The sequence below is a fragment of the Homo sapiens genome, chromosome 12 (assembly GCF_000001405.40).
Source record: "Homo sapiens chromosome 12, GRCh38.p14 Primary Assembly".
In the NCBI taxonomy this organism is placed as follows: domain Eukaryota; kingdom Metazoa; phylum Chordata; class Mammalia; order Primates; family Hominidae; genus Homo; species Homo sapiens.
In genome coordinates this window covers 118594720-118666808 of record NC_000012.12, presented here as the reverse complement: position 1 = coordinate 118666808, position 72089 = coordinate 118594720, and the positions used below count along the sequence as shown (strand labels likewise).

At 42.9% G+C, this 72089-nt stretch overlaps 1 long non-coding RNA gene across 1 annotated transcript, besides 3 other annotated features; it reads left to right on the top strand.

Moving 5' to 3' along the window:
• The first annotated feature begins 16141 nt into the window (after positions 1–16141).
• LINC02460 (long intergenic non-protein coding RNA 2460) lies at positions 16142–22140 on the top strand. Its single transcript, NR_187536.1, has 4 exons — positions 16142–18325; positions 18855–18934; positions 20815–20919; positions 21280–22140. It is a non-coding gene; the product is annotated as a long intergenic non-protein coding RNA 2460 (long non-coding RNA).
• Positions 21271–21565: a silencer, noted in NCBI's record as "tiled region #1346; HepG2 Repressive non-DNase unmatched - State 10:DNaseD, and K562 Repressive non-DNase unmatched - State 10:DNaseD". NCBI's record gives its function as "represses a minimal TATA promoter and a strong SV40 promoter by Sharpr-MPRA in HepG2 cells, with weaker repression in K562 cells {active_cell/tissue: HepG2 | K562}" and the evidence as "EXISTENCE:reporter gene assay evidence [ECO:0000049][PMID:27701403]".
• Positions 21298–21498: a silencer, noted in NCBI's record as "peak1996 fragment used in MPRA reporter construct". NCBI's record gives its function as "represses an SCP1 promoter by STARR-seq MPRAs in K562 erythroleukemia cells {active_cell/tissue: K562}" and the evidence as "EXISTENCE:reporter gene assay evidence [ECO:0000049][PMID:32103011]".
• Positions 33438–33638: a silencer, noted in NCBI's record as "peak1995 fragment used in MPRA reporter construct". NCBI's record gives its function as "represses an SCP1 promoter by STARR-seq MPRAs in K562 erythroleukemia cells {active_cell/tissue: K562}" and the evidence as "EXISTENCE:reporter gene assay evidence [ECO:0000049][PMID:32103011]".

Here is a 72089-nt window from a genome sequence, read left to right as displayed (position 1 = left end):
ATGGGGGTGATTACAAGAATCTAACAAGATACTACACATAGAAAGTAGACCACTTGCCCATTGCAGTATTTTGTTGCTGTTGCTAAAAGCCAGAAGCACACACACACACACACACACACACACACACACACACAAAAGCCAGACACTTGTCAAGTCAACATTGCCCAAAGCAATTTCTATTTCAGTTTCAGGTTCTGCTAAAGATGTGCCAAGGTCCGATCATTGGGAGCTTCTTGGGCCTTAAAAATGAATTTCCAGATACGAATGAGCTTTATCGTAGAAAATTAATACCCAAATTAGTTTAAAGGCCACTTGAAACATTGTGGTACACCTTGGTTATTCACAATTCCTTTATTTATCCCTTGCCACCTTCCACAGTTTGAAGGCTAGAAAGTCAAACACTCAATTGCCAGACTCCGTTGCAGCTAGGGTGAATGATGGCCTATGGAATAAGGCCTTTGCAGATATCTGCAAAGGAGACTTTGGGAAAATACTTTGATTTTCCAATTGAAAACAAGAGTCAGACTTTGTACATCATGATGGCTGTAATTAATAATAATACAGTGTATATTTGAAACTTGCTAATGGAGTAGATTTTAAGTGTTCTCACCATAAAAAGGAGTATATGAAGTAATCCATATGTTAAATAGTTTGATTTAGTAATTTCACAAGGTATACATCTATTGAGACATCATGTTGTACATCATAAATACATACAACTTTAATTTGTCAATTAAAATTTAAAAATTGGTTTAAAAATTTAAAAATAAAAAAGGCAGACAAGACTGGCACAACCTTCTCTCCATTGTCTTCTTGAATTTGATTCAACTGTGAAGGCTGGAACAGCAACATCCATCTTGCAATTTTAAGGGAAGATAGAAGAGAATTGTAGAGGTATTATTCTGGAATTACTGAGCCAATGCACCAGAGCCAGAAACCACCTTCCCTCAATTTCATGTTTTGTTTTATTTTTTGAATTTAAGCCACTGTACTTTGGCTTATGCTACTTGTAGCTAAATAAAATCCTACGTGATTAAAATAGTAAAAAGAAAGGTCTGATTATGACTTTATCTTGAAAAGCAATTTTATACTTATGAAAACGTGTTTAGATCTCATATTAAAAAAAATTTAAGTTATAATGAAGTTGCTATGATTCCATGCTCTAATTCTGAAGACCAAGAATGTATCATTGATTTATTTGGGACAGAACTTTTTTTTTTTTTTTTTTTGAGATAGAGTTTCACTCTTCTTGCCCAGGCTGGAGAGCAGTGGTGTGATCTCGGCTTACTGCAACCTCCACCTTCTGATTCTCAAGCAATTCTCCTGCCTCGGCCTCCCAAGTAGCTGGGATTACAGGCACCCACCACCACACCTGGCTAATTTTTTTATTTTTAGTAGAAATGAGGTTTCACCATGTTGGCCAGGCTAGTCTCAAACTCCTGACCTCGTGATCTGCCCACCTCGGCCTCCCAAAGTGCTGGGATTACAGGTATGAGCCACTGTGCCCAGCCAGAACATAATTTTTCTAAGCAAATTCTATTCTAACATATTGTAGAGCTGCATCACCTCCTATTGACTTTTATAACAAGTTCATTAAGAAGGCGCTTCATCAATTTTCCCAAGAGTCTCTTTTCATCCTTTGTTATTCTCTTCATTCCCCTTTGCAGCACCCATTGTAGGGTCAGCTTTGTGGATTTTTCTCCTCTTTAATTGCCTGACTCTGCCAGCTGTTCAGTTGTTAATGGCTTTGCATGAGATTTGAGCAGTTCTCTGGCATCATTGTCATTAGTTTCATGAAATCTTGCATCATAGGCAAGATGTGCAATTTCACGTTGCAGTCAATATGCACTATACCTCCTTAACACTGCTGGATGTTCATGACATCTGATAATTGAAAGGGAGGCTGGCTGAGACACTGACCAGATGGGTGAGGATAGACTAGTGTTCAGTGAAAAGATGTATTTGCATGGGGATTAATTTTTAAAGTAGATAATTCACTCATTAATATTTTCATGCATTGATGGCATCCAAGCTCTACAGTGGATGCTCATCTTGATGTAGCCAACAGATTAGGAGTCAGAAGACCTGTGTTCCAGCTCCACCTCTGATCCTGATTTGCTGTTTAACATTGAGCAAGTCATTTCCTCTCACTGGAACTGTTTCCTCAACTGCAGACTGATGATACTGTACACATTCTAAGATCCTTCAACTTCTAAAAAGTCCACTATCCTGCAAACAATTGATAATAGGGGAGAGGGGTTGCCCCTTGAGTCCCTCTTCACTAAGAACCTCTGAAGGGGATGGCAGAAAACTCTGGACATGGTCCTTTGCTAAATCTGACTCTGGCTACACATTTTCATTTTGAGGATGCCCTCAATATCTTAGCAGCCAAGAAACTAATTAGATTTAATAAGAGACAAGGCTGCTAAATGAAAGTACATGAGAAATATCACAGTGCTAAAGATTAACACATGTTCTCGTCTGTCCTTATAACACAACCAGGGCCCTCATTTATCCCAGGATTTGTGACCTAGACAAAGAAAGAGGAATAAGGGCTCATTCATCTAGAATGAGTAAGAATTTCATCCCAAAGGAAGAAAAAGGAATATTGGCCCCATTTAGAAACAGACAATATATAAGTGTTAAAAAGTCAGTCTTACCCCATCACTACTCTAATTCTTAATGCCCATAAAGCTCCTAATGTTTGAAATGTTTCAATGGCTCCCTGCTACATTCAAGATATCCATCTATCAAGCATGGTGTTCAAAACCTTTCATGGGGTGTGGAGCCAAGATGGCCAAATAGGAACAGCTCCAGTCTACAGCTCCCAGCGTGAGCAATGCAGAAGACGGGTGATTTCTCCATTTCCAACTGAGGTACCGGGTTCCTCAGTGGGTGCAGGACAGTGGGTGCAGCACACCACGCATGAGCTGAAGCAGGGCGAGGCATCGCCTCACCTGGGAAGCACAAGGGGTCAGGGAATTCCCTTTCCTAGTCAAAGAAAGGGGTGACAGACAGCACCTGGAAAATCAAGTCACTCCCACCCTAATATTGCACTTTTCCAACAGGCTTAACAAATGGCACACCAGGAGATTATATCCCGCACATGGCTCAGAGGGTCCTACGCCCACAGAGCCTCACTCATTGCTAGCACAGCAGTCTGAGATCAAACTGCAAGGTGGCAGCGAGGCTGGGGGAGGGGCGCCCACCATTGCTGAGACTTGAGTAGGTAAACAAAGCAGCAGGGAAACTCGAACTGGGTGTAGCCCACCACAGCTCAAGTAGGCCTGCCTGCCTCTCTAGGCTCCACCTCTGGGGGCAGGGCACAAACAAACAAAAGGCAGCAGTAACCTCTGCAGACTTAAATGTCCCTGTCTGAAAGCTTTGAAGAGAGTAGTGGTTCTCCCAGCATGCAACTTGAGATCTGAGAATGGGCAGACTGCCTCCTCAAGTGGGTCCCTGACCCCTGAGTAGCCTAAGTGGGAGGCATCCCCCCACCCCAGTAGGGGCAGACTGACACCTCACGCGGCCGGGTACTCCTCTGAAACAAAACTTCCAGAGGAACGATCAGGCAGCAGCATTTGCGGTTGACCAATATCTGCTGTTCAGCAGCCACCACTGCTGATACCCAGGCAAACAGCGTCTGGAGTGGACCTCCAGCAAACTCCAACAGACCTGCAGCTGAGGGTCCTGTCTGTCAGAAGGAAAACTAACAAACAGAAAGGACATCCACACCAAAAACCCATCTGGACGTCACCATCATCAAAGACCAAAGGTAGATAAAACCACAAAGATGGGGAAAAAAGAGAGCAGAAAAACTGGAAACTCTAAAAATCAGAGTGCCTCTCCTTCTCCAAAGGAACACAGCTCCTCACCAGCAATGGAACAAAGCTGGAAGGAGAATGACTTTGACGAGTTGAAAGAAGAAGGCTTCAGAAGATCAAACTACTCCAAGCTAAAGGAGGAAGTTCGAACCAATGACAAACAAGTCAAAAACCTTGAAAAAAAATTAGACGAATAGCTAACTAGAATAATCAATGCGGAGAAGTCCTTAAAGGACCTGATGGAGCTGAAAACCATGGCACAAGAACTACATGACGAATGCACAAGCCTCAGCAGCCGATGTGATCAACTGGAAGAAAGGGTATCAGCGATGGAAGATGAAATGAATGAAATGAAGCGAGAAGAGAAGTTTAGAGAAAAAAGAATAAAAAGAAACGAACAAAGCCTCCAAGAAATATGGGACTACGTGAAAAGACCAAATCTACGTCTGATTGGTGTACCTGAAAGTGACGGGGAGAATGGAACCAAGTTGGAGAACACTCTGCAGGATATTATCCAGGAGAACTTCCCCAATCTAGCAAGGCAGGCCAACATTCAAATTCAGGAAATACAGAGAACGCCACAAAGATACTCCTCGAGAAGAGCAACTCCAAGACACATAATTTTCAGATTCACCAAAATTGAAATGAAGGAAAAAATGTTAAGGGCAGCCAGAGAGAAAGGTTGGGTTACACACAAAGGGAAGCCCATCAGACAAACAGCTGATCTCTCAGCAGAAACTCTATAAGCCAGAAGAGAGTGGGGAACAATATTCAACATTCTTAAAGAAAAGAATTTTCAACCCAGAATTTCATATCCAGCCAAACTAAGCTTCGTAAGTGAAGGAGAAATAAAATCCTTTACAGACAAGCAAATGCTGAGAGATTTTGTCACCACCAGGCCTGCCCTAAAAGAGCTCCTGAAGGAAGCACTAAGCATGGAAAGGAACACCTGGTACCAGCCACTGCAAAAACATGCCAAATTGTAAAGACCATCAAGGCTAGGAAGAAACTGCATCAACTAATGAGCAAAATAACCAGCTAACATCATAATGACAAGATCAAATTCACACATAACAATATTAACCCTAAATGTAAATGGGCTAAATGCTCCAATTAAAAGACACAGACTGGCAAATTGGATAAAGAGTCAAGACCCATCAGTGTGCTGTATTCAGGAAACCAATCTCATGTGCAGAGACACACATAGGCTCAAAATAAAGGGATAGAGGAAGATCTGCCAAGCAAATGGAAAACAAAAAAAGGCAGGGGTTGCAATCCTAATCTTGGATAAAACAGACTTTAAACCAACAAAGATCCAAAGAGACAAAGAAGGCCATTACATAATGGTAAAGGGATCAATTCAACAAGAAGAGCTAACTATCCTAAATATATATGCACCCAATACAGGAGCACCCAGATTCATAAAGCAAGTCCTTAGTGACCTACAAAGAGACTTAGACTCCCACACAACAATAATCAGAGACTTTAACAGCCCACTGTCCCACTGTTAACATTAGACAGATCAATGAGACAGAAAGTTAACAAGGATATCCAGGAATTGAACTCAGCTCTGCACCAAGTGGACCTAATACACATCTACAGAACTCTCCACCCCAAATCAATAGAATATACATTCTTTTCAGCACCACACCACACCTATTCCAAAACTGACCACATCGTTGGAAGGAAAGCACTCCTCAGCAAATGTAAAAGAAGAGAAATTATAACAAACTGTCTCTCAACCACAGTGCAATCAAACTAGAACTCAGGATTAAGAAACTCACTCAAAACCGCTCAACTACATGGAAACTGATCAACCTACTCCTGAATGACTACTGGGTACATAACGAAATAAAGGCAGAAATAAAGATGTTCTTTGAAACCAACGAGAACAAAGACACAACATACCAGAATCTCTGGGACACATTCAAAGCACTGTGTAGAGGGAAATTTATAGCACTAAATGCCCACAAGAGAAAGCAGGAAAGATCTAAAATTGACACCCTAACATCACAATTAAAAGAACTAGAGAAGCAAGAGCCAACACATTCAAAAGCTAGCAGAAGGCAAGAAATAACTAAGATCGGAGCAGAACTGAAGGAAATAGAGACACAAAAAACCCTTCAAAAAATCAATGAATCCAGGAGCTGGTTTTTTGAAAAGATCAACAAAATTGATAGACCACTAGCAAGACTAATAAAGAAGAAAAGAGAGAAGAATCAAATAGACGCAATAAAAAATGACAATGGGGATATCACCACCGATACCACAGAAATACAAACTACCATCAGAGAATACTATAAACACCTCTACGTAAATAAACTAGAAAATCTAGAAGAAATGGATAAATTCCTTGACACATACACTCTCCCAAGACTAAACCAGGAGGAAGTTGAATCTCCAAAAAGACCAATAGCAGGCTCTGAAATTGAGGCATAATTAATAGCTTACCAACCAAAAAAAAGTCCAGGACCAGATGGATTCACAGCCGAATTCTACCAGAGGTACAAGGAGGAGCTGGTACCATTCCTTCTGAAACTATTCCGATCAATAGAGAAAGACAGAATCCTCCCTAACTCATTTTATGAGGCCAGCATCATCCTGATACCAAAGCCTGGCAGAGACACAACAAAAAAAGAGAATTTTAGACCAATATCCTTGATGAACATTGATGCAAAAATCCTCAATAAAATATTGGCAAACCGAATCCAGCAGCACATCAAAAAGCTTATCCACCGTGATGAAGTGGGCTTCATCCCTGGGATGCAAGGCTGGTTCAACATACGAAAATCAATAAATGTAATCCAGCATACTAACAGAACCAAAGACAAAAACCACATGATTATCTCAATAGATGCAGAAAAGGCCTTTGACAAAATTCAACAACGCTTCATGCTAAAAACTCTCAATAAATTAGGTATTGATGGGACGTATCTCAAAATAATAAGAGCTACCTATGACAAACCCACAGCCAATATCATACTGAATGGACAAAAACTGGAAGCATTCCCTTTGAAAATTGGCACAAGACAGGGATGCCCTCTCTCACCACTCCTATTCAACATAGTGTTGGAAGTTCTGGCCAGGGCAATCAGGCAGGAGAAGGAAATAAAGGGCATTCAATTAGGAAAAGAGGAAGTCAAATTGTCCCTGTTTGCAGATGACATGATTGTATATCTAGAAAACCCCATTGTCTCAGCCCAAAATCTCCTTAATCTGATAAGCAACTTCAGCAAAGTCTCAGGATACAAAATCAATGTGCAAAAATCACAAGCATTCTTATGCAGCAATAACAGACAAACAGAGAGCCAAATCATGAGTGCACTCCCATTCACAATTGCTTCAAAGAGAATAAAATACCTAGGAATCCAACTTACAAGGGATGTGAAGGACCTCTTCAAGAACTACAAACCACTGCTCAGTGAAATAAAAGAGGATACAAACAAATGGAAGAACATTCCACACTCACGGATAGGAAGAATCAATATCGTGAAAATGGCCATACTGCCCAAGGTAATTTATAGATTAAATGCCATCCCCATCAAGCTACCAATGACTTTCTTCACAGAATTGGAAAAAACTACTTTAAAGTTCATATGGAACCAAAAAAGAGCTTGCATTGCCAAGTCAATCCTAAGCCAAAAGAACAAAGCTGGAGGCATCATGCTACCTGACTTCAAACTATACTACAAGGCTATAGTAACCAAAGCAGCATGGTACTTGTACCAAAACAGAGATATAGACCAATGGAACAGAACAGAGCCCTCAGAAATAATGCCGCATATCTACAACTATCTGATCTTTGACAAACCTGACAAAAACAAGCAATGGGGAAAGGATTCCCTATTTAATAAATGGTGCTGGGAAAACTGGCTAGCCATAGGTAGAAAGCTGAAATTGGATCCCTTCCTTACACCTTATACAAAAATTAATTCAAGATGGATTAAAGACTTAAACGTTAGACCTAAAACCATAAAAACCCTAGAAGAAAACCTAGGCATTACCATTCAGGACATAGGCATGGGCAAGGACTTCATGTCTAAAACACCAAAAGCAATGGCAACAAAAGCCAAAATTGACAAATGGGATCTAATTAAACTAAAGAGCTTCTGCACAGCAAAAGAAACTACCATCAGAGTGAACAGGCAACCTACAAAATGGGAGAAAATTTTCGCAACCTACTCATCTGACAAAGGGCTAATATCCAGAATCTACAATGAAATCAAACAAATTTACAAGAAAAAAACAACCCCATCAAAAAGTGGGCAAACGACATGAACAGACACTTCTCAAAAGAAGACATTTATGCAGCCAAAAAACACATGAAAAAATGCTCATCATCACTGGCCATCAGAGAAATGCAAATCAAAACCACAATGAGATACCATCTCATACCAGTTAGAATGGCAATCATTAAAAAGTCAGGAAACAACAGGTGTTGGAGAGGATGTGGAGAAATAGGAACACTTTTACACTGTTAGCAGGACTGTAAACTAGTTCAACCATTGTGCAAGTCAGTGTGGTGATTCCTCAGGGATCTAGAACTAGAAATACCATTTGACCCAGCCATCCCATTACTGGGTATATACCCAAAGGAGTATAAATCATGCTGCTATAAAGACACATGCACACATATGTTTATTGCAGCACTATTCACAACAGCAAAGACTTGGAACCAACCCAAATGTCCAACAATGATAGACTGGATTAAGAAAATGTGGCACATATACACCATGGAATACTATGCAGCCATAAAAAATGATGAGTTCATATCCTTTGTAGGGACATGGATGAAATTGGAAATCATCATTCTCAGTAAACTATCGCAAGGACAAAAAACCAAACACCGCATGTTCTCACTCATAGGTGGGAATTGAACAATGAGAACACATGGACACAGGAAGGGGAACATCACACTCTGGGGACTGTTGTGGGGTGGGGGGAGGGGGGAGGGATAGCATTAGGAGATATACCTAATGCTAAATGACGAGTAATTGGGGGCAGCACACCAGCATGGCACATGTATACATATGTAACTAACCTGCACATTGTGCACATGTACCCTAAAACTTAAAGTATAATAATAATAAAAAAAATAAAAATAAAAAAGAAAACGTGGCACATATACACCATGGAATACTATGCAGCCATAAAAAATGATGAGTTCATGTCCTTTGTACGGACATGGATGAAGCTGGAAACCATCATTCTCAGCAAACTATCGCAAGGACAAAAAACCAAACACCGCATGTTCTCACTCATAGATGGGAATTGAACAATGAGAACACATGGACACAGGAAGGGGAATATCACACACCGGGGACTGTTGTGGGGTGGGGGGAGGGGGGAGGGATAGCATTGGGAGATATACCTAATGCTAAATGACGAGTTACTGGGTGAAGCACACCAACACGTCACATGTATAGATATGTAACAAACCTGCATGTTGTGCACATGTACCCTAAAACTTAAAGTATAATAATAATAAAATTTAAAAAAAAACCTTTCATGATCTATTTTCTTCCAGTATCTTGGACCTTGTCACTATTTCCTGCTTCTTACTTTGGCATCGAGGGATTTTTGAAGCATTGCTAAAGCTAATTTTTTGCGTCAATGAAGGAGATGGCTTTGCCCAATGCAGTACTAAAACTCTCCTCTAAATAAATGACATTTACATTGAGTGATTTCCCACTTCCATGGTTGTGTTTCTGCTGAACTCAGAATTCTCTTTCCTACCTTCCGCCCAATTCTGCAGCCCAACTATTTACAGTTCCTTGAGCATGCTTACTTGCCCCAGCTTCCTTGCTTTTGCAGCTTCTGAGTCCTCCTCCGACAACACTTTATCAATTACAATGCATTTGACTGTAATTAACAGAATACCCAACTAAAAAATAGCTTAAATTATAAGGAACTTAAACTAGTTTGTTCAGCAGCTCAACAATGACATAAAGAACATTTCCACCTTTTCAATCCACTTGCTTCCTGTTGGCTTTTATCTTCAGGTGTTTCCACCCTTAGGGTGGCAAAATATTTGCCACAGCTCCAGGCATCACAACTCACACAACAGCATCCAAAGGCATTCAGAAGAGGACTTTCCCAGAGCTCCTGCCCTCACCAGAATTTCTCTCAAATTTTTACTGACCAAAAAGTTCTCAAACTTCCCAGGAGTAAAATTTATCAAGCCTTGACGCTCTCTCTGCTCCATTCCTAAATGTCTCCAGACCTTCCCCTAGCCTCCACTCTGATTTTGTTTATTACTTTACCAACATTTCCTGAGTATTAATAAGCACCAGGTACTCTGCTAAACACTCTACAAAACATTATCTTATTTAGCCCTTACAACAATTCTGTGAGACAAGCACTGTTATCCCCATTCTAGGGTTGAGAAAATCAAGCCTGGAAAGGTTAAGGGATACACACCTAGCAAGAGGCAGAGCCAAGATTCAAATCCAAGTCTGTCCAACACAAAAACCCAAGCTTTCAAACATTCTTGGTCCTCCTACTCCTGTCCCCTCTTGATGCTTTTTGCCCCTCAATTTCTCCTCCTCTTTTATGCAGAATTATCCCTGTCTGACAGATCCTTCCCCTCTGCTTAGCAAAATGTTCAGATCTTCCGTATGAGTAAAGAAAAAAATGAGAGCCATTTCCCTTCACCCTGTTCTCTCCTCAATCTATCAAACCTCTCAAAAGTACCGTCTTCACACCTACAGATTCCACATCCTCAGCATACATGTACTTCCCTTAATCTAGGATCCTCCCCATCTCCCCACTGAAACTGCTCTTCCCAAAGCTATCAGCAACCTCATGATAGCCACTCAAATGGCTTCTCCCCATGCTCCTTCCTTCTGGACCTGATTAATGGGCAGGGCAGTCAGGCAAGTACCCAGGGCTCCAGTCTATATAGGACTCTAAAATATCACTCTAATATCACAAAAGGAAGAAAATTGTGTTTACCAGAACTCCTTCCAGGGATAGTACAATGTGCTGTTGGAAAACAAATTTTGAGAAGTTACTTGGGGAAGGGCTGAGAGATCTCCCCAAAAGTCATGCTTGAGTGCTGGCAAATGATTTCTAACTGCCCCCTTTGAGGGTTGGTCACTTTAACTGCAGGGCTTTGGTTTTGCTGAATATGGAATGCAATCTGGGAGCCACAGCTCATTGTCTGGGTCAAGAGGGGAGAGGCCTTTGCCCCATGCAGTGCTCAGGCTGTCCTCTAAATCAATGCCAAGCAAATATTTAAAGAACATCAGTATGAAGTGTGCAAAAGTATTAGCCTGCTCTGGGACCCATATTTCTCAGTTTCTCAGTCTGAATCTCTCTGCTGTATATAATTTAGCCAATCTACTCGGTGGCCTGGTCTACTTCCTTCTGGGTTCTGGTACCCCACTGGTTATCCCTGTCTTTTTCTTCTTCTTTCTCTCTCTAACTCTCTCATATCTTCTGTGTTACTGTTTCCTCTGACTCTTCCTATCCCCACAACAAGGACATTTTCCCAAGCTCTAACTTCAGACTCCTCTCTCTACACTTTTTCTCTCCTGATCTCAGTCATTTCCATGTGTATTATTAGTTACCTACTGCTGCATAACAAAGTACCCCCAAAACTTAGTGGCTAAAAAGAACAAACTTTTCTTAACTCACACTTTCTTTGGGTCAGGAATCCAGGAGTGGCTTCTCCAGGTGATTCTGGCTCAAGGTCCCTCATGAGGCTGCAATCAGGTGTCAACCAGGGCTGCAGTCATCTCAAGGTTTACTCGGGGAGGACCCACTCCCAAGCTCACTCAAATGGCTGTTCGCAGGCCTCAGGTCCTTACCACATGTGGCTCTGCACAGGACTGCATTACAACATTGCAGTGGGCTTCCATAGAGTGAGCAATCAAAGAGAACACAAGATGGAAACCCGTCTTTTTATAATCTAATCTCAGCTTGACATCCTATCACTTCTGCTGTATTCTCCACAATTAAAGTGAGTCAATAAGTCCAGCCCACACTCAAGGTTGGGGGAATTATACAAAGGCATGAATACCAGGAGACGAGGACCACTGGGACCTTGTTAAGGTCTGTGTACCACCCCACGGCTCTCCCATTTAAGAGGAGTCCTCACCTCTGTCATGACTTTTTATCTCTCCCTTCTATGCATCCCAACCACCTGCTAAATGATTCCATGTGGACATGAGAGATTGCTGCCACCTCATATTCTTCCTACTTCAAACCAACTTTTTTGTGATCCCTTAAAGCAGCCCAAGTTGCCTTTTCTCTTTCACTGATGGCAATGCTGTTTTGTTCCTGAAGTGTTAGGCCTCTGAATCATCCTTTATTCTTTAACAAAAATCATCATTGTCACTGTTTATTGAGCCGAGCCCTGCTATGTGCCAAGCACTTTCATAAAAATTACACTATTTAATTTTGGCAGCACTATGAGATGGATATTCCCCATTTTGCAGGTGAATGAACCCATTTTTCTTTCAAAGAGTAGATCTGGAGTCAGGCCCTGTTCTGTGCGCTGAGACACAGCAATGAACAAAACAGGCACAGTCCCTCAGGGAGCTGATACCCAAACAGGAGAATTCTAGTGTACAAAGTAGTTCACAACTGAGATCATGTGTTGTATATAGTTCACAACCAGGGCTTAGACCCAAACAGACTTAGGTTCAAGCCCCAGCTTAGCCACTTACCGGATGTGTGACTTGGGATGAGTTATCAAATCTTTCCAGTCCTCTATTAAGATAATAGTACCCACCTCATGCAGCCATTTTCAGTAGTAAATAAGATACCACAAGTAATCCACTTAGCACAGAGTCTAGCACACCAAGGTTACATAAAAGGAAGTTTGTAATGATGACAAATGATGATGATAGTGATATTGCCCAACTCACAGCAACGACAATAATTGCCAACACTTATGGACAACTGCCATGTGCCAGACTCTTTTCTAAGCCCATACATGCAAGAATTCACTTGATTCTCACATCATCTCTATTATCATCTCTGTTTTACAGATGAAGAAACCGAGGCACAGAGAGGTTAAGTAACTTGTCCAAGGACACAAAGCCAGCAAGTAGAAGAAACAGAATTTGAACCCAGGCAGACTAGCTTCGGAGCCAGGAACTTGTTAGAATTTTTGAAGACTCCCAAAAAACCCAGGGAATCCCAGTGGTATGTGTGTGTCTGTCTCTAAGTCTATGTGCATAATTGTGTATATATCTATTTGTGTGTGTGACTATGTAGGTGGGATTATGTGACTACACAAATGTATTAGACTGTGTATATGTACATGAAACCATGTGTAGGTCTATGCATGTGTGCAATTATGTATGTATGATTATGTGTATTTGTACATAGGACTACATATGTTCTATGTGTATGTGTCTTTGTATGTGGCTATATGTCTATGTGGATCTAGGTGTGTGACCGTGTATGTGGCTGTATATGTGGCTCTGTGTGTTCTACAGGTGTGTCTGTGTGAGTATATGCATGTTTTAGACTGTATGTATTTGTGTGTATGTACATGTACTCACACTGTGTTGGGAAGAGAGAAAGAAACTTACATTCTGTGTAACATTATGCATTCTCTTTGCACTTGGGCATGTAGCTTTTGGTTATGAGAATTCTTGCTTATTTTTCTTAAGCCCTCTCCTTATTCTAAAGTATGATCCCCACTTGTGGTTCAGGAAATCATGAAAAAACCCCTATTGGCAACATAGAACCTGTCTCTTAAGGGCTTATAAAAAGAACTCAAAAATTCACTTAAACTGATAAATTATATGGAGATTTTCTCAGTAAAGAAGACAAATAAATTATACAGTATTTCACTCTCCTCTTTCACTCTATATGTTTCTACAATATTACAGGAAGAACAGCTCTATGGAATGCAGGTTCTGCAGTCAGCCTGTTGGTGTCCTTCTATCTCCAGCCCCAAACTTGATGTCTTCATCACAACGGCTTGACAATTTGCAAACTCCTTCCCCACTGAGGATGTCCCCACTTGGAAATGACCAGTTCAGGCATTAACAAAACCCACCTTCCACATTCCTCCATCTTTTCTTCCTTTATATCTTACCTTAGGTTTTTCCCCTTCCGGATTTCCAACTCTCTCCCTCCCCCCGCTGTTCCTTCCTTTTATTTCCTATCTTTGCCCATAAAATTAGGAAGCAGTAGTGGTTAACAGCTAGGGATTTGGTGTCAGACTCATCTCTACCATTTACTACCTGTGTGACCTTGAGTATTTTAATTTCTCAGAGCCTCAGGTCCTTACTCTGAAAAATGAGGCTTATTGTGAGGATGAAATGAAATATGTAAGTATGGTGCTTAGAATCGTGCCTGGCACATGGTAAGCACTAAATTTCTATTAGAAGTGATTATTAAATTCACAATGAATCACCATGTGGACTCAATTTTCCTGAGTAAATGGTTTTACATCTGTTAAGAATAGGCCGCTAGTCAAGGGTGAATTTGGTCTGGCTTCATGCCATGGTTGAGAAGACAGAACCAGGTTGAAACATGACCTCCCCAACATACTGACTTTGTGACCTTGAGTGAGAGACTTAAACTCTCCAGGCATCAGTTTCTTCAGCTGTCAGATGGAGGCAATAACAGTCCCCACCTGCAGATCACGAGGTCAAGAGATCGAGACCATCCTGGCCAACATGGTGAAACCCCGTCCCTACTAAAAACACTAAAATTAGCTGGGCATGGTGGTGCACACCTGTAGTCCCAGCTACTCGGTAGGCTGACGCAGGAGAATCACTTGAACCTGGGAGGCAGAGGTTTCAGTGAGCCGAGATCACGCCACTGCACTCAGAGTGAGACTCTGTCTCAAAAAAAAAAAAAAAAAAAAAAGTAGTCCCCACCTCTCAGAAATGTTCAGAATCTGGTGCATAGCAAGTTCTCAATCAGCAGTTATTATTAGAATTGCAGTAGACCCTTCTCTTTACAGCCCATAAACTCCCCTTGTACATTTTTAGCCCTTCTCCCTCTCTCTGCTTAGTCTTGAACCCTCCTCACTTCCCATTGACAGACAGAACTAGGAAAGTTCACGTGAGTGTTTATTCAATACTGTATCTGCTATCTATTGCTGTCTCAAAAACCACTCCCCAAAATTCAGTGGCCTAAAACAACAACATTTATTTTGATCACGAATCTGCAATTTGATCAGGACTTGGCAGGGATGACAATTCTCTGCTCCATGCAGCATTGAATGAGGGAGGTCAACTGGGAGCTGGATGTTCCACTTTCAAGATGGCTCAATAACATGGCTGGCCAGTTGGTGCAGACTTTAGGCTGGGAATTCAGCCAAAGCTGTGGTCTGGGGAGCGTGGTCCCTCTCCACATGGGCCTCTCCACAGGCTGCTTGGGCTTTTGCACAGCATGGGTGGCTGTGTCCCAAAAGTGAATATCCCAAGAGAACAAGGAGGAATTGCATAGCATTCTTATGAAATAGCCTGGGATGTCATATAGCACCACTTCCATGGTATTCTATTGCTGAAGGTCATCTCAAAGGTCCACCCAGGTTCAAAGGGAAGGGACACAGACTCTTGATGGGGGAGTGCTAAGGCTCTGGAAAAGCATGTGAGATTGGATATATTGTTATGGTCATCTTTAGAAAATACAGTCTGCCATACTTAGCTAATTACTCTCTCACTCCCCTACCTCCCACCCTCCAAATAAAGCATTCTACGTTAAGTAGCTACCTTCTCCAAACAGCCTTGATTAGGTTAGAGCTAAAGAAAGTCAAGCTAGCAGCCTCACAAGCCACTAAACTGACTCCGTGTTCCTAGTTGGTTTAGATTTTCTGTGTGAATCCATTGGTTTGGGCAGCTTTGCCTCCATTTATCTGGTCATTTGCTAGAGATGATTCTGAGAAAGGTGGGTGGAGACAAGAAAATAATATCACAAATACTGTAGTCAAGCTCAACCCCTCAGTGAGGAATGTAAAAGTGGAGACCCAGGAAAGTGAACTGAAGTGAACCCAATCAGATGGGTTGGTGCCAGGACCTATAACCATCTCCTGATCCCAAAGTCAGTGCTCCTTGCATCTACTGCACTGCCTTGGGGCCTACGGAATTTTCATAACATGTTTATTTGCGGATAAGAACTAGCTAAAGGTTCAATGCAGGTGGCCATGCCCTGGCCAAGTCCCTTCTGACTGGGCAGCCTCAAGCAATCAGGTTTTATCCCATGCATGTGATGTGAGTTCGCCCTGCCATGGGACAGCTGATTGGCTTAAGTTTAATCACCTGACCTAAAGGCAGCCAATCCAGAGGCTGAGTACATAAGATGGAGCTGAACCAATCAGATTCTCTCTCTCAGGAGTGTGGCTTAAATGAAAGAAGGATCTGTCATGGAAGCTGAAGGAACAGAACAGAGACGGCGTGGTCGCCACGCCTGTAATCCCAGCACTTTGGGAGGCTGAGGCGGGCCGATCATGAGGTCAGAGTTTGAGACCAGTCTGGCCAACATGGTGAAATCCCGTCTCTACTAAAGATACAAAAAATTAGCTGGCACGTGCCTGTAATCCCAGCTACTCAGGAGGCTGAGGTAGGAGAATCGCTTGAACCCGGGAAGCGGAGGTTGCAGTGAGCCGAGATTGCGTCACTGCACTCCAGCCTGGGTGACAGGGCGAGAATCCGTCTCAAAAAAGTAAAAAGGACAGAACAGAAACTGAACAGGAACAGAAGCTGAAAAGTCACGAGGCAGAGTGTGACGGTTGGAGCCACCTCAAAAGTCTTATGCAAGCTGCTATTTAGATGAGCAGAAACGACGAGTTAGAGATGAAGCTGATAGTTCGCAGAGAAGGGAGTGAAACAGTCCCAAAATAGACACAAGGTGTGACAAAAAAGAAGAGGGAGAAGACCGTCACTAGAGCTACTTCATATTCTGAGAACTTCCCTTTCCAGTTCCAGAGACTTTACCATTAAACCCCTTTAATTTACACTGGCCTATGTCCTTTGCTGTCAGTTCACTGCCTTACCTCTCTAAAACATGTAGATAGGATTCACCCACTTCACAGATAGAGAAACTGAAACCCAGAAACATTCAAGATCACACAGCCATTGAGTGGCACAACCGAGCCTGGAGTGCAGAGCATATAGGATGCCTGAGCCCTTTCTTTCATATCTTCTTTGAAAGGTTGTCCCTCTTTGATATGTCCCACTAGTTAGCATCCTCACCACCATCCCTTCCAGGGACTTGTTTCTTGGAGGCTGCCACGAAGTTTGTTTTAGCGACAAACCTGTCCTTGACAGATGACTTTGCCTTGGGATGCCATCTCCCCGATGGAATTCTTTGATTCCACCCCTTCCTCAAGCTGAGTTAATTGCCAAGACTGTGGGGGAAATTACACCACCTCCTCGGTTCACCCAGCAGGACACCAATCCTTAACAAGGCAACTTTCTGACAAAGTATGTTAGATGCCCTCAGACAAAACTTTCCTAGCAGGGGATTGGAGAAGGAGAAAAATTAAAGGCAGAATAGAAAGTGGTGGGGGAGAGAGAGAGAGATTTCTTTCCATTGATCTCTTTGCCAATGAGAAGTCTTTAAAAATCACTTTTTAGCTGTAGCCCTCAGATGCATGAGCTGCTATGCTGACAGAAGAGGGAAAAAAATCAAACTCTGAATCAGATCAAACTGTGATCTTTCATTCTGAACAGGCAGCCATCTTGGCAAATGGAAAATTAGAAATTCAAACAAAAGGAAGAGGGAATATCTGAGGTAGAGTTGGCCTTGGGCAAAAATTGTGAGGTTGGTAAGTCTGACTTCAGAACTCGACAGTGCCCCATCCTCTCCCTGCTTCCCGCCCTAGGCAGATTCTACCTTGAGTTAGGTGAGGAAAAGAGAAGCATGGCTTTGCCTCCCTCCCAGCTTCTCCTCCTAATTCCTGGTGGACCTTTTTTGACTTGTCTTATTCAGTCTTGGTGTTATATGTCCTATTACTGTTTTGTACTGACAGCAACTGCCTAGAAGGGGCTAACTGATAGTTAAAACAGTTAATTAAATAATAAATGAAATCTAAGCTGTAGATATACCCTCCTCACCATGGATATTTGAGATTTGAAAGAGAGAGCTTCAGAAGTGCCCAAATTCTTCAAGGCATAAAGACTGTTTAATGGAGGAATAGCAGATAGTGCAGTGATTGAGGGGTGTGGTGGATGCCACCGCATGCTGCCAAGACCCCCTGCTTAGAGACGAAAGACTTATTATCCTAACTTCTGGAGTACTTTTGGAAAAGTGTCCTCTGCAATCAGCCCCTTCTTGCTTCAGCTGAAGAGAGCTATCTCATCCAAGCTACCTCATCCAAGGTCATGCCCCCATCTCTGGGCAGCCTGCATCCAACTACTAATTAACAGAGGGTATACAGACCCAGCGTTTTTGCTGAGACAACTTCAGTGACAAGTATGAAGGATCACCGCATTTTCAGAACTCCCCATAACTTTGGCTGAGGTTTCTGTTGAGACTACATTGCAGCTGATTTTCTTTTTTCAATCCTGCTTCCTTCCCTTCCCCCAGTAAGTACTGATTCCAAAAGCTCTCCTTAATAAACCTCTGGCCTGGCAATCCCCAACTCACAGTCTGCCTCCCAGGGGTATCCAACCTACAGCAGGGTAGTAGAAAAGCCTAACTGGCAGAGCCAACATTCTACTGTTTGGAAATGGTATTTCCTGGAGTTGGGCAATCCTGAAGCCCTGCTTCCTGTCAGTGCCTTAAATCATACCATTCATCCCATAAGCATAAATGAGTACCTGGCTATTTACTCTATGGACCTCTAAGATTGGGCTTTCCAGGTTCCTGATTCCTTCACTGTGGCCCATTATTTCCACTCAGGGTTTCCAATATGCTTTCTCTGCATCCCTATACGGCTTGCCAAGCTACTGCCCCACATCCTGATACTTCTCCCAATCTAGTCTTTAAAATGTGCATGTTGTATGTTTGCCATCATTGGGTAAGTCTTTACTCGGCCTCCATTTCCTCATCTATCATGTGACAGAGGCTGATGATTATCTACCAACATCTATTATCTTCTCCTTCCTTTCCCAGAGTATATGGTCAACCACCCAGATATTTCTCAACCTGCCTCCCAGTGAGGTGCCATGTAACTACATTCTGGCCAATGACATGTAAGTAGGAGAAACTACATGGTGTATGTAACTTCTATATTGTGTACCTAAAAGCAAGCTGTTTTCCTTCCATATTTCTTTTCTCCTTTCTGCTGAATAAGAAATTGCAAGTGGAACAGCTGCTTTAGATCCATAAATGAAAGCCAGCTTCAGACCACCAAACTCTGCCAGTTAACAAGAGAGAAATAAGCTTCTATCCTGTTTAAGCCATTGTATTTGGAAGCCTCTTGGTGGTAGCATTTTTGCATGCTATTATGAGCAATATGTGTAAAAAGGAGTTAATAACCCTTACAAGCTTCCTAACATCTAATTACCTTCAATGAGCATTTCTTTATCCTATTCCTAGTGAACCTCATCTCTAGAAATAGGGGTTTGAAAAAAAGGGATCTCAAGAGATACAGAATGACACAAGGAAAGATCCTGAGTTCAGTGCCCAGATAAACCTGAGTTCACCCTGCACAAGCTCTGTAATCCAGGGCCAAGTAACTTAACCTTTCTTTGCCTTTGTTTTTTTCATCTGTAAAATGTTGATAAGAATTGTAGTTACTTCATAGGATGGTTGTGAAAATCAGATGAAAAAATGTATGTAATATGCTTACATAAATGCCTGTTATGTGACAGTTTCTAATTTTGTATAAACAGACTCTCATTCAAGCCTGGCTGTTATTATTAGACAGGCTGCTTTGCCTAAGTGACATGATTATGTGCTCTGGAACCAGGCAGTCTGGATTAGAATCCAAGATCCTCCACATGCAATATATATGAACTTAAGTAGGTTATTAAAGCGTTCTAGGTCTTAATTTCCACCAGAAATTATAATAGTATCTACTGCATAGGTTTTTCATAAGGATTGAAGGAGTTTGTAATTTTAAAGCTGTAGTAGAGTGACTAGTAGATGGTAAGATTTCAATGCATTCTATCTTTTGACTACGTTTATCAAAGACTCCCTTCAGGGCTGACATACTAGGACTCTCCTCACAAAAGTAAAAGGCAACAAAAGTCCTAACCGAAGGATACTGCACAGTACAATGCTCTATGAAAAGTTAGATTTGCCCTCCATAATGTGTCATTGGTTGAAATTCTCATTATTGGAGTCACACCTTTAAATTAAGGTGTGTTTTAATTTAAAAAATTCTAGCCCCAAGCCAAAATATATTAAGAAAAAAAGAGGCTTCCTGACCTATTTGACAACTCATCAGAAATCTTCTCAGCCATTTATTCATTTAAACACTTTCTAAGCAGCTATAAGCATAGCTCAAGCCTCTCAAGATACAAAAAAAAAAAAAAAAAAAAAAAAACTTAAAAAAGGAGTTTCCCAAGACTATAAGCTCAGGTTGTAAAGAAAAAGGGCAATGGCAGACACTATTAATCAACTCATCAATACTTATTCTCCTTCTTTGTTGATAACAAAATCAAATTTTGTTTGGAAGAGTAAAGTGCCAACTCTAGGTGGTGGGTTGTGATTGGTCTCAGTTGATCATGACAATCTTGTTTATGATTCCCACCTTCTCTTGCAGCTAGAGATGGTCATGTGACCCAGGTATAGCCAACAAACATAAGCAAAAGTCTACTAAGGATGCAGTCCTCAGAAAACATTTGCATTTCTGAAAAGAGGAGACAGAAGCAGCTGGTGTGATGTCTCTGCCTTTTCCCTGTTCCTCTTCTTTCCATCTTGAATATATATGAGACATCTGACACTGAAGCAGCTATTGCATGACCTTGAGATAACAAGCATCAGAGAAAGGCTGAGGAAAAAAACAGCCTGACATTTCCAAGCCATTCACTGAACCAATACTAGCAACAATCTACCTCCTGAATTCTTGTTAGAAGCTACTATAGATGTGTTTTACTTGCAGCTCAATGTATTCCCAACTTTATAGATCCTTCCACAGAATTTGGAGCTGTAGCAGGCAGATCAAGATAGGAGGTTCCAAGGTCACACAGGAGGATCTTCTTGTATCCAAGTTGTGAGGATGATATGGAGGGTAAGATGAAGAGGGTGCTAAAGCAGAACCACTTCTATTTCATTATTATACTTGTGACCACCATTTAACTCAACCCAGTCTCTGGTGAATTTCCCTATTGTGGATCTAAGTGGCTTATTGATGATCCTATGGGGTACAATTCACCTAATAGCAGAGAGACTATGTGGTTTCTGCCCTCAAATAATAGCTCTGCTCTATTTGGACAGCCACTCCCCGAGCCCACAGCTTTTTCTTTCCTATCATTTCTGTTCTAGCACATAGCAATTCTGTCCCAAAGGCTTCCTGTGCCTTTTCAACTCTGCAATCACACAGCAGTTGGTAAGACCTATTAATATTTCAACTTGTTTTTTTCAATTGCAGGGCCATGACACTCATGGAACACAAACCATCTATTTGTCTACCACAAAATGCACCCAAGTGTCTCAAAGTGCCCTTCTGGTTACAAAATGAGACACTGCTTCAGGACCTTGGAGAGCGCCCTTCCAGGTTAACACAAGGTCAATATCTCCAGGACCTCCCTGAGATCCACGGGATGGCATTTTCTCTTCTTGACATTAGCCAGAAAAAAACAAAACAAAAAAACAAAATTAAGCAAACAATATGGGCTGGCGTGAGAAAATAATTTATTTCACTTGAAATATGGCAATCTTCCTCAGAGGGAGTTTGGAGGAAAATGTTTATATTTAGCAAGATTAAGACAATAATAATTCACTAAGTACTTGCTATATGCCAGAAATGTAAGACATTGTTGTCATTTTATGTATGCAAAAGCAGAGGATTAATAAGCTACCATATAATACACTTCCTAAATGCCAGACACTCTGCTAAGATATATATACAGATATACTCCATATCTACAAATGTAGTGCTACAATAAATCTCTTCACCACAATCCTATGATGTTACACTGACATACTTTGCTATGTGGATCTATTCAGTTCCTGACTTTGAAGAAAAATGATTTAGACAGTGAAAGATACTTATATTATTGGCCCCATTTTATGTGAAGAAATTGAGGCAGGTAGTACATAGCTCTGAATAGCAGTAACAGAATTCAGTTGAGGCAATCTAGTCATAACTAAGGTGACTATTTAATTTACTGTGCAAAAATGGCATTCTTCTAGACAACCCACAGATTAGGAGAAAATGTTCGCAAACTATCCATCTGACAAGGGATTAATAACCAGAATATATAAGGAGCTCAAATAATAGCAAAAAAAATCTGATTTTAAAATGGGCAAAAGATCTGAACAGACATTTCTCAAAAGAAGACATACAAATGGCCAACAGGTATATGAAAAAAATGCTCAGTATCACTAATCATCAGGGAAATGTAAGTCGAAACTGCAATGAGATATCATCTCATCTCAATTAAAATCGCTTGTATCAAAAAGACAGGCAATAACAGATTCTGGCAAGGATGTGGAGAAAGGTGAACCCTCATACACTATTGGTGGGAATGTAAGTTCATACAGCCACTGTGGAAAACAGTATGGAAGTTTCTCAAAAAACTACAAATAGAACTACCATGTGTTCCAGCAATGTTACTACTGGGTATATATCCAAAAGAGAGGAAATCAGTATATCAAAGAGATATCTGCACGCCTACATCTATTGCAGCACTATTCACAATACCCAAGATATGGAATCAAGCTAAGTGCCCATCAACGGATGAATGGGTAAAGAAAATACGGTGTCTATGCACAATGGGATATTATTCAGCCATAAAAAATGAAATTCGGTCACTTGCAGCAACATGGATGGAACTGGAGGTCATTATGTTAAGGGAAATAAGCAAAGCACAGAAGGACAAATTATCACGTGTTCTCACCCATATGTGGGAGCCATAAAAGTGGATTTCATGAAGAAGAAGAGTAAATTGGTGGTTACCAGGGGCTGAGAAAGAGAAGGGTAAGGGGAGGGGATGAAGGGGAAAAAACGACTATAAATATATTTATTACCACCGAACTGTACACTTAAAATTGTAAAGATGGTACATGATATGTACATATTTTACCTCAATAAAAAGAAATTAAAATCAAAACAAAAGAAATAGCATTCTTCTGAATATGAAATGGGTGCTGTTAATGATAAGGCCAAAACAGCAGATGTGAATTAGGACTTTCCCAGGTAAACCAGAAATATATAGGTCACTCCAGTTGTATAAAATGACATGAAATAATGTATTTAAGGCATTTACCCTCAACCTTGAAACAGTATGTGCTCAACATGTTTTTGCTGTTTTTATTACCCACCTCTCAGAGGCAGTGTGAGGCCCTCATGAGATTAAAGGTACAAAGTGATCAAGGGATACATAGCATCACCAATGTTTTCTTAACATTGCTTCCTCCATTCTGTCCTCTTGTTTTCAAAGGAAGCATCAGTTCTGGCACATGACACCTGCCCCATCTGAACTATGCAGAGCCAGAAGACCATAAGATGACTCAACGTCTGCCTGCCTCAGGTTGACTGATGGCAAACTAGTGAAGTGCTGAATTTGGCTCAAATGCCCGTCTGCCACATGCTAGGAAAGAAGCGTGGGTTTCTGGAGCAGCCATTGATGTCTGTCTGACTGTCTGATGTAAGCTAAATTCAGACTGGCAATCAATGAAGACTCCTCCAGAGACCTCATTTTTACAGGTTCTCTTAGCTCACCAGCATGTCATTTTGCAGTGGTGAGACCTTCATTCAGAGCTTTGGCTCCCGTTTATAAGCAACTGTCTGAAGTTTCCCCAGTTCTACTTCCACTCTCCGTCATGTTTTAAATCACTTCATCTTATAGACAAGGTAAACATGTTATCAATGGCCACTTTTCTCAAGGTGGAACTAACAGATGTGAACTTGCGAAATTGTGGGAAATCTAGACAGAGCACGATGGCTCCAAAAGTCTCCAATCTGACACCCTGAATTTACAGATTAAGAAACCAAGACTCAGAAAGAGAAGAAACTTGCCTAATGTCATGTGCAAATTATTTTTGTATTAGAATAGGGGTTGACAGTAGGACTCTGGAGTTAGGCTGTTTGGATTCAAATTCTATCTCCATTACATTCAAGTGACTTTATCTTTCTATGCCTCAATTTTCTTAGCTAAAAAATGATACTAATAGCAGCACCTACCTCCTTATATTATGATGAGGATTAAATGAGAGAGTGAACATAAACTCCTTAGCACAGTTCCTGGGGTTTAGAATAAGCATCGTATAACAGTTGCTTTTTATTATTATTTCTTAAACTATAGTGACAGGATCTCACTCTATTGCCCAAGCTGGAATGCGCTGGTGTGATTATCGCTCACTGTGGCCTCTAACTCTGGGGATCAAGCAATCCTCCTCCCTCAGCCTCCTGAGTAGCTGGAATAATAGGTGTATGCTACCATGCCTGGCTTGCTTTAAATTATTTTTAATATTAATGGAGCTGATACAAGATTTCAGGTCTCTTAGTAAGAAAAAAAATGTGAACTTTTCCAGGTCTCATTTCCTCATGCATTCTTAAGAAAAAGGGCATTTAAAAAAAAAAAAAAAAAAAAAAAAAAAACAGAGGGAATTTTTTTAGGGCTTTAGATTTTAAAATGTTTTTCCTTTACAGCGTTTAATGCTCTCAATGTAATGAACTTGACCAGGATTTCTTAAACTGTATTTCTCAAAATAGTGGTGTCCTTCAAAGCTAAAAATTCCTTGAAATTCCTAGTTTGGTGGTCATACAAGTTTGAGAAATACTGGACCTTCTATCTCCCTTTCCTTTGGTGATCCATAATGCACATAAACATATTAAAGGTCTGAGAAGTCCTCTAAGAAAGAAGTTGCATGATGTTATTTAAACTAGCATTTCCCAAATATATTTGACCTTAAAATTATTTTGAATACTCCTACTGACACTGGTATCCCAGGAACATGGTTTGAGAAGCTCTGAATTAAAGTTTTTTGAAGTCTTCCCCTCAAAATCAGAAGCCAAGTCATGTCATCTGACATTCCACAGCTTCTCAACTTGACAAAAATTCGTTCCAGCCAATAACCCATATCTGACATCTTCTGCCCAACTTCAACCCCCCAGGCAGCACTGAGTCTTAACCACATTTGTCCAACTTTATTCTGTCCCGGCCCCTCAACCATGTAGCCACGGCTTATTAGACCAGAGGTGTACAACTAACTGAGGATGAACCAATCAGTTTCTACCCCAAGAAAGTCTAGCTTAGGTAGGTATCCCTCCTCTAAAGTTAAAGTTCTTGCTGCTGGAGACCCAGAAACTATTCTGCTTCTAACTTCTCAAACTCTCCCCATGTGTTGGCAAAGATAATGAACAACAACTCCAGGCCTACCTTTGATTCCTCACTTGCCACGATTCCAAGAAAAGTCTGAGAATTGAGTTTTGGCCCTGATTGGCCCCACCTGGGTGACTTACTCATCCTGAACCAATCACATAGGACAATAAATATGTGGCTCTGATTGGCTGGGCGTGAGTCACATGACCCTTCCTGGAGCCAGGATTGACCAAAAACACATCTGAATCTCACAGGATTGTAAGTATGGGAAGAGTTGTTCCTCCAAAGGACGATTGAGGTCCTGTGACCACAAGAAGGTGGAATATATTGTAGGCAGAAAAAATACAAATATCTACCACTCCCAAGTCCATATTATGATTGTTTTGGGTCTTGGGCACTTTTGCCTCCCTGAGTCCCTTCCTCCATTAAGAAAAGTCTGGCATATAACTGTGTTGGTATGAAGACAAATATAATCCGGCTGGATTATATTCATATTTTACTTCTGATTTTAAAAGAAATTAAAACGTTTTTAAGGGCCCCTAAAAGTGTCATGGGCTCTAGGCAATGCACTTACTATCCCAATGGATAAATCAGCCCTGACCAAACCTGCTCTCTGAAGGAAACAATTGAAGCAGCTACCTGTGTTAAGTGGTCAGCAAGTATTCTTCCTGTACCTGCCTTGTGCGTCATCGTCCAGCCTGTCCTGAGAGCTCATGAGGAGGGACAGCCAATTCTCCTGCAGAATTGACTTAGAGAAAAGGGAGAGAGAGAGCAAGTAATTTATGAGAGAAACCAAGTAAATTATGGGCTCCTTAATAAGCATAATCTTCCTGCTAAGGGGTTTATCTGCCATCTGCTTCCAAAGTTCATATGTATTAACTGCCCAGTCTCTTAAGGGTACAGACAGCCCCTTTCACAGATCTCTCACATGCTGTAAACCAACTTATATTCGTGGTTGTTACTTTTAGGATTACAAGAAGTCAGTAAGCTTTTACTTTTTTTTTTTTTTTTTTTGAGACGGAGTTTTGCTCTTGTTACCCAGGCTGGAGTGCAAATGACGCGATCTCAGCTCACTGCAACCTCCACCTCCCGCATTCAAGCGATTCTCCTGCCTCAGCCCCCCGAGTAGCTGGGATTCCAGGCATGCACCACCACATCCGGCTAATGTTGTATTTTTAGTAGAGATGGAGTTTCATTCACCATGTTGGCCAGGCTGGTCTCAAACTCCTGACCTCAGTGATCCACCCGCCTTGGCCTCCCAAGGTGCTGGGATTACAAGTGTAAGCCACCATGCCCAGCCACCTTTTACTTTCTTTTTTGAGAGTTTAAAGAGCAATGAACAAAGGTGAATGTTTTTATGGAGAGGAAAACCAGAGAGAGAGACAAGCTGAAAAGGATTCTGACTGCTTTGGAGCCAGAAGCCTTAAAGGGACTTTCCAAAGTTAGCTGGGAAATCTATTGCCCCTAGCAATTTGCCCCAAACTGCTCTGGGCACAGGGTCACCATTCAGTATGGTGTTGTGCACACATTTCCCATTTGCTTAACATGTTGATTATTTTTGCCATATGTATGTAATCAACTGAACCATTATTTACTAAGCTTTTGTTTAATTTAAACCAACTCACGTTTATCCACATAGCCTCATTCTGAGCAATATGATTTATGAGATCAAAAGCTTAATGAACCAGTTGCATTTTTTCTGACACATTTAATTAAAAATTAACTAGTCATATAGAAAACATTTGTAGGTGCACAGCTTAAAGCCTTCATAAGAACCCCCAATCATATGCACATTCCTGGTAGGATATCTGCCACTAATTAGCTGCATGATCTTAGCCAAGTCACTTAACCTTTCTGAGTTTCAGTTTCCTGGTCCACTTCATGGTTAATAGGCTATGATTCTGAAATTCCAGAGATATGTTTAGGTAGTTGAACTTGGCATGACTGTGTTCCATTTTTCCCCACTTTTCTACTTTTTAACTGAGCATTAATTTTAAAATGAGGGGGTAATGGGCATGGTGGCTCACGCCTGTAATCTTAGCACTTCGGGAGGCCAAGATAGGCGCATCACTTGAAGTCAGGAATTCAAGACCAGCCTGGCTAACATGGCGAAAACCCATCTCTAGTAAAAATAGAAAAAATTAGCCGGCCGTGGTGGCGGGCACCTGTAATCCCAGCTACTTGGGAGGCTGAGGCAGGAGAACCACTTGAACCCAGGAGGCAGAGGTTGCAGTGAGCTGAGATCATGCCACTGCACTCTAGCCTGGGCGATACAGCAAGACTGTATCTCAAAAATAAAATAAAATAAAATAAATAAGGGGAAGCCTATATAAGCTTTGAAAATAGATGTATCTTGAACCACTCTTTTTACCTGTATTCTCTGTACTCCAAATCTACTGATTTACCCCAAGATTCCTGTCTACCCAAGCTCCTTGAAAAGCTCAGAGGCTTTGCACATGCTATGCTTTCTGGATGCAACACTCTTCCTGCGATACTTAACACTTACTCATTCTCCACATCTCAGCTCAAATGTTCCTTGCTCAGGGAAGTCTTTCCAACCTCTTACCGCTACTTCTACATAGGCCAGGTCTTCCTATTAAATGCTTCCACATCATTCTGTACTCCAGCAGGTAAATTTTTTTTGTAAATTTCAGGTTATCACTTCATGAATGCCTGGCCTCCTCAACAGACTATAAGTTTTTTAAGGGCAGGAATATCATATGCTTTCCTTGCCATTGTGTTACCACGAATTTCTATAGTGTCTGGAACACAGTAGGCACCCAGTTTATTGAATAAATGAAATTTCCAGGAGAGAGTAATTGTAAAATTTAATATAAATACTTTTTTATCGGGGGTGGAGGGCAGTAACCTGTTCTAGAGTGTTTCAACCTTTCAGTCACAAGATTGATTTTAATGTTTTGTCTAAATTCTTTCTTACTCTTGGCAAAGAAAACACTTCACAAATAGAGTTATACCTGAATTCTGTAGTCTTTGAGAGCCAAGGAGAAGTTACAAGCTGCTTCTCTGATGGAGCTCTGGAATTTCCTCCCACTCCTTACACAAGGCAAACCCAAATGTTCTTGATGCCTGTTAATTGCAAATGAAGCCTACTGTTACCTGGTTCAAACCAATTACCTACAAAGCTGGTCAAAAACGTTCAGATGGTGGTGGTTTAAGAACAAAGAGGAAGAGAGAACATTATTTGAGCAGCAAGTAGCCAAGCAAAATCCATCATGGTTAATTATTTGCTCTTAATTGTCAGGAAATGAAGGATAGATGGAAGAGGGTTTAAACGGAATAATACTGAAAGTGTTCTACCCAAATGCTGTAGCCAAATTTGCAAGTGAGACTTTTCATAATCCACGGGTTGTTAATTATCTAAGCACGGGTCCCTCAGAGCTGCCTGAGTGAAGATTAATTAGTTTTTGAAATAATAGCTAAATTGATGCAGGGAGGGAGTTCAGACTCCAAAATAATGGCTGAAAATTTGCCATCCTATTTCTTCATTTTTCTGTGCTGGGCTCCTAGAGGACATTTATCTCCGTTGCTTTTGCAGAAAAGGCTCATTAGTCACACAGGCAGATGGCCCTTCCTAAATTTGTGACATGGAATGAAAAAGTGGCCCTGAAAAGCACACAGGGGAAAAAAACGCTGGTGACTTGCTGCACAGACTTTCTTCCAAACTCAGTTACAGCCAGACGCTTTCTTCCCAACACATGCATGGCAAGGCACAAACCTCGAAACTCTATTCTTTTCTCCTGGACTGGAAAATGGGCCTGTGGATGGAAAGAGATTCTTATGAATCCACAATTCAGCCCAAAGACTGGATTTTTGACTCAGAGAATTTATACTAGTTTTGTAGGTAGAGTCCTCTGAGATCATGGGAAACACACCTCAAAATGGTCCCACCAGAGACTGGGGCATTTGGGATAAATCCCCATTAGGGATTGGGATAAAACAATCATTTACCCAATAATTTCCCTTCCCCGAGTGGCCGAGTGTTGCCCACCTGGGCATTAACTCTGAGAACCCTTCTCCCTGCTGCCAGAGGAAGCTCTTGGGCAGAGAAGACAAATGCAGGTGGAAACTGTCCATAGCTGCAGGTAGTTTCAGACAGGCTGAGGAGGATACAGGATGGCACACCAACAACATCTGCTACAGCAGCCATCCCCCAGAGCAGGTGAAATGGGTATATGAGAAGTCTGGTATGACTGTCCAGACAGACCATGATATATTATTAAGTTGTGGACACAGGAAACACATAGCAGTTTCCACAGTTAGCCCCTAAATTGAAGTGAGAAGGATAGACCCTTCAAAATACATCACTAACTTGAAATTAAGCTGATTCCTATGAGCAACTCTGTGCAGTGTGCTTTAAAGAGGACACAGATGGGATTTATTTATGGAGTAATGATTAGAGATTCCAACAATGAAGTCTGGAGCATGGGGGCAGTTGGTACCTAATATGTGACCATATCCAAAGAAATATCCCCTGTCCTAATTATAGCCACTGGGCTCTGTCTTTTCCCTCCTACCCTAGAACTTGAGCTGAGCCCACTTTGTTTTCCTACCTTATTCACAAGCTCTAGTATTAGCTTGGATTTGGTTTTCCCAGAAAAAGCCAGAGAGGGAGGATTCAAATAGTTTATGTGATAGGTGATCCCAGGAAAGTGGATGTCATTGGTTGGGCTTTCTGGGAAGCAGGCTAAAAAAGTTAGCATATGGGATGTTTCTTAAAGAATGTACTTGGAATCAACACTCGTGGAAAAGAGCAGAAGGTAGTAGGGATGGGCAGAGAGAGAAGGTGAGCCACAGTGCAGGCTGTGCAACCCTACAGGGAGCTCTGGAGCTAGAACAGACCTTCAGAGTTGTCCCAAATTTGACTGGGATGGTTAGGGCTTTATAGCCCCACCTCGACTAGTCAGTGGATGTGGGCTTCCCCAGAACACAATGTGTCCTTGGACAAAGCAGCTCTCTGTAGATGAGGCAATGCCAAAAGGGACAAACAGCTGAAGTTAATCCACCAGCAACACTCCCAGCAGCTGGGCAGCAAGTTCATCAGTGATGGGGCATCTGGATGGTGCATCACAGTACCCAGCACATTAGGGATTGGGATAAAACAATGATATGAAATAAGCCAATAAACCGTGTACTATTGAGCAGATTACCGCTGTGGGCAATCAGAGTTATCCCATCTGTGCTAGCAAGGGAGCTTGTGTATTTATCCACCAACTCTCATCAGGTATTGGTTGAGAACTAATTCGGAGGAGCATTAACTCTCTGGCATTTCCTGAGCACAGGGCCATTAGGTTCCTCCAGTCACTGGCAAAAGCCATCAGGCAGAAACACAGGCACTGGCTCTTGGAAGCCTTAGGCCAAGAGTGCACAGAATGGTGAAAGCCAAGGGCATATGGTTGGGCCATCAGGAATATCAACTAAAGCACAAGACTGCTAACCAAGAACAACCCTAAGAGAATTGTTTTTCTACCACACAAAGCAGCTCTGACTACTCTCTGCACTGCCAAATTTATTACAGCACTCAGGGAACCATTCTTTGGTCAAACCGCAATTAGGAATGATCTACCTAAAGTACAAAACAGAACATGTCACTCCTGCTACTTAAAACCCCATCCTACCTCCAACTGTAATACAAGAAGAAGTGCAAATTTCTTACCCTGGCTGAAAAGGCCCACCTGGTCCCTTTCTGCCTCTAAACCATGATCTCTTCTCACCTTACTCTGTCTGACCCACCCAGTTATACTCAATTCATTTATGTCTTTCAGAGTCACCATGTTCTCTTTCTTCCTGGCCTTTGCATAGGCTGTTCCCCTTGCTTGTAATACTTTTTCCCCACTCTCCCATACTCCTATAGCTCTCTCAGGTCTCAGCTTAGTGGCTCTTCTTCCAGGAAGCCTTCTTTGTCCCATAGGTTGGGTGGATACCCCTTCTTTACAATCCCATAGCACCATGGATTTTCCCACTGGTAGTATTCATATATGGCATTGTATTTTCTTGTTGCTGACACATCTGTCTCCCCCAGTAGACTCTGAGCTTTGCAAGGGCAGAGACCATGACTTGCTCACCAATATGTTGTTAGTACCCAGCACAAACACCTGGCACATGGTAGTTAATAAATTGTGGTTGCATAAATGTGGGGTAAAGGTTAGTGAACTTTGCCCCATACCCACATTACGTGATGCCCTAAACCCCTCCCAATTTGATCCAGTTCCAGTTCTGGCAATCACTTTGATGTAATATAGACAATTTCACCATGGACCATGGAGGAAGTCTTTGCTGTGTGGTGTAGCGATGGGATCATACTTTTCATACCTGCGTATCAAGAAAAATCTGATATTTGGGATCTCAAGAGGAAAGACACAATGATTCAAGGAAGAAAAGGCTTCTAAAACAAAATCATGGAAGTGAAGTGTATGGAGGGATAGATGTTCCAAAAAAAGAGAAGGTGTGATTAATCAAGAAGGAAGAATGTGAATTTAATGAGGTCTCTGTGGTGGCTGAGGTGCAGAACTCATCTTTTACAGCTGCCATCCCTAGAGAAATGGATATGATAAATCAGAAATCTGGAATCATTATCAATCTGCAAAGATTCAGTCCACATACTAATTGACCTCCAGGAATGACAGTGGAATTTTGGAAACCAAATGCATCCAGATGTCCAAGCAATCAATAATCCCCAAGGAAGCCAGTCAAATTAGCTAGGGCCCAGCAGACTGTGGCATGGAAGAAATTGGACAGGGCCTAAAGGAAATCAATCCACAGGCCAGAATTGGAATGGAAATCAGAAAGCAAGGGTTGACACTGGTACAACAATTCTTCTTTCAATTAATGCTTCTTTTTCCATAAAGTATAAACTACATGAGGACAGGAATTCTGTCTATCCTTTTACAGATGTATCCTCAGGGCCTATCACAGTCCCAAATATGTGACAAATCTTCATTAAGTATTGGTCAAGAATTAAAAAATGAATCACTAAATGTTATAGTACTCTTTCTTAAAATCTTGCAATATCTTGTTGCTGTCAATTTCTCCAGTTTTGTCTCTCCCTTTTCTCCACCATGCTGTTGAGCCTGTAGGTGAGGTGAAGATATAGAGGAACTGGAGCTTTCATACGTTGATGGTGGAAATGTAAATTTGTACAAGTACTTTGAAAAACTATCTGGCAGCTTGCTAAACTTTATAACTGAAGTTGAACATAGGTCTGGTGTATGCCTGTCATCCCAGCATTTTGGAGGCCTAGGTGGGACGATTGTTTGAGCCCAGGAGTTTGAGACCAGCCTAAGCAACATGGCAAAACCCCGTATCTACAAAAAATTAAAATATTAACCAGGTGTGGTGGTGTGCACCTGTAGTCCCAGCTACTCAGTAGGTTAAGGTGTAAGGATCACATGAGCCAGGGAGTCAACTCTGCAGTGAGCCATAATTGCACCACTGCACTCCAGCCTTGGTGACAGAGCAAGACCCTGTCTCAAAAAAATAAATAAAGTTGAACATAAGCATACCTGATGACTCATTCCTAGGTATTTCCTTAACAGAAATACCTAATGTATGTCTAATATGCAAATACCTAATATTCATTTATGTTCACTATAAGACACGTGTAAGAATGTTCATAGCGTCACTATTTACGATGGCCCCAAATTGAAAATGACCAAGATGCCTATAGTAGAATGGATAACATAGATAAATATATTGTGGTATTGTCTTATAATGGAATATGGTAATGAAAATGAACAAACAACTACAGGCAATCAAATGGATGAATACAACAAATATAATGTTGGGTGAAAGAAGCCAGACACAAGAGTACTCGTGTGTTATTCAATTTATATAAACCTCAAAACCAGGCAAAATATTCTGTTAGAAGATAGGGAGTGGATGCCCTTGGCAATGGTAGTGACCAAAAGGCGATATGGAGGATGTGGAGATGTTCTAGCAATACTCCACTTCTGGATCTGAGTGTTGGTTACATGGATATGTTGTTCAGATTTCAAATATCCGCTGCACCACATGCACTTATGATCTGTGATTTTTGCTATACCTTGGTTATACTTTATTTTAAATGTTTCAGAATTTAAAAATTATTCTGGGCAATGAGCTGTAAACCCAATGCCTTCAGAGGCCACTACATCTACTTGATGTATGTGAGATAAATGGGACACTGTGCCAGGTGTAAGAAAAAAAAAAGTGGTAGGGGTCATGGTGAACTGAGAAGACAGGCCCTCTAAAAACATTTAAATTCAGATTCAGATCCTATAAGACTATCTCCCCCACAAAGTATAAGCTCCAAGAGGACAGAAATTTCCGGGGTTTTAATTGGCTGATTCTTCAGCACCAGGGACAGCTCTTTGCGCATAATGGATGCTTGATGTATGTGTTGAAAAATATTAACTATAGCTCTATGACCCCAGAACTATGCCCTTTATCCAGAAGGGTGTGGTTATAAAGCCCATAAACGAATATGCATGGACAATCAGTCCCCCATACTGAACCCGGAAGACTATACAGACAGATCTGTACTTGAGATTTGGGTGGTATAGTCTAATCTTTACAGACTGCAAAGAGGATACAGGTCTTGGAATTGTTTTTTGTTCTATTATAACTCTATGCCAATGCCTACAAGCCACTCCAGCGGATACAAGATTTTCTTCTTGATTCTCGGAAATGATATCCGTGACACACTATCCAACTTGGAAGCCTCTTCCACATGGACCCTCATTCTTAACTTTACCTCCCCTCCAGATCCTCTACTTATTCCAGTCATTGTTCATTCCTCATGTGTTCAGTTTCCAGGATGGTTTTTCAGCCGTTTGGATCCTCCTTGTATTCTACTGTTGGGTGAGAGATTGGAGAGTGGAAGGGAACCCAGATCCCTTGAGGGGAGAAGAAGAGATACTCACACTGGCTCCCTTACAGTGGATTATCAAAAAAGCAATCAGCAAAATCACACTCCCAAGATTAACCTCCAGCTAGCTCATACATTACACATGATTATACTAAAAGAATATCTATCTCCTACTGCTATATAAGCCTTAATATGTGCCACAAGAAGGAGTGGAAGAGGAAAAATATGTCCCTCCATTCCCCTATCACAATTATCATCACACTGTACTTTGATTAGCTTTACACAATCTGCTTCTCCTAGGAGACTGTGAGCTCCCTGAGGGCATAAACTATGTTTTATTTTTCTATATATCTAACTGTCCTCAAGGCACTCACAGAGGGATGGAGGTGGGTACCATATGTTGAAGTGCTCTTCTAGGTAGTAGTTGAAAGAAAAGCTGCTGCCACTGGCAAAAAAAGGGAGCACTTTAAATCAAATTCATGTTTGCCTCCAACAGATCACATCTGTACAAACTTCTGTACAGTCAATACTTATGCTACACAAGACAAAAGACACCAAAAAAGAGTTAAGACAACTGAAAGCTTGCACCATTCCGAATGATGAGTTTGCATATAGTTCTCTCAACTGGAAACTCTAGGTGCCTGCCCTTCCTTTGGTGTTAGGAATACTACATTCAGAGTAGAGAATTTAAGATAATATAAATACATCCTCTGGACTGTAAGAACATCCACAGGGACCACTAGGCACCAGCACTGTAAACAACCTAATTCCAGCCTATATTTTAAAATTAGATATATTAATACTTTTTGAGGTGAGGATGTGGAGAAATTGGAACCCTCATACACTGATGGTGAGAATGTGAAAATGTTTTTCCACGCAGTGGCTCATGCCTGTAATGCTAGCACTTTGAGAGGCCAAGGCAGGAGGATTGCTTGAGCTCAAGAGCTCGAAATCAGGCTGGACAACATAACAATACCCAGGCTCTATTTAAAAAAATTTTAAAATATTAGCCAGCCATGGTGGTGTTTGCCTTTAGTCCCAGCTATTCAGAAGGCCTTTGAGGAGGGAAGATCGCTTGAGCTCAGTTTAAACTCGCAGTGAGCTATGATCATGCTACTGCACTCCAGCCTGGGCAAGATCGTGAGACCTTGTCTCAAAAAAGAAGAAAAGTTAAATGTAGAGTTACCATATGACCCAGCAATTCTACTCCTAAGTATATATCCAGCAGGATTGAAAATAGGTACTCAAATTCTTGAGACTCAACAAGTTACAAATGCTCGTAGAAGCACTATTTACAATTGCCAAAAGGTGGAAGCAATCCAAATGCCTATCAACAGAAGAATGGATAAACAAATTGTGCTATATCCATACAATAGAATAGTATTCCACCAAAGAAAAGAATGAAGTACTGCTACATGCTTCAAAGTGGATGAGCCTGGAACACATTGTGCTAAGTGAAAGAGGCCAGACACAAAAAGTAGCATACTATGTGATTCTATTTATGTGAAATGTCCAGAATAAAGTCACTGAAACAGAAAAAAAAAGCTTTTTTTAATTAATGCAAACATAATACATGCTAATTGTAGAAGATTTAGAAAATACAAGGAAGCAAAAATGATTTTTAAAAAACACATATGATACTAGTACCTAGAAATAAACACCATAACTCCTTCTAGGCTCTTTTTTTTTTTTTTTTTTTTTTTTTTGTGAGACAGAGTCTTGCTTTGTTGCCCAGGCTGGAATGCAGTGGCTCGATCTTGGTTCACTGCAACCTCTGCCTCCCAGGTTCAGGCAATTCTCCTGCCTCAGTCTCCCAAGCAGCTAGGATCACAGGTGCATGCCATGCCTGGCTAATTTTTGTATTTTTGGTAGAGACGGGGTTTCACCATGTTGGTCAGGCTGGTCTCAAACTCCTGGATTACAGGCATGAGCCACTGCTCCTGGCTCCTTCTAGACTCTTATATACCAGTCCTAGCACTGGCCTCAGAGAGTGCTTGACTGTATCTTCATGTTAATTCCACTGTGCTCTGCCTGGTTTCTGCCATGCATGGTCTTCTTCTCAGTGCCTCTTTATACCCGCAACTGTCTCCAGTCCCTCCAGCCCTAGTGACTCTTACTTTAAGTAGACAATAAGCATTGTCTGCTGCTCCCTCTCTGTTCTCTTATATTTGCAGTTATGGCATAAACTCTGTGTCCTGTTCCTCTCAGGCCCTTCCTTTGGAATCGGCAAGAGCCTATTTTATAAGCCAAAAATTATAGTGTGTGGGGGTGTATTAATAGCTATATCTGTTATATATATATGTTATATATTTTATTATAGATTTATAATATATATAGTTATTATAAATGTATCTGTTATACTGACAGTCCTTGCTTACAACGGATTGACTTAAATTTTCAATTTTATGATGGTGTGAAAGTGACACACATTCAGTAGAAACCTACTTAAAATTTTGAGTTTTGGCTGGGCGCAGTGGCTCACGTCTGTAATCCCAGCAATTTGGGAGGCTGAGGTGGGCAGATCACTTGAGCTCAAGAGTTCGATATCAGCCTAGGCAATATGGTGAAACCCTATCTCTACAAAAAAAAAATACAAAATATTAGCCAGGTGTGGCATGCACCTGTAGTTCCAGCTACTTGGGAGGCTGAGATGGGAGGATCACCTGTGCCTGGGAGGTCGCGGCTGCAGTGATCCATGATCATGCCACTGCACTCCAGCCTGGGGAACAGAGTAAAATTTAGAAATTTCAACAAAGCAGAAAGTAGACATTTTCTACATTCAGAGTAGAAAAGTTAAGATGATATAAATATGTTATCTGGACTGTAAGAGCATCCATAGGGACCACTAGGCACTAGCGCCATAAACAACCTAATCCCAGCCCATTTTTAAATTAGATAAAGCTTTTGAGGTGAGGATGTGGAGACACTGGAACCCTCATACACTGATGATGGGAATGTGGAAATGTTTTTCCACAGCCACTGTGGAAAACAGTTTGGGTGTTCTTCAAAATGTTAAACATAGGCTGGGCATGGGAAAAAAAAAATTGAATTTCGATCTCTTCCTTCCTGGACTAGTAACATGTAGGTACCATACCCTTGCGCCACTGGGCAGCCGCAGCAGACCACAGCCCCCAGTCAGCCACATGATCACGAGGGTAAACAACGAATACTCTACAGTGTACTGTGTTGCCAGATGATTATGCTTAATGGTAGCCTAAGGTAGGTGTTCTGAACACATTTAAGGTGAGTGAGGCGAAGCTATGATGTTCTGTAGGTTAGGTATATTAAATCCATTTTTTATTTACAATATTTTCAACTTACGATGAGTTTATCCGGAGGTAACTCCACAGTAAGTTGAGGAGCATCTGTATATGCAGCTGTTATAATATATGTGCATATATTTGTTATAACTGTACACATATTTATAATTATATTCCTGCTACATAGTCCTAATTCTCAAAGCAAAATGACCAACTAGGGGAACATACATACAAGGAAATAGAGAAAAGCAAAGCTCCCCTTCAGCACACCCACACCCACATACACACACGTAAACATCTCTGCATTTCATCAAATCTAAGATGATAGCAATGGCAAGACACACCATTTAAAAAATTTTATTGAGGCATAACACATGTATAGACAAATGTATAAAACATAAGTGCACAACTCAATGAAAAGCAACACCTTAGTGAAAAGCAAAACAAAGCAAACACCTGTATGATCATCCCCCAGGTCAAGAAATAGAACGGTGCCAGTCTCTCCAAAGCCCCGCCATGTTCCCTCCATCCCCTCAAAAGATAGCATCTGCCTTGACGGTTAAAACAATCCATCTTAGTTTTACTTGCTTTTTTGAACTTTATGAAAGCAGCATCATACATCCTATAATCTTTTGTTTATGACTTCTATCAGTCAACATTATGTTTGTGAGATTCATCGTCAATTCCTTCCTATTTTATGTAGCCCTAAGAAAGAAAAAATCACTACCAATTAAACTATGGCACAAGGCTTTCTTGTCACTTATATTTTTTCTTTTATACCTAAAGAGCTCTTTTAGACTTATTTGTTCACATTTTTATAACATTGTTCTTACACACTCACAAAAAAAGGGGAAATAGAAACAAAACAAATTGGTATTATGTTCCTAAAACCACTTTGTGTTCAGAATCTAATTCTAAATCACTTTTGACTCACAGTCAAGGAGATCCATGTTTGCTTTGTTTTTTTTTCTTTTTTTTTTTTTTGAGATGGAGTCTTGCTCTGTTGCCCAGGCCAGAGTGCAGTGGGGCGATCTCGGTTCACTGCAAGCTCCACCTCCCGGGTTCACGCCATTCTCCTGTCTCAGCCTCCCGAGTAGCTGGGACTACAGGTGCCCGCCACCACGCCTGGCTAATTTTTTGTATTTTTAGTAGAGACGGTGTTTCATCGTGTTAGCCAGAATGGTCTCGATCTCCTGACCTCGTGATCCGCCCACCTCGGCCTCCCAAAGTGCTGGGATTACAGGCGTGAGCCACGGCGCCAGGCCTGGTTTTTTCACACCATGTCATCCATTGTACCATGGAATTGGTGATACAGCTTTTTCTTTATAGAGGGTCCCACTATCGTCAGCAGAGTTTTCCTCCATGCTGTTCGCCCCAGTCTGCAAGTTTTAATGCTGGCACTTTCTTAAACTTACCAGAAGTGTCAATGAGAGTTTTTCAGACAACAACTGGAATTCATATTTCTTCCTCAAATGGTCCTTAACAGTTTGTTGACTGACACATTATGGAGCTGAGTTGTCTGGTCAGACCACCTAGAATAAGAACAAAATTTGCAACTGGTCAGACAATGACAACCACATAAAAATGGCTGTGTAGCTGGTAGTGATTATAAGAGGCCATCAATAACATCACAACTATTAGATGATGCAATGTTTTAAATATGTATTTTAGAATAAATACAGTAAACTTTTTTATTTATTTATTTAGAGAGAGAGTCTCACTTTGTCACCCAGACTGGAGTGCAGTGGTATGATCCTAGCTTACCATAACCTCAAACTCCTGGGTTGAATTGAACCTCCTTTTTCAGCCTCTCAAGTAGCTGGGACTTCAGGCACGCACCACCACCACCCCCTGCCCCACCCCTGTTCCTCTGGCTAAATTTTTTATTGTTTGCAGAGACTGGGGTCTTGCTATGTTGCCCAGTCTTATATGGAACTCCTGGCCTCAAAGGATGCTCCTGCCTCAGCCTCCCAAAGTGCTGGGATTACAGGCACAAGCCACTGTGCATGGTCCTCAATCCAGTATAATTTAATGTACTTATTTTTGCTTTAGTATATAATAAGAAATGGAGAAATGGTCGTGAGGTAGGACTTTACTTCCCTAAGAAAGGAAGTGAGAAAATAAACCACCAGAGGGGAACAATTCAATATATCTAGAACATATTGCGCCAAAGAAATCAAGAAGTTTATTTAAGTTTGATTATAAAATGACATATGAGATGGATTTGGCTGACTATATTTGCATTTTAGCCTTAAAAATTCTTTGATGCTTTGTTTTATTTCTCTAATGATTTTACAGTATCTATGCTCACCATCACAGGGAACACTGCCACCACCCATCCACCCACCTGGCCACACCAGAAACTTGACCACCATATCTAATCCATGTCTAAACAAGGTATCTCCTCCCACCTAAAGATCTCACCCCTCTCTGCCCACACCTCTTTCTCTTCATCACAAACGCCCTAGTTCAATCCACCATCATTGCTCACTTTGATGACTACAAAGGCATCTTTGTGGGTCTACCCTCTTCTCTTCTAGGCCCACTACATCCATGTTCTACCTAGCAAAAAAAAAAAAAAAAGTTCTCTCTAAAATGTAAATCTAGTCATGCCACCTCCATGGCTCTAACAAGCAACATCACACACTTCTTACCATGACTTATAAGTTTCTGCACTTTCTGGTTGAGAAATGCTACACATGGCCATGCTGGTGAATCTTGAAGAACTCCAGGGCACACCATTCTCTAGATTATGATGTGACTATCAAGCCATGGAGTTGTGCCCTGTACAATCTGCCTACCATACACAGCCAACCCACCCTGCTGACCTCTCCAGCCTCATCTATACCACTTCCCGCCTTTGCTCCTCACATTGGACCTACATGGACCTTCTTCTAGGCCCCCAAACACACCAAACTCCCTCCCAATTTTGCCTATGCCATTCTGTCTTTTTAGATGCACTCACCCTCAGCTCTCCTTCACCTAATTAACTCCTACCAATCCCCCACATCTCGGTCCGAATGACACTTCCTCAAGAAAGCATTCCCTGATTGTCTGAGGTTTCTGTGCAATCATTCATAAACCCAGCTACAGTTGTAATGGGTAGTTTCTCATGTGCTTTGTAGCTTAATATCTGCATTCTTGTCTTGCATGTAAGCTGCCTGAGGGAAGATACTGTCTCTTCAGTAAGATACTCCCAATATCCAGCATATTACCAGCACACAGCAGATGTTCAATAAGTAGGAAATAAATGAATAAATGGATGAACCCATAGAGGAAGGGAGGAAAAGAGGGAGGGAGGATGGAGGAATGAATAGATGGGTGGATGTAGGATGGATGGATAGGTAAACAACTGAATAAATGAATGAAACCCTTTAAGACAAACTGAGGCAGCATTAATCCATTTGTCAGACCTCATGAGAGCTGCATGGTATCTTCATTCTTCTCTCCTTCCTCTTCCTAACCTGTCATCTACCTAATTTGGCCTGAGAATTGGGACCCTCCAATGGTTCCAATATTGCCTTTAACCTAAAGTTGCCGAATTTAATACATAAAAGCACAGGACACCCAGCAAAGTGAGAATTTCAGATAAACAATGAAATGAATGAAACAATGAATGAAATAAAATTTTTACATACTTAACACTAAATTTTGTTTTGCTATCAGAAATTCTAATTTTACATGGAAACCTATATTTTACCTGGCAACTCTACTTCAACCCCTGTACCAAACCTGGACCGTGTTGTCCCTCAGCTCCATGCCCTCTCTTCAACTCTGTATAATGGAATATAGATGACCTCTGTATAATAGGATTAGGTGAACTCGGCAAACTGCGTTTCCCAGAAGCCTTTGCTAACTGGCTTTGGCTGGGTTTTGCAAATGGAAAGCCCAGGTGGGAGAAACAGTAAGAGAGAAGTCAATGTCATTTTCTCCCTTCTTCTTTGCCTCAGGCATTATCTCTAGTAGCAGCTGTGTCTCCTCTATAACTCTAGCTCCTGCCAGAAAGCTCTCTGTTGTTCCAGCTTCCAAAGAGTGACCTCAGCTCCTAGGCTCTGGTCACACCATCCCCTCTCTGTTCCTCTGGCCTAGAAGAGATAACAGCTTCCTGCTGTTACCCATCTCTGAGTTTTGCCTCATGACATTAGTTTGGCTTCTCCATTGTTTGCGCATCTGTGTAACCTACCCCCTGTATTAACTTCCTTTTGTATTAAAACCTCAGGAGGTTTCTGTTTTCAGCCCTGATTCTACATCTCAAGTCTCTGACTCCTTGTACAGCCTCCTGCCTTGTTGCTAGGGATAACTTTTCCAAGACCGTGGGCCAAGGATAGCATTCTCAGTACTGTGTCTGTTTTCAAGCCCTTTCTCCCATATTGTAGTAACAGCTTGCTTTACCTGGTCTGATGTTTGGGGAAATGGCCTAATTATTATTTTATGAGTAACAGTAATAGAGCTAATATTTATTGAGCAGCTACTACATGCAAAGTACTGCACATGCTTCATCTCAGTCACCTTTCAATGTAAACTTATGACTTGGTACTATTATCCCCATTCACCAAGTGAAAACCTTAAGGCTTAGAGACTCAGGTGATGTACTTAGGAAGAGCAAACCCAGACACATCTGATTCCATGCTCTTAATCATCCTATTCTGCTGCCTGGGAATCCAATCCCATCTTTCTCTCACACCATCCCTAGACTTTGTTCTTAGAGCCAATGCTAATTCTCTCAGAAGATTTGCGTATCTTTAGAAGCTGGTGTGCAGGGTTTTTCTTGAGGGGTCTTGGAGTTTTCAGCCAGCAGCCTGAACCTCAAGACTGCTTCAAGTGAACCAGTCTCAGTGGTATATGTGTGTATGTGGGGGAAGGGTAACAAAGAGGAGGTGACCTTGAAATTTGCAATAAAGTCACTCTGTCCGCTATCATCATGGTGAGAAGCCAGCCAGGCAGCTCTGCAGGAGACCCAGGGAGACATGAAAGGCATACAGAGCCAAGTTGAAGGTGTCATTAATCAGGCAGAGGTACCAAGGGAGTATCTGCTCAACAAAATATGGAGTGTCACCAAGCAGCACTGCGAGAAGGCCCCCAATGTATGTTACCTTACAAAGACCCATTTTATAACCAAAGTAAATAATGAGATGAGGTTAACACCCATTCCTCCATCACTCTTTCCCATTCTTTGGAAAATTTCTGTTAATAGAGTCCTGTGTGACCCACAGAGTTGCCCCCAGAGGAATGCAGATCCCATGGAGAAGCTCAAATGCCGAAGACCTCAGCCCTGTTAGCCCTCAGCTGCCAGCCTTGCTCATATCCAGCTTTTTAACCTCTGCAAACCAATATCTATCATACCCATGGCATAGGTGGCAGGGAGTGGGCAGAACACCAGGTAGGGATAAAGCTAGCATGATTTAATTTGGTCAAGTTCCCTGTTCTGGACAGTGGTGGAATAGAAAAGGTAGAATAAGGTCTGGTCAGACTGGGAAGCAAATGGGGCTTATATCTGGCAGTTTCCTTCTGGACACTCCACATCAAGCACCCAATGCTCACAGAGCATTGCTGTGGTGCCCCAGAAAGGCCACCTCCAAAGTCCCATTGATTCATTCAATATTTAACAAGTATTTACTGAGCACCTACTATATTCTACGCGTTGTACTGAAGGTAATCCTAGACTCCCTATGTGAAGAAAGACTTTCCTCATCTTCCATCCTATTCCTTCAAGATCTTGCTCTCTGGTCGTTTGTTTTATTCTGTCCAAGAAATGCTAATTGAGCAACAAGTCCATGCCAGGCACTGCAGTTGGATATACAATAGTGAACAAGACAGACCCAGTGAGTGGGACAAGTTGGAAAGAGTACCGGATATGGGGGTGAAACATGGACTTTGAGCAGGTTGGTTTAACCCCTCAGAATATGTGTTTTCCCACTGGCAAAATGAGAGTGATCCTGCCCAATTCACAAAGATTATAAATCTCAGATATGAAGGATGTGAGAATGCTGTGGAAAGTGCTTATCACTCATGGCCCTGGTTGGCATACTCAAAGAGTTATACGAAGAATATTTAATGAAAGGACTATTTATAGAGGTAGGGGAATGATTGATAGAGAGCCCCTCAGAGACTAACAGTAGCAGAGAAAGCTGTTACCACCAGGAAAGCACTAAGGGTTGAGGGGGAAGAGTGTGAGACCAGAACCTCACAAGAGCGTATAACAGAAGCTGCGGCCACAGGTGGAAGAATATGGCCATTATCAAACCCCAGCCCAGCAGGGTGTTTTAAAATGTAGGTTTTATTATATTCAGGGATGGTGAAGACCAACTGCCATTAGAAAGATCGTTTGTTGGCCGGGTGCAGTGGCTCACGTCTGTAATCCTAGCACTTTGGGAAGCCAAGGCAGGCAGATCACGAGGTGAAGAGATCAAGACCATTCTGCCCAACATGGTGAAACCCTGTCTGTACTAAAAATACAAAAATTAGCTGGGCGTGGTGGCACGCACCTGTAGTCCCAGCTACTCAGGAGGCTGAGGCAGGAGAATTGCTTGAACCCAGGAGGTGGAGGTTGAAGTGAGCCGAGATGCGCCACTGCACTCCAGCCTTGGTGACAGAGCGAGATTCTGTCTCAAAAAAAAAAAAAAAGATCTTTGTTACCCACAGATCCCAAGTGGAGGGAGCTTCCCAAGCCTTGCAGGGCCACATGGGGGCAGCACCGTGGTCAACATGGTCGGTCAAGAGGCAGAGGGAGCAGGAAGAAAAAGTAAGAGCCTTTATTGTGATTTCTGAGGGAAGAAATAGGTGAGGCAGGGTAAGCAGGTGTAATATTAGCTCATTTGAATAATTTCAGTAGGCTCTGGGGCATATAGGCTGTCTCTAGTTCTCTGGTACCGGGCTCTGGGGTGATTAGGGCAGGTGGGTAGTGGCCCAGAGTGTGGGAGGCTGATATGGGAAATGTGTAAGGGAATGGGCTTCTATCAGTTGATTTGCATATGGAAATATGTAGGGGATGGGCTTCTATCAGTTGATTTGCATATGCAAATGTGTAGGGGATGGGCTTCTATCAGTTGATTTGCATATGGAAAGATGTAGGGGTGGGCTTCTATCAGTTGATTTGCGTATGGAAGTTGCACTCCTGGAGTGAGCTGTTTGCTCTCTATAGGAATTGCCCAACCCTGGGACGGGCATTCTGTTTAGGGTCAGCAAGGCCCCAAGATGTTGATGTATCAGAATAAAAAGACATGCTTAATACACAAGAATGAAGTTGGCAACAGGTAGAGAGAATGACTGATCCTTCTCTCCTCCTTTCCTTGAATCCCCTGCCACTCGCCTCCTTATTGGCTGAATTCAGCAAGAAGCCAGAGGGCAAGGGACCTTGGTTGATGCTGTCTGTACAGTTTAGCCTTCCAAGGAACAGAGTGGGAAGGAGAAAGAGAAAGTGAATCTAGAGGGGCAAGTGGAGACTCCAGCATAAATGCTGTGGAGATGTGAAGTATTATTAAGTGGCATGCTTTATCATATATTTGTTTCTAATGGGGCCTGTCATCCGTACATCCTTTCAAAATAATAATAATATCCCATATATTGAGCATGTATTAATTGCCAGCACGGTATTAAATGCTGTACATACTTTATTTAATCCTCATTACAAACAGGCATGATATTACTGTTCCCATTTTACAGATGAGGAAAGGAAGGCTTGAAGATATTCACTGACTTGCCTAAGATTACACAGCTGGATTGGTGTCCAGACCCGTCTGACCCCAATACTTATACTCGTGACTGCAATGTAGTCTTGGGGGCTGATTCGTTCTTTTTCTCCTTGTTACTGGTTTTTGAAGACTCTGTTCAGATCTCACCCCTTCCACGAAGAGTTGAAACATAACTTCAACCACCTCTTTTTTTTTCGAGACAGAGTTTCGCTCTTGTTGCCCAGGCTGGAGTGCAATGGCGCAATCTCAGCTCACTGCAACCTCACCTCCCGGGTTCAAGCGATTCTCCTTCCTCAGTCTCCCGAGTAGCTGGGATTACAGGCATGCACCACCACGCCTGGCTAGTTTTGTATTTTTAGTAGAGACGGGGTTTCTCCATGTTGGTCAGGCTGGTCTCAAACTCCTGACCTCAGGTTATCTGCCCACTTCGGCCTCCCAAAGTGCTGGGATTACAGACATGAGCCACCAGGCCCAGCCCCTCTTTTTAAATATCTAATCTTATATATGTAAATAACATTTTCTTATATTTTTATATTATTGGTGTATTAATTTCCTAGCACTGCCATAACCAAATAACACAAACTCGATGGCTTAAAGCAACCAAAATTTGTTCTGTCATCATTCTGGAGGGGAGAATTTTGAAATCAAGGTGTTCACAGGGCCATGATCCCTCTGAAGATTTTAGAGAAGAAGACTTCCATGACTCTTCTAGCTTCTGCTGTCCCTAAGTGTTCCTTGGTTTGTGGAAGCATCACTCCAATCTCTGCCTCCACCTTCAGATGACCCTTTTCTCTGTGTGTCTCTGTCTGTTCTCTACTCATCTTATAAGGACACCACTCGTTGGATTTACGGCCCACCCTAATCCAGTATGAACTCATCTTAACTAATTATATCTGCAAAGACCCTATTTCCAAATAACGTCACGTTCTGAGGATCGGGTGGATGTAAATTTGGGGAGGACACTATTTAACCCACTACAGTTGAACTTTGTTATCAACTGATTACTTTTTTTAAGGTTTGACTCTATGTGTATGTCTCTTATTACTCAACCACCCTATAAACTCCTTGAGATTAGGAGGCATGTGTAATGTTTTTCGGATCCCTCATTTTCATAAACACCTAAGTATCTGTTGAATGAATGAATGATTGAATGGGTGAACTAAGAGATAATAGAAAGGGTTGCAAACTCAAGAACCAGGCTGGTAACATAAATGTGGGCTGGAGTAGACCTGACAGGGCTTTAGGGGGAACTGGAGGGCATGTCCTAAGTGAGGGAACTGCTAGTCAACTCCAGACAACTCTTGCCATGTCAGAATCAAGTCCAGAGTTGCCAAGAGAACTGATTTTTCAATAGAAGCAGAAAATATGGCTTTTTACATGAAGTGTCCCAAGTTTTAAATGTTGGCAATAAATTCAAACTTCTAAAACACAATACAGAACAGACAAAATGTACTGATGAACTGGATTTGGGGTACAGGCTACCCCCTCGTAACCTCTACTTAAAACCCAAAAAGTGACTCTCAAGGCATCATTTCAGGCAGGCCAGTGATGAAGACATTTTTGACCCAGCTGGCCTTGTGGTATCTCTCCTAGGATTATGTGTGGGGTCAGTGTTTATGGAGCCCTGCAAAGATTTACAGGTGGAGGATTCATGTCCTGGTCAATTCATGCATTCAGTATTTATTGATGCTCCACTTTGTGTGATGCTGTATGCTAGGCTGGGCATACCCATCAGACCAAAATAGACATAATTCCTGACCTCATGGAGCCTGCCTGGAAAGGGAGGAGACATTCAACTGATGGTTATTTAAATAACTTTAATTACAATGATGGTGAACTGAAAAGAAGATGGCAATTTCTTCCTCTCTCAGTTTTTTGTGATGTTTGTTTAGTTTATCTGAGGATGAAATTTGTGGAGGGGACCACTATTACAACCTGGAGAATCAAAGTAGGAAGATAACATTCTTTTTAAAGTGATTGGAAAAGTCAATAACAACAGCTACCTATTTATTGAGCACCTACAATATAACCGTCAATGCACCAGATATGTTTAAAATGCATTTTCTTTAACTTTCAAAGCAAGCCTACGGGGTAAATATTATTTTCTGGTTTTTGTTTTTTTTTTGTTTTTTTTTTTTTTTTGAGACAGAGTCAGCCAGGCTGGAGTGCAGTGGCATGATCTCGGCTCACTGCAACCTCTGTCTCCCAGGCTCAATCAATTCTCCTGCCTCAGCCTCCTGAGTAGCTGGAATTACAGGCATGTGCCACTACGCCCGGCTAATTTTTGTATTTTTAGTAGAGACGGGGTTTCACCATGTTGGCCAGGATGATCTCAAACTCCAACCTCAGGTGATCCACCCGCCTTGGCCTCCCAAAGTGATGGGATTACAGGCGTGAGCCACCGCATCCAGACACTATTTTCATTTTCTAAAGGAAAAATGCTAAGGCTGAGGGAGATTAAGGAACCTGCCCAAGACCAGGGAGTCAAGCGAATGACAGAGTCAAGCTTTTAACCCCTATCTGTCCCACTCTGCAGCCCATGATCTTTCTACTACATAACACTCTTTCTCAGGAAGTGCTACAACCAACCATTACCAAGTACAAACTCCCTGTCCAGGCTTCCAGCCACAGTAACAAACAGTCCCCAAAGGGTGCAATAGCACAAAAGCAATAGAAATTTACTTCTCACTCACATATTCCAAAGCAGGTGTTCTTGAATGGTGAGCAACATTCTCCAAATAATAACTCACAACCCCAGAACCTTTTTATTTCCTGGCTTCACCATCTTCAAAAATAAAAGGGCTTCCAAGGTTAACAGTGTGGGAATAGGACAGGAAGGATTTTGGATGGAGGTTATTATGGGCCAGGTGGTCCATATTATTAGTTTACATTTCACTGGCTAGAATTCAGTCACATGGGACACCTACTGCAAGGGAGGCTGGGAAATGTAGTCTGTCCGTGTTTCAAAGGGAACTAGTTCCATGATCAGCTAATACTCCTGCCACACCACTTTTCAATAATCCATTTATATGGGTTGTATCTTTTGAGTGCTTGCAAACATTCCCCTAAGCTTCCTTTCCCTTCTGGAGTATCCAAGGAGCTTTTTTATTCATGTGCCTTACAGTTTTATATTTACATTGATAGCTATTTAAAGTGTGTATAACTGCTTGACACTATCATTATCCTGCATGATTTGCAGAAGTTAGAGTCTCAGGGAGAGAGATGCTTTCTTTTCCATGGATTAGAAATGAATACAGCCCCCTAAGCAACCTTGCCAAGGACTAAGAAAATGATATAAAGAATGAAAAGCTTTCAAAAGGAAGATATTATTCACATAGTCATCCAGGACTGGGTCTGCAAAGGAGATATGAAAATACCTTAAGCCAATTTCAAGCAAATGTCATCCAAGACTCTTAAGAGGTTCCCTCTTGTCAAGTTTCCCTTTATGACACATTGAAAATTTTAGGGTATATCAATAAATCATGATTTGCCATTTCCTGCCAAAGCCCTCCCTGTTGTGAAATTCCACATAGCTAATCCCTAGAACAATATCTTCTAGGGGATTTTTACAGGGTAGGTCCTGGTTTATTTTATGTTGCCCTTTATGTAAAGAAAGAATTCTTGTCCTATTCACTACCAGCATGGGATGCATGACAAAATGGATTTCCCACCCCCCTCCCCCACCCATTTGGGGAATACATTACACACAGCCTTCAATGCCTCCCCTACAAAAAGGAATTACTCGAACTGTGTTTCATGGAATACTCTTCCTGTGGATGCTAATAACTGTTTTGAAAGAAAATAGGAGGCAAGGAAGGGACTCTGGAGGAAAAGTAAGCTGCATTAAAGAAAGGTAAAGAGGTTTCTTCTTAAAAAATATATATTTACTACACAGATGTAAAGAGGTTTCTTTACCGTGGGACTTTTCAGAACCTTTGGTATGCTAATTATTAATTAAATATGAAAGAGAGGGCACATGTTGACTTTGGAGACAGAAACAGCTGCCATCCTTTCAAACAGACATAAGGTGCTGTATTAGGGTTCTCGAGAGGGACAGGACTAATAGGATAGATGTATATATGAAAGGGAGTTTATTAAGGAGTACTGACTTACAGGATCACAAGGTGAAGTCCCACAATAGGCCGTCTGCAAGATGAGGGACAATGAAGCCAGTCCGAGTCCCAAAACCTCAAAAGTAGGGAAGCTGACAGTGCAGCTTCAGTCTGTGGCTGAAGGCCCCAGAGCCCCTGGCAAACCACTGGTGTAAGTCCAAGAGTCCAAAAGCTGAAGAACTTGGAGTCCAATGTTCAAGGGCAGGAAGCATCCAGCATGGGAGAAAGATGAAGGTCGGAAGACTCAGCCAGTCTACTCTTTCCACATTCCTCTGCCTGCTTTTATCCTAGCCGTGCTGGCAGCTGATTAGATGGTGCCCACCCAGACTGAGGGTGGGTCTGGCTCTCCCAGTCCACTGACTCAAATGTTAATCTCCTTTGGCAACACCCTCACAGACACACCCAGGAACAATACTTTGCATCCTTCAATCCAATCAATTGACACTCAATATGAACCATCACAGATGCCAACAGGGAAAGAACATGCTTTCCATTTACCTCAATATCATTCTTCCAAGTTTGAAAACGAAGGCCTATACGCAGTTCAAAATATTACTAGATGGGATATTGGATACATTCCCTGGTCATCTCAATGTAAAGCAAGGATTTAAAAATAAAAACTTAGTTCAACTTAAAAGCAGAAGCTTTGGGGTCAAAAACTGGATTCAAATTCTTGTTCTTTTGCTCACTGGCTGTGCAACCTTGGTTATGTTAACTAATCTCTCTGAGCATCATTTCTTTTTTTTTTTTTTTTTTTGTTTTTTGAGACGGAGTCTCTCACTGTTACACAGGCTGGAGTGCAATGGTGCAACGGCATGATCTCAGCTACTGCAACCTCCGCCTCCCAGGTTCAAGTGATTCTTCTGCCTCAGCCTCCCAAGTAGCTGGGATTACAGGCACCCACCACCATGCTCAGCTAATTTTTGTATTTTTAGTAGAGACAGGGTTTGACCACGTTGGTCAGGCCAGTCTCAAACTCCTTACCTCATGTAATCCCCCTGCCTCGGCCTCCCAAAGTGCTGGGATTACAGGCGTGAGCCACCATGCCTGGCCTTATTTCTTGATGTTCCATTTCCTCATATGTGAAGTAGGGATATTAACATTATCTGCCTTATTGGGATATTGAGAGAATTAAAAGAGACAAGCTCTGGAAAATACTTGATAGGCTTCCTGCACACAATGGTCAGCTCTCCTCCAAAAATATTAGCCATAATCATTGTTATTATAGTACGTTATATAGCCTAAATGTATATGACATGGGAACTTTTTAACAAAACATTCATTATCATCTTAAGAAACACTGCAGAACTAAGTTTAGGAAACGCTAAGTAGGAAGACATGCTATAAGGCCAGACCACAGGCAAATTGCAGGACCCAGAAGGCGTGTACACCGGAGTTCAACATCATGTGGGTCATCTCTTTATCCATATCTCAAAATCCAGAATAATATATCTGGAGATTGTGCCAACTGCATCATTTCCCAGGTCCACCTGCAAATGTTTGGTGTCTGGGCCTCTGATCACCAATCTCAATTCCAGGCAGGACTGCAGAGTCTGGGGCTGACCTTTCCTAGTTCACAATCAGGTTCTGTCGGCTGAACACGGGACCCCACCAATGACCATTACATCTACCACTTAAGGTCAATGCTTCCCTGTCTCCTCCTAGTGTTGATTTTGTTCCTGTTGGTAAAATGCCCCCTTGTCCTTTGAGTCTACTCCAATCTGTCTGCTCCAGGCTTTAGAAGAGAGGACCTGCCACCAAAATGCGGTTGTAGCAATTCAAGTTTCAATGCATGTTGATAGTAAAATAATTATTGTTGCCTCACTCCTTAGCACTTACAATATTCCAGGCAGTGTACTAAGCACCTAATATGCACCACCTCGTCTAATCCTTATAAGAACTCTATCAGGTAAGTCCTATGAGGTGCCCATGATACAGATAAAGAGAGCAAGGTTCTAAGAGGTAAAATGACTTGCCCAAACTCTCATAGTAAGTTACCATCTGAACTTGGGCTAGGTTTCCTTAATTTCGCTTATCAACTTCACACTGTCTCCTCTTTTTCATAGATTCCCTCCCTCTCCTGCCTCTTCGCTGCTGTGAGCTCCAAGAAATAAAAAAACACTGAATGGATTTAGGCTTTAGGCAAGGAGGGACAATGTCAGTTTGACATATTGATTTTCAGAAAAAAATCGCTTTCAGTCTATTGATATTCAGCAAATTGGCTTGCTTCCAATATCAGAACTAGTAGTGGGTGGCTTATTCAAGAAAGCAAAGTGAGGAATCATAAAACATAATGCATTCATTTCTTAAATGTTTTCATTTAACCTAAAACAAAGCAATGTCATTTGTCCACCAATCTTTTGATGTAGGGAGAAGGACTTGTCTGGGAGCATAAGAGCCCTAATGGAATTCCCTTTCTCATTTTTGCATAAACCAAAATCATAATACATTACTTTTTATATCCAATTCCAATTTCTTTACAAGTAATTTCTTTACAATTACTTTAAAGCACATGTAAAGTAACCTGAGTGTAGCACTCTTCCAGGTTTGTAATTTTTTTTTTTTTTTTTTTTTTTTGAGACTGAGTCTCGCTCTTTCGCCCAGGCCGGACTGCAGTGGCGCCATCTCGGCTCACTGCAAGCTCCGCCTCCCGGGTTCACGCCATTCTCCTGCCTCAGGCTCCCGATTAGCTGGGACTACAGGCGCCCACCCCCGCGCCTGGCTAATATTTTGTATTTTTAATAGAGACGGGATTTCACCTTATTAGCCAAGATGGTCTCGATCTCCTGACCTCGTGATCTGCCCGCCTCGGCCTCCCAAAGTGCTAGGATTACAGGCGTGAGCCACCGTGCCCAGCCTGTAATTTTTTTTTTTTTTTTTTACCTATTTCTCAGTTTTTGTCCCTTTATCTGACAACATTTCTTTGCAGCTCATCTTTTCAAGTTTAAAGCATTTACCTTGGTGTTCATAGAAACAACTCCTCTAACTCCTGTATTTTTTATTGGCGATTTGTAATATTTGATTAATCTATGTACTTACAATAGAACAAAATATAGGAGCCGTACTCTACCTCCCAACGTCGGCCTGGCTCACTCTCTTACCTCCTTCAGATTTTTGCTCAACTGCTACCTTCTCAGTAAGGTGATCTCTGCTTACTTTATTTAAAATTCCAACACTCCCTCTTCCCCTTCCCTGCTCACTTTTCTCTATAGCACTTATAACCATCTGACATAACGAACATTTTATTTCTTTTGTTTGTTGTTGTCTTACTCCATCATAATATGTCATGAAGACAAATTTAAAATCTGTTATATTCCTAGTGCCCAGCACATTTGTAGGTTGTCAACAGATGTACGTCAACTGAATGAACCAATGCCCCAGAATTGTGACTAGGGCCCAAAGCTGACACCAAAGATATCTTGAGTACCTCTGTGTTTTAAAAAGAGCCCACCCAACTTTGAGCTCAGACATCTATCTCAGAGGCTTACCAAGAGAAGTAAACCTGACCCTCCCACCCCCAGTTCTCATTCCATGCTTCTGCCTTTTCCTAGACTATAAAAGAAGGCAGCCATAGCATAGTGAGTAAAGTTTTGTGGTGTCAGATGATTCCTAATCCTCCACATAGGGTGAGTTGGTAGGGAGATAGTTCTCCCACTGTGAGGCCAAATAAGGAGAGCTTTTTCTCTTTGGTTTGCTTTTTTACAATTTTTCTAGAATGTGCCCAGGTACTGATTTCTTTCTTTCTTTTTTTCGTTTTTGAGACAGAGTTTTGCTCTGTCACCCAGGCTGGAGTGTAGTGGCATGATCTCAGCTCACTACAACCTCCAACTCCTGGGTTCAAGCAATTCTCCCTGCCTCAGCCTCCTGAGAAGCTAGGACTACAGGAGCACACCACCACGCCCAGCTAATTTTTGTGTTTTTTAGTAGAGATGGGGTTTCACCATGTTGGCCAGGTTGGTCTTGAACTCCTGACCTCAAGTGATCTGCCCACCTTGGCCTCCCAAAGTGCTGGGATTACAGGTGTGAGCCACTGCACCTGGCCTAATTTCCTTATATTTATCATGTTTGGGGTTTGTGGACATCTTAAATCTATGGCTTGGTGTCTTTCATCAGCTTCAGAACATTTTTAGCTACTGTCTCTACAAATATCCCCTCTGCTACATTTCCCTCCTCTTCTAATGGGACTCCAGTTAGACCTCATTACATGCCCCAAGTCTCTTACTTCTCCTTTGAGTTTACCAACCTTTTGTGTCTTCATTCTGGATTTTACTATTTTCTTCTGACCCATCTTCCAATTCACCAAGTTCTCTTTGGACTCTGTCTAATCTGCTTTTAAGCCCATCTGCCAACTTCTTAAGTTGGTTTTTGTTTTTGTTTTTATTTTTGTTTTTCATTTCTAGAACTTCCAGTTGCTTCATTTTATTATTTCTAGTTGTATGCTGAAATTCTCAATTTTGTCTTTTATGTCCTTGAACATGGTAAGCAGAGTTATTTTAAAGTCTTTGTTTGATAACTCCAATATTTGGAGGCCTTAGGAGGTAGTCTCTGCCAGAGCTTGTCTACTTCCATTTCACCCTTACCTCTAGGGTACCGCCCTTCAGGGTTCCAACCAAGAATAAGGAGGTTTCACCAAGGCCTCTTTTCCTTGGCAAACCATGAGTTCCAACCCCTGTGCCTCTGGCCCTATGAGAGTGACAAAATTATCACTCAACCTCTTAGCCTCTCATCACAACCAGATTTACCAGATACTAGTCTCATCTCCCTGGGCCTCTAGATTCTGGTGAATTTTTACTACTTGTTAGCTCTCTGATGTCTTGAAGTAGTGTGTGTGTGTATGTGTGTCTGTGCATCTGTGTGCATATATGTCTGTGTGTATGCGTGTGTATACATACATATATTTATATATGTATATATTTATACAAATATGTGTGTGAATACACATACATATTTTTTTTCTTTTTTTGAGAACAGAGTCTCACTCTGTTGCCCAGGCTGGAGTGCAGTGGCGTGATCTCAGCTCACTGCAACCTCCACCTCTGGGTTCAAGCGATTCTCGTGCCTCAGCCTCCTGAGTAGCTGGGATTACAGGCACCCACCGCCACAGGCAGCTAATTTTTGTATTTTTAATAAAGATGGGGTTTCACCATGTCAGCCACGCTGGTCTCAAACTCCTGGCCTCAGGTGATCCCCCCACCATGGCCTCCCAAAGTGCTGGGATTACAGGCGTGAGCCACCGCACCCAGCTATATATATATATATAATTATTATTATTATTCACACTGTCTAGTGGGAGGATTGGTTCAAACTGCCTTGTCGGCTGTTATCAGAAGCAGAGGTCTCTGTCCTATCTGTGTCAGGGTTGGTCTAGGGTGAGATGAGTGAGGTATCTGGGACACAAAACTGAAGGCGCTGCTCCCTGCAGGTCTATAAAATGCAGGGCTGGCACCTGAGAATGAGCACATCCTTACATTTTTTGCCCTGGGCACCTCATTTACCTCCCCTTTATGCCAGTCCTAACCCGTATATGTTTGCAGAAGCTTAAACACCTGGGCAGACACACAGCTGAGAGAACTCACATGTTAGAAAATGGAAAATGGGCTGGGAAATATAGACTTTCCTTCTTCATTTACTTCTAAATTGGTTCACTGTTCTTATCAAATCAGATATTATTGTTGACTATATGCTAAGTGCCTGACATGCATTGTCTCATGTAATCCTCACAGCAGCCTTACTGAGTAGATTCCGTCCTTATCTCCACTTTGCACGTGAGGAAATGAAAGCACACAGAGATTAAGTAACTTGCCCATGTTCCCAAAACTGATAGGGGATGGAGTCAGATTCTGAACCCAGGTCGGTGGGTTCCCAGGTCTTTATGTCTAACCACACATGGCCATCCATGACGGCTCGTGTTAAAAGCACTTTTGCAATTTAAAAAATGGTGCAAAATAACATCTAAAATAATATTTTAATTAATAATACATATATTATATGTGGAAAACAAATATCAAATTTTCATACCCCAAAACACAGGGCACTACTACTGTTGGCCAAAGCTGTTTCCACCCTGCAGCAGGGAGAAGCAAGTTTCCACCAGGCCCCTCCCTCCTTCCCCTCCCCGGCCCTTTCAGGCTTCCAAGCACAAAGGAGAAATGACCTGGGGCCTATTCTCCGACTTGTCCAGAGGCCAGACTACTGCCTGGGCCACATCGGTCTGCCTGTTGTTACCATGTCAACTCGGGCCTTTGTCCACGACATGGTGCCCGACTCCCATTACTCATTCTGTCCTTTCCTGTCCAGCTGTGCCAATAAAATGATTTATCAGCAGGAGCTTGGGACAAGCTGCCAGGTTTGGGGCAGAAAAACGAGGCATGGGAACGATTTTACTAAATAAAGGCCCGATCTCCAAAAAACACACTTTATAATCTCAAACACCCATCCTGGGAGCTCTGGATGTTGCATTCATTTATTCGTTCATTCATTCAACAAATATTTCCTGAGGACCTAGAGCTGGATTTGGCCTGCGGGAAATGGTGGTAAACAAAAGACAGAAGGCCTCTTCCCTCTTGGGGATTACACACCTCCTGAAGGGGAGGTAGACACACTACATGTTACTTATAGGCACTTCCAAGTAAGTAAGAGGTGTAAGGCTAGAAGCAGGGCCCTCAAATAGTCCAGGGGATAGAGAAGGACTCTCTGAGGAGGGGATTCTTGAGCTGTGATCTGAAGGCAGAAGGGGAGTTAACTCCACCAAGATGGAGGGGGAAAGCATGCCAGGCAGAGGGTAGCTCACAGGCAAAGACCCTGGGGTGGGAAGAAACTTGGTGTCTGTGAGGAGCTGTAATAGGAAGTGTGACCAGGAAGCAGAGAGGGGCCAGGGAAAGAGAAAAGGGAAGAGGTTGCAGAGGTGAGCAGGTGAAGCTGTCCTCGCAGGGATAACAAGAATTCTGGACAGAAATGTAGTTATAATTAAGCATTAATCAGGCTGCACTCTGACCCACTTCCTCGTAACCAAAAGCCATATGTAGCACTACATACCGACCAATGCATCCCCATTGTTCCTACAGATGGAATCTCTGACATTAGGATCATCAGGCTTTTGTTTAAGGATCCCTTAAGATGTGATCCCTAATTCCAGCAACCAGTTTGAAGACTCTCAAGGGGGAACAGGATCAGCATGAGAATACAGCTGCTTCCTCTCCCTGACCCATGACTTCACCCAGCACTCTTCCACCAGCCCACGATCCACACACCAGCCCACACCAATACCCTTAAAAATGCCAGCCCCAAACTTCTCCTTGGATACAGATTTGAGGTTTCCTCCCATATCCTCATTTGGCAGCCCTATGATTAAACCTCTTTTTCTGCTGCCATTCAGTGTCTTGGTGTATTGATTTGCCATGCATGTCGGGTGAGGAACCTATTACGGTTACGCAGGGACCAGGTGATGCAGAGTGAGGCAGGCCAGTGTAAACACATTGGTCCTTATCCAAAAGGACATGAGAAAAGTCACTGCAGGGTTGTCAATGGAGGCGTCTCAGGATCCTGTGTGCATTTTAGAAAGACTGCTCAGGAAAGCAGATTAGAAAGAAACCTGTGTGGAATGAGAGAATTCACTTGGCAACCCAGTGCAGTGCATCTCAGACTATCTGTCAAGAAGGACTATTTCCCCCCAATTCATCACATGCCTTACCTGTTACCTTACCTTTATCACATACCTGTTATATTTTACTTTTGTAAAATAGAGCAAAATTCACTGGGATGTTGCAGCAATGTCAAATCACTACGAAAGTTTCCAAACACTCCCAATTACTTAGTCATTGTGGACCAGTAACAGTTTGCTGACTGTCACCAGTTCGTCAGTGACAGCTTGAGTAGCACAACCATAGCATATTCATGGCCCCAAGGGAGACTCGAGCATCCAAAAATAAAGCTACCTTATTTTCTGGAACCTAGTTGAATTTCTGACACCTAGCCTGTGTTCATCCTGAAGGAGATAAATCTGCTGGTTACTACTCAGTTACATCTGGTGTAATTATTCTCCTTCACCTTCTTCATCCCCCTCTTTCTCCCTGCTCCACTCCAGGGAACTCATGCACACCCCAGCCCAATGTTCTGTGTGGGGAAGGGCTTCTCCTTTCACTCTTTATCTGCCTCTGCCTTGCCCTGCCCTGCCCTGGATGCAGCATGTCCCTTCTGGTCTTCTGCAATACACTGATCTCCACGAGACAGAGTGGCATCTTCCTTTGGTCCTCATCTGTTTGGCTCATCTACACATCCTCTGCTACACAAGTGCCTTCATCCCGGGACCAGCCTTCTCTCTCTCTCCCTCTCTCTCCATCCCTCTTTCCCTCCTTCCCCTCAACTGGTTCCTTTCCCATCCCCTCTGGGGCCACCTTCATTCTGTCCAACACTCCTCACAGCCATCCTGATCCGTAGCTCTGTCCCCATTGAAGAGAGCAAGGCTGCTGATGATCAGCGTATCAGAGGGGGCCCAATAGACACAAGTGCCCCAACCTTGGATCTCTATACTTCAAGTGGTGCTACCAGTATTCAACTCAAGGAGGTGCAACAAGCACACTTAGGTAAAATGTTCTGTCTCTCCCTCTTCCTTCCTTCCTCTCTTTTTTTTTCCTCCCTGCTCTTCCTTCTTCGTCTCCTTCTTCTCCCCCTACCTCCTTTCTCTCCCCACTACACCTTCCTTCATCTCTCCCTCTTTTCTTCTTTTTCTCCCTCTTTTTCCTTCTCATGCTCCTCCTTTTTTTCCTTCCTTTCTGTCTTTCCTTCTTTCTTTCTTCTTCTCCTTCTGTCCCTCTCTCTCTTTTCCTTTCTGTCCTCTCTCTTTCCCTCTCTCCCCTCCTTTCCTCTTCCAGCTCTCTCCCTACCTTGCCTCTAGTCACTAGAGCTGGAGGAAGGGAAATTTGGTCTGGCTGATGTTGAGTTCTTTAATCTTTCTGTCTCACAGCTGGATCACTATTTTGAATTTAAAAGCTGATAAATCATCACCCTTATTTTCAGCTTCTCTTCTGCCACCCACTCCCTGGGGGATGTAATTAGATATGAGTGCTGCTTGTTAATATTTCCTTTCCTTCTCTTTCGAATTAGACATGATCATATGACTTGCCATGGCCAATAAAATGTGAGCAGAAGAGACAGGTGTCACTTCCGGATTCTTTTCTCTCTTTTCTCGCCCTGCAGCAATTGGGAAAGCATGTATTTTTTTTTTTTTTTTTTGAGACAGGGTCTTGCTCTGTTGCCCAGTTTGAAGTGTAGCAGCATGATCATAGCTCACTGCAGCCTCAAACTCATGAGCTCAAGCCATCCTTCCACCTTAGTCTCCTGAGTGGCTGGGACTACAAGTGTGCCCCACCATGCCTGGCGAATTTTTAAATTTTTTGTAGAGACAGGGTCTTGTTACGTTACCCAGGATGGTCTCAAACTCCTGGACTCAAGTGATCCTCTCACCTCAGCCTCCCAAAATGCTGGGATTACACACATGAGCCACCGCACCTGATGAAAGCATATATTCACATGGAGGAAGCCTAAGTTCAAAACAGCCTGGAACGCTGAGCTATTCACAGACGTCTACCCTAGGGCATCACTGAGACCTGTAGCTGACTTTGCATGAGTGTGCAATAAACTTGTTCTGAACCCACTGGTTGTCTGTTACAGCAGCATAGCATTGCCTATCCTGACTAGTACAGCACATTTCTGGCCCAAACAGAGGATGGTGAAAAGTGAAAAGAACAGTGCCTCCTAGCTAATATCTCAGCAGGTCATTGATCCAGGGGAGGCTGTGGCCATTCTCCAGGCTACAGATAATGGTGACCTGGTTTGTGAAAGTGGTGGTGGCAAAAATGACAGAAGTGCATAGATTGGATGCATGGCAAAAAGAAACGAGTCTTGGTGATGGATTAGACGAAAGGGATGAGGAGAGAGATGTGTCAGCTGATGCCTTGGTTTCTGCTTTAGGAAACTGGGAAAATGGTGGATCCATTAAAGAAGATATAGGAACACCGAGGAACCAGGTGACCACATGCTCCTGACCCAAGAGTTCTGAACATAGCAGGTCAAACGGTAAGGACAAATAACATATATTTTGGGTGCTCTCCTGATCTCAAACTGGATTGCAAGTTAGAGGAAGAGCTGTCTCAGTGACGTGGCAGGTGCTCAGTGAAACAGCCAACAGGACTTTCCTGTAATCACTCCCATTTATAATCATCAAGAAAATACCAAACTACAAGGAAGAATGCTATACTCCAGAAACCACTGGTATTTGAGCACCCGATGGAGCTGCCAAGGCTGAGGGTTTGATCAATGGAGAAGGCTGAGGGGATTGTCTGATTTAATTGTTCATCGTATTAACTAATTACATGGCATTCATTCATCAACACAGGATGAGGAAAGGGAGAAAGTTCTGAACTTGAGATCCAGAGACCTGGGTTCTCGGTTCCAATTCTGTCATCCATGACCCTAGGCAAGTCATTTTCCCTTTCTGGGTTTCCCTAGCCCTGTACCCTCAAATAATATGACAGTACAGTGGTTCTTAACCTGGGTCCTGTGTACTCCTTGGAGATCCATAAACAGGCCTTAGGGATCCCCAAAAATTAAATCCAGAACATTGTTTGAATGCGCAGGTGACTACATATTGGAGAAGGTCTACAGCTTTTATCAGCTCCTTAAGAAATCTGTGTCTTGGAAAAGATTAAAAACCACTGAGAGTGGCGTTGGCCACATCAGAGGGCTTTGGGGAATGAGACAGGAGAAGTTGGCAGGAGCCACATCGCAAAGGACTTTACAAGCCACGCTGAGGAGCTTGGCATCTACCCGAAATGATTGCAGGAATCCCTTCTGGTTCTCTTTTCCAACTGCATCTAGGCAAGCCAAGAGAACAAGTACCAGAATATTCAGGGACAGGGCAAAGAGAGAATAATTGAACCGCTAATGCGCTTATTCATCCAACAGACACTTGTTGAGCACCTACTATGTGCCAGTACCTGAAACTGAAGGCTGCGGATATTGTGATTAAACAGACAGTAAATGAAACAAATGGGCAGAGGGGTGTGTGTCTGTAGGTTTCTGTGTGTCTGTTTGTGTGTGTCTGTATGTCTCTGTATCTGTGTATGTCTGTATGCATGTGTCTATGAGTCCTTCTGTATGTATCTGTGTGTCTGTATGTTTCTGCCTGTGTTTGTCTCTGTGTGTCTGTGTATGTATATGTGTATGTGTCTGCATATGTATATGTGTGTGTCTGTGTGTGTATGTTTGTAAGTTGTATATGTATGTATATGTGTGTATCTGTGTGTGTGGCTGTATGTAGATACATGTGTGTCTGTGCATCTGTGTGTTTCTGTGTATGTTTTTATGTCTGTATCTGTGTCTTTCTGTGTGTATCTGTGTCTATGTGTCTATGTGTGCCTGTGTGTGTGTCCCTCTCTATGTGTCTGTATGTTTCTATCTGTAGATGTATCTGTCTGTATGTCTGTGTATGTATATGTATCTATGTATGCCTGTGTCTATGTGTATACATGTCTGTGTGTGTCTCTGTATGTCTGTCTGTATCTGTGCATGTTTATGTATGTATATATGTATATACATGTGGGTCTGTGTCTGTGTGTGTGTCTGTATGTGTGCATGTGCATTTGTGCATGTGTTCGCCCCCAGGGCAGCTGTGGGTCTGGGAGCTCCACCACAGCCTGATTGTGATCCTGAGATCTTCACGGGATCACACACTTCACAATTAGGAAGAGCTGACAGTAAAGCTGCAAGGCAGAGAAGGAAGATCCCAGGGAGTAAAGGTCTGAGAACCAAGAAGGCGTGTTCCTACAACAGCAGAACTGGCTTCACAGGGACTGACTGTCCCAGGTCTTCTCCAGGGACTCCTGTATCCACTATTGTTGCGCTGGTGCCAATGTTGCACCGCCAAGACAGAAAACCTTACTGAAAATGAATTTCTGGGATTTCTCCATTCCTGGCTAGAAAACCTACATCATCACCCAAAATCCACACTGCAGAAATTCAGAGTTCTTGGTACATCTACTTACTGCAAGCTGAAAGGGCTTTGGCTATTAGGTGTCTTTCCCCAGTAAAAAGCCACAAGACACTTTGCCTCTATTTGAAAGCTGCAAATTTGAAGGTGCACAGCATCTAAAGATGGCAGAAGGGAGTGGTTAGCAGCCAAGGGCTTTGGAGTCAGAATGTATGAGTGGGAACCAGTGGACAGCGTGTGCCTAGGTTTCCTTATCTGTCAAATGGGAATCATGACAGCACCTACCTCCTAGAGTTATGGTTTGAATTAAATGACTGAATGCGTAGAAGGGCTTGCAATTGTGACTGGCACATAGTAAGCACTAAATAAATGTCTTCTGTTATTATCATTCATGAAAAATGGTTTCCTCATACTCACTTGAATCTATACATTGCTAGAAGAGAGAGAGAAAAAAAAAGAGGCAAGAAAATAAGATGTTACATATCTACCCATTAATGACACCAGGCAAGAGAAGAGCAAATCCATTTTCATGACACGTTAATATAAATATTTTATCATATTAGAACTAGCTTGAGTTATATCTTTTTCTCCAGTATGAGGCATTTCTTTTTCCTTTCTAAATTAATTATACCATGTTTCACTTACAAGAAAAGAAGGAAGGGAAGAAGGAAAGGAGAAGCTTCACAGAAATACATAATCACAAATGTGCCCTTGTATCTTCTGTGCAATGTCTTCCAGATTCCTGAGCAGTTGCTTTTTCTGGCTGCATGCAAATAGCCCTGTGAAACAGATATTCTCAGCTCCATTTCACAGACAAGGAGACTGAGGCTGGTGAGGTTAAACAACTTGCCCCCAGTTCCTAGATCACGCCCCACCTCCTCTGATTCCCCATTGAGAAGCACTGTGCCCTCCTCTCACTGCCTCTCCAAATTCTTCATTTATTCATCAACAAGTAGTACTCAGAGTCCTGCCTGATGCCCGGCCCTGTGGTGGGTGCTACAGATACAGAAATGAATAAGCTACTATGGTTTCATTGAGGCAGATCACAGTCTACTTAGAGGAGGTTTTGTTTTGGTTTTGGTTTTTTCCAAGACAAGATCTCACTCTGTTACATAGGCTGGAGTGCAGTGGTGTGATCTCTGCTCACTGCAACCTCCACCTCCCAGGTTTCAAGTGATTCTCCCACCTCAGCCTCCTTAGTAGCTGGGACTACAGGCGTGCGCCACCATGCCCGGCTAATTTTTGTATTTTCAGTAGAGATGGCGTTTCACCATGCTCATCAGGCTGGTCTCAAACTCCTGACCTCAAGTGATCCACCCGCCTTGGCCTCCCAAAGTGCGGGGATTACAGCTGTGAGCCACCACACCCAACCTAGAGGAGGTATTTTAAAAGGGCTTTCTCCTAGAGTGATCTTCTGGGACATAAGGAATCCAAAGGTTATGGGGTCACACAGTCCTGGGATCAAGTCTCAACTCCTCCACATTTTGCTGTGTCATATTAAGCACCCAAATGACCTCCCGAGGACCAACTCCGCAGGTGTCAAATGATGATGATAATAACACCTGCTTAATAGGCTTGCTGTGAGTCTTACATAAAAACAATTCCTGCAAAACAGCCTGTTCTGGGAGAGACTCCTTCTGAGAGGCCAACTTGATAGATTTTTCTCCCTGATGGATCTGAATATCTTGAAAGGAGATTTAGACAATTGGCATAGATTTGAGGGTTGAGTGAGTAGAAAGTACATAGAAAATGAAGCCAAGGGAAAAACAAGGCAATTATTAACTTCAGAGAGAACAAAAGGTTTTGTACAAGGGAAAAGTCTTCTGAGTTGACTGCAACATTCATAGCAAACATCGTTTACAGTTAGAGTAATGTAAACACTGAATATTGATCCAACAGAAATTACCACAGATCTGTAGCTGTGGCTGGGGTGGGGGAGGTCTTATCTATGGGCAGGAACAGCTGGGGGCAGAGAAGGGAGAGCTAATTTCACACTTTTCATAGTGAGAAGCCAATAGATCATGTCCAGGATGGAGTAATCAGGAAATCTCAAGAAAAAGCAGGCTACCTAGAGAAGTGTAGGTAAATAAAATAACCCACCAAGTAGGCAAAAGTGGTTGCTTTTAAGGAGAGGAAAGGGAGATAGGGGCTGAGAAACTGCTATGTTATGCAACGTGTTTTGTAGAACTATTTGAATCTAAACTACGATTTCTCAACTTCGGCACCATTGAGATTTGGAAACAGATAATTTTGGGTTGTGTGATGCTGTCCTGGACCATGTAGGATGCTGGCCTCCGCCCACCAGAGGCTGAGAGCAACCCTCCCCAATCCTCAGCTGTGACAAGCAAAAATATCCCCACGCATTGCCCTCCTTCAACTCAGTTGAGAACCACTGGTCTAAATTGTCTGTATAATTTTAATTTAAAAAATACTTTTATAGAGTACTTAGTGCCATGACTGCTGTATGGTTAGTGCTTAATAAATGGTAGCAAGGATTATTATTTTCCTGACCTTGCTGGGGATGCCTTCTCAATCCATCAACAGATATTTCCTGCATCACCACAGGAGACATGACAAACCCCAGTGATCTCCTAATCCTTCATATTTGAAGACAATTCCACTACTATTAATAAAGATAACCATAACAGCGTACCATTTCTGGGCCTGACACAGTGGGGTTCACCCAGGAGGGTGAGCGCATTAACATTTGGCAATATCTTGTTGCCAGGCTCTTTTTCATAACCGGTGTTAATTTTGTCTTCATAACAGCCCTGAGGTTATCCTGCCTATCTCTTTTTTTTTTTTTTTAGATGGAGTCTCACTCTGTCACCCAGGCTGGAGTGCAGTGGTGCGATCTTGGCTCACTGCAACCTCTGCCTCCCAGGTTCAAGCAATTGTCTCTGCCTCAGCCTCCCAAGTAGCTGGGATTACAGGCCCCTGCCACCACACTCGGCTAATTTTTGTATTTTTTAGTAGATATGGGGTTTCACCATGTTGGCCAGGCTGGTCTTGAACTCCTGACCTCAGGTGATCAACCTGCCTCGGCCTCCCAAAGTGCTGGGAATACAGTCATGAGCCACCGTGCCCGGCCCCGCCTATCTTATTTCAAGGCTATTCTCCACCTATGCTGTGCAACCTTAGGCAGGTCACTTGGCCTCTCTGAGCTTCATATTTCCCAAGTGAAATAGATCAACCCTGGATACCTCACATGAGAGGAAGATATTTTGAGGCCAAACAAGACAACGTCTTTGAATGGGGCACTCATTCTTCAAAGAAACAGCATGTTACCAATGCCCATTCTGTAAGTAGGGAGTCCTGTTTTGTTTTTCACCCTGAATAGATGGTGGGATTCTAGCCCCTGGGGAAACCAACTGAATGAGGAGCTGGGAGGCAGGTAGGAACATCTGTAAAAGGAGATAAGGTTATCACCATCTCCAGTGACTGGAAGCTTATTAAGGAAGATAGTTGGAAAGATGCTATCTCCACCCTGAAATATTAGCAAGTTTATCTCTGGCAGTGGCTCAGGCTGGTCAGGGGAGCAAAGGCAACAGGGCGATCAATTGCAACCCGTCCTACTGTCCAAGGATGCTGGGAAATGCCACCAGTCCACACGTGTGAGGCTAAGCACCAAGTCAGATGTGGATGGGCAGTCCAGCTCCATGGGGAAATTAGGTTAGTTGTAAGTTTAAACTCTTTCAGGGTAGAATGTGTATCCAATTTAGAAAATGACGGAGGCAGGAGACGGAATCAGAGGGCCCAATTCTAGCACCTTCTGGCTACGTAAGCCTGGTAAAATCACCGCACTTCTCAGAACCTGTTTCTTGCTCAGTAAAAATAAAGGGTATTCCCACCTGATCCACCTTCCTGGGGCTGCTTGAAGGTTTTCCAAAGGGCACTATGTATTTCACATAATCCTGGTGGTATAAGACAAATCCAGATGGTACCTGAAAGGACATTTTTATTCTCACAGGTATGCATTGATTTCATGTGCATCCGAAAATTTATGTATATAGTTATTACCCTGTTGCCTTCATCTGCTCTATTTTACCTCACATCACATATCACCAACTAATACTGTATACATTTATTAATTCATTCATTGTGTGTCTCTCCTTACTCTATGATCAGAGGTTTTCTCTTCTGGTGCACTGAAGTACTCCCAGTACCTAAAACAGTGTCAGGTACATACTACGTGCTCAATAAATATTTGGTGAAAGAATATCAAACCATGAGTTCACTGATATTATTGCTTAGGATTGGCTCACATTTTTTGGTTTTCAGTTTTGGCTTTTAAGAGAGCAGATTTTTAAAAAGACATTAAAGGTGACATGCAAAAGCCTACAATTCAGGGAGCTACAAGACAATAGGTGTGGAAATGCTGAAACCACTGTATAGCATGGCCAGAGTGTTGGCAGTTATTGGCAGCAGAAATAGCAGTGGGTTTGAGGGCCAAAGAGTGATGCAGGGCAAGTCTTGAATCCCCAGATCTCTCATCTGTAAAATAAAGGAGTCCCGGCCAGGCACAGTGGCCCATGCCTATAATCCCAGCACTTTGGGAGGCCAAGGCGGGCAGATCACTTGAGGTCAGGAGTTCAAGACCAGCCTGGCCAACATGGTGAAACCCCATCTCTACTAAAAATACAAAAATTAGCCAGGCATGGTGGCAGGTGCCTGTAATCCCAGCTACATGGGAGACTGAGGCAGGAGAATTGCTTGAACCTGGAAGGCAGAGGTTGCAGTGAGCCAAGATCATGCCACTGGACTCCAGTCTGGGTGAGAGAGACTCCATCTCATAAATAAATTAATATGAAAAAAAAATAAAGGAGTCTGTATTGGCCCTGCCCGTTTTCCAGGTCTCCTGGGAGAGCCAAGTGAGTTAACCAAGTAGAACTGTTGTATAAACCTTTAAGAGCTACGGACATGGTAGTGGAATTCTATTATTATATAAACACTCAACAGGCCACCCAACCTGATCCGAGCAAGAACCTCGGATCTCAATTCATTCTCACATTGAGGCTTCCCACTGGCGTCTGCATGGGCTCTAGGGTCAGCCAGACCTGGGTTCAAGTCCTGGTGCTGCCACTCTTACCTGCGTGATATAAGCAGTCTCTGAACCTTCATTCAACCAATGTTTTCTTCCTCTATGTCTGTAAAATAGGGATAGTACAGCTGCCCTGAAAAATGGCTATTCTATAAACAGCAAGAGTAGGTCTCAGATGCCTGCAACAATCTATGATCCCCATTGTACAAATGGGGAAAGTTAGGCACGAGGAGGTGAGATTATGATCAGACAGCTAGTAAGAGATGGAGAGTTACCTCACATTCAGGCGGACTGATTACTGAGCTCCAAGGTCATCTACACTAGGCCACACTATTTCCTTTAAAAAAAAAAAAAGGATCTGTGATATGGTTTGGCTCTGTGTCCCCAGCCAAATCTCATCTTGAATTGTAATCCCCATGTGTCAAGGGAGAGAAGTAATTAGATCACGAGGGCAGTTTCCCCCATGCTGTTCTCATGATACTGAAGGAATTCTCATGAGAGATGATGGTTATATAAGCATCTGGCATTTCCCCTGTGCTCGCTCACTCTCCTGCCGCCTTGTGAAGAAGGTGCCTGCTTCCCCTTCTGCCATGATTGTAAGTTTCCTGAGGCCTCCCCAGCCATGTGGAATTTTGAGTCAATTAAGCCTCCTTTCTTTATAAATTACCCAGTCTCAGGTATTTCTTTATAGCAGTGTGAAAATGGATGAATACAGTATGACTAATGTCTTCATTCAGCCATTGAACAAACAAACATTCACAAGCCAGACCCCAGACTAGTCACTGGGGTCACAGATTAAGTTAAACAAGTGCGCTGCTCTCATAGTGAGGGAAGACAAGAATATTAGAGGGTAGAAATGCTACCAAGAATGAATGACTTTGGGGGCTCTTTCTGATGGGCTGGTCAGGGAAGACCTTGCTAAAGATAAGACATAAGTGACCAGAAGAGATTAATCTTGGGGAAGGTTTAGGGAAGGGAATTCCAGGAAGATGGAGCAGCTAGTGCCAAGATGCATGCAGGGAACAGGCATAGCATATCCAAAGGACAGAAAGAGCCAGGGTGTCTGAGGCATAGTGAAGGGGAGAGAGCTTCAAGAAAAACCAAGAATGGCAGGCAGAGGCCAGAGTGTGCAGGGTTATTTTAGGCAGAGTAAAGAGTTTGGGGCTTGTCCTAAGGGCAATAGGGAGACTTTAGAGGCTTATGCAACTAACTCACACAATTTTATTTAAGATCACTCTGGGCCAGGTACAATGGCTCACACCTGTAATCTCAGCTACTCAGGAGGCTGATGTGAGAGGATCACTTGAGCCCAGGAGTTCAAGGTTACAGTGCGCTATGATTGCACCACCGCACTTTAGCCTGGGTGAAAGAGCAAGACCCTGTCTCCAAAAAAAAATCACTCTGAAAGCTATGCACAAAATAGATTAAAGGGGGAAAATATATTAGGGAAAAGACTATTGCAGTTGCCCATGCAAGAAATGACAGTAGAAATAAAGGCTTATGTCCATCAACAGAAATGTCTACAGCAGCCTTATTCATAACAGCCACAAACTAGAAACGATCCCTATGCCCATCAACATAAAATATATTTAAAAATTGCTGTCCATTCATACAGTGGAATGCTACACAGCAATGAAAAAGGAAAAGCTACTACTATCCCCAAGAACATGAATCAATCTCCCAGACATAATGTGGAGAAGCCAGACACAAAGCAGTACATTCTATTTGATTCCATTTACAGAAAGTTCTAAATGGGCAGAATGAATCCATGGTGATGGATGCCAGGGAGTGGTTACCCTTGGGGTAATACCGACTGAGAGAGGACGCAAGACAGCCTGCTGCGGTCTGAGAAATGCTCTATCTCTTGATCTATGTGGTGATACTATGAGTGTGTTCATATGTGAAACTCATCCAGCTTGGCTTTATGGTAGTGTTACACCTAATTTTAAAAGGAGAAAAACATACAAAAAGAAAAAAAAATGGTGATAGAATGGGCCAGGCTAGCAGCAGTGGAAACAGAGAAAAGGGAATGAACTCAACAGGTCTGAGCCCTGGTTCCTCTCCGAGCAGCTTGGAAGAGAAATTGGCCTCCTGGTGCCACTGACAGCTCTGTCCCATAACTTATGAGCAGTGTGCTCCCTCTCATAGCCAAGGCTGTCCCACAAACCAGGGCTGACCCTGAGGCAGACACAGCTCCAAGAGACAGGAGTTTCCCAGAGTAAAGGAAATCACTGGCAAGAGTTCCAGATGGTGAGGTCCAGACAGTGAGGTCCAGCTCCCCCACCCCAGCCACCCTAGCCAGCTGCACCAGGAAGGCCTGGATCTCAGCTGTGGGCAGGGTATGGGTGGAAAGGGTAGGAAGTGGAGCTCTACTCCTTCCACTTCATCCCAGGGAGCTGCCGGGAGCACTGCTTGGTTTAAAACTTTTTTTTTTTTTTTTTTTTTTGAGACGGAGTCTTGCTCTGTCACCCAGGCTGGAGTGCAGTGGCACGATCTTGGCTCACTGCAACCTCCACCTCCTGGGTTCAAGCGATTCTCATGCCTCAGCCTCCCAAGTAGCTGGGATTACAGGCGCCCACCATCATGCCCAGCTAATTTTTTTTTTTTTTACCGCAACCTCCGCCTCCCGGGTTCAAGCAATTCTCCTGCCTCAGCCTCCCGAGTAGCTGGGATTACAGGCGTGTGCCACCATGCCCGGCTAATTTTTTTATTTTTAGTAGAGATAGGGTTTCTCCACATTGGCCAGGCTGGTCTCTAACTCCTGACCTCAGGTAATCCACCCGCCTTAGCCTCCCAAAGTGCCGGGATTACAGGCGTAAGCCACGGCGCCCAGCCTAATTTTTGTATTTTTAGTAGAGACGGGGTTTCACATTTGCCAGGCTGGTCTCGAGCTCCTGGCCTCAGGTGATCCACCCACCTCGGCCTTCCAAAGTGCTGGTGAGAGGTGATAGCGTGCCGGCAGTCCTCGCAGCCCTCGCCCACTCTCGGCGCCTCCTCTGCCTGGGCTCCTACTTTGGCGGCACTTGAGGAGTCCTTCAGCCCGCCGCTGCACTATGGGAGCCCCTTTCTGGGCTGGCCAAGGCCACAGCCGGCTCCCTCAGCTTGCAGGGAGGTGTGGAGGGAGAGGCGCGAGCGGGAACCGGGGCTGCGTGCGGCGCTTGCGGGCCAGCTAGAGTTCCAGGTGGGTGTGGGCTTGGCGGGCCCCGCACTCGGAGCAGCCGGCCGGCCCTGCCGGCCCCGGGCAGTGAGGGACTTGGCACCCGGGCCAGCGGCTGCGGAGGGTGTACTGGGTCCCGCAGCAGTGCCGGCCCACCGGCGCTGTGCTCGATTTCTCGCCGGGCCTTAGCTGCCTTCCCGCGGGGCAGGCCTCGGGACTGCAGCCCGCCATGCCTGAGCCTTCCCCCGCCTCCGTGGGCTCCTGTGCAGCCCGAGCCTCCCCGACGAGCGCCGCCCCCTGCTCCACAGCGCCCAGTCCCATCGACCACCCAAGGGCTGAGGAGTGCGAGCGCATGGCGCAGGACTGGCAGGCAGCTCCACCTGCAGCCCTGGTGCGGGATCCACCGGGTGAAGCCAGCTGGGCTCCTGAGTGTGGTGGGGCCTTGGAGAACCTTTATATCTAGCTCAGGGATTGTAAATACACCAATCAGCACCCTGTGTTTAGCTCAAGGTTTGTGAGTGCACCAATGGACACTCTGTATCTAGCTGCTCTGGTGGGGCCTTAGCTCAGAGATTGTAAATACACCAATGGGCACTCTGTATCTAGCTCAAGGTTTGTAAACACACCAATCAGCACCCTGTGTTTAGCTCAGGGTTTGTGAGTGCAGCAGTCGACACTCTGTATCTAGCTGCTCTGGTGGGGCCTTGGAGAAACTTTGTGTCCATACTCTGTATCTAACTAATCTAGTGGGGACGTGGAGAACCTTTGTATCTAGCTCAAGGATTGTAAACGCACCAATCAGCGCCCTGTCAAAGCAGACCACTCGGCTCTACCAATCAGCAGGACGTAGGTGAGGCCAGATAAGAGAATAAAAGCAGGCTGCCCAAGCCAGCAGTGGCAACCCGCTCAGGTCCCCTTCCACACTGTGGAAGCTTTGTTCTTTTGCTCTAAATCTTGGTACTGCTCACTCTTTGGGTCCACACTGCTTTTATGAGCTGTAACACTCACCGCGAAGATCTGCAGGTTCACTCCTGAAGCCAGCAAGACCACGAGCCCACCGGGAAGAACGCACAACTCCAGACGCTCTGCCTTAAGAGCTGTAACACTCACTGCGAAGGTCTGCAGCTTCACTCCTGAGCCAGTGAGACCACGAACCCACCAGAAGGAAGAAACTCCTAACACATCCAAACATCAGAAGGAACAAACTCCAGACGCACCACCTTAAGAGCTGTAACACTCACCGCGAGGGTCCGCGGCTTCGTTCTTGAAGTCAGTGAGACCAAGAACCCACCAATTCCGGACACACTGGGATTACAGGCGTGAGCCACCGCGTCCTGTCTGGTTTAAAACTTCTGATCTCTATTAACCGAAGTGCCTCGTCAGAACTGGAAAAACTGGGGCAGCCACTGACTCGAGTCTTTCTGCTTATTTTTAGATCACACACCCTGCACTGAGTTCCAACTCACATCAAAACTGCAGGTTGTAGCCCTCCTGCTCAGGGAAGCCTCAGAAAGGATCTCCTTGGCCAATGGAAAACGGAGCTCGGAGATGCTTTGTGCTCTTGCAGTGAGATGTATGTCTTCAAAGTATCTCTTTAGAAAAACAAAGTTCCCCCACCCTGATCACACAATGCATTCTTGTTCCCTTCGAAATTTTAGGAATTTTTTTAAAAGCACTAAGAAGAAAAATAAATTATGTCTATATCTCCACCCATGAAAATGGGGTCCCTTCTCAACCTCCTTTTTTTTCATTTCATGATAAGTCTTGACTATCTTTCACTATCATTTAATAACCTCCAAGCACATCCATTTTATTAGCTCCATAAGAAATAATAATCAATAAAGCTACTATTCATGCACTACACATTGTTCTAAGTGCTTCTTGTGTTTTTGTTCATTTCATCCCTACCTCAGCCCTGTAAGTTTCATTATGGTCATCTCCATCTTACACATGGGGAAACTGAGGCTTGCACGGGGTTTGCCTAAAGTCAGGTTTGCCTGACATCCAGGTCTGCCCTCACCCAACACACTTGACCCTTTAGTGATGGTGCTGTGGTGTCTAGAATCCACAGGCCCCTTGTCATGTATTCAGACTGATTCTATGATTTTCTGTTTGTTCTACAGGCGTGTTGAAGAACATCCTTGTGAATAGACAGCTGGGAATCGCCATAAGTATTTCCTTAGGACAAAAGCATGGTTGTGGAATGGCTGGAAAGGGTCAGCCCTTCGCCAAATTAATTGCCCTCCAGAGAGGCTCTGCTGTTTATTCCCCCACTAGCAGTGCAGAAATTGTCACGACCCTCCTGCTTTTTAAAACCTCATCCAGGAGTGACTCCCCATCCTCCCTCTCTCATTCCTCCCTTTGAACATACCTGATGTGTTATTTGAAGATGCCAACCTAGGAGAATAGGCACAGATTATTTATCCTCGCTGCTAGACCTCAACCTCACTCATCTTTACTTCCCTCAAAGTCCAAGGGGTAAGGCCAGGTGTCTGTATTGGGAAGAGGCCATCTCCTTAAAGAACAGATTCTTACCTCCCAGCCTTTGCTGGATCACTTGTGTTTCACTCTCACTCTTTCTTATCCCCACAGCTTCAGCTTTGACATCGTCCTACCACCACCACCTCCATGAAGCCTTCCCTGTTCCCCCAGACAGGCCTGGATGCCTCCCCAGCACCTCCACAGCCCCACCTTTACTCCAACATAACACTGACCACGTTACATTATACTGTATTTCATCCAATCTAAGCCACCATCATTATTGCGTGTAACCCTAAAAAAGACTGACACATGCTTTTCTTT